The following is a 72,089-nucleotide window of genomic DNA, read 5'->3' on the forward strand; positions in this document are numbered from 1 at the left end:
AAGGGGAAGGACGCGTTCTGTTCGACTTTTGGGTCGATTGCGACAGAACGCAGGATCAATTTCGCAGCGTGAGGCTAGGCTTAAGGCTATAGTCAATACTCAGGTTATGGAATTGTGTCCTGTTCACGTCGGTTTTTAGCCTATATTTATAGGGAAAGAGTTTGTGGAAAGATAGATCTTTAGAATACGAATCCAAAAAGAATTCGGAGACGACACGGCCCCAGGTATTTTCAGCGCCCAGGGCTGGGCGCCGAAATCAGCGTTGAAAATAGGATCTGAGCCGAGCCTTTGGTCAGATTTGGACTCTTAATCACGGAGCTTTTGAGACTTATCCGAGTTTCTTAGTGCGTATCAAGTTATGACGGAATGCGTCTGGGCCCGTTACGAACTCTAGGTTCGTTAGGAATTTAATTAATACGTAACTCTTATTTCCGAATAATAGCAGGAATAGAATTCCTTTTGCCAATTCTATCTCTTTTAGGACTTATGTTAGAGTGCAACACCTAATTCTGACAGATTTCTATCTTTTATGACTTTGCCACTTTTAACAACTACTTCTTACGGCAGTTACTATTCTTAGCAAGTTTCTATAAATAGCAGTTTTGGCCGAAATGAAAGGGTGATTGAGATTCGTTATTTTATAGGAGATGCGTTGCCAAATGGAGATTTATGTTCTCATCATCGAACCTTCCCTTTCGGGAATGGGGACAAAAGTAGGTGTCTACAGGCGGCCAACCATATTCGGGCACAAGGGGGTAGTTTCCATGGGGTGGCTCTCTTCGGGGGCCATCCCAACCACCCATATATCCCCTAGGCCAACCGGTGAAATCCTCGGGCCACTCACTAGGCCGATCCACCGGTGGGGGAGTAGGGTATATAGGGTCACCACGGTAGTCACTACCGCCCATCATAGTATAGTCATAGGGCGGAAAGGAGGGGGGAGTGACACCGGGTTGGGATGGACCCGTCCAATACGGGTAGGTGGGTGTACGCTCCTCATTCCAACTAGGGATGGGCCCTTGTTGGGGAGGGTGGTAAGGGTAGTTGACATAGGGGGCAAAGTCCCCTTTGTCAACATGAAAGTCGTACACCCGCCTACCGTAGTAGGACGAGTCAAAATCGGGAAATGAATCCCCCGTGCGGCTCCCTTGAGAAGCAAGAGAAGCCAAGACACGTGCTTGGTCCTCTTGCCCTTGCAAGAGAGTCGCAAGGGTGGATTGCAAACCCGTCATGTCAAAAGGAGAGGAGAGAGGAATGTTACCCATATTCGGAGGAGGAGGACTAGGAGACCGAGGGGGAGCTTGAGTAGGATCGGTAGTGGTACCGGTAGGCTCGGAAGTGGCGGCGGCGGCCTTGACAAACTTTTGATGCCGCGGAAGCAAGTAGCAGACATTAGGGGACCATGAAGTGATGGGTGGGTGCGGAAGAAAGCACCAATCGTTCTTCCGCACAAGACAAATCTATTGCGCCTCATTGGTGGTGTAGTGGAGCCAAGTAACATTGAACATCGCCCGGATGTTTAAGAACTCACCACCGGCCACGGGAGGTAAAGCCGCCATCTCCTTGGCATGAGGGTTGTTCGGTAGAAGCCGAACAAGAAGAGTAAGCATGCCGCCAAGGAGGATGTCGGATTTATTCAAGTGGCTATCCCTAACCTCGATGATCCGGGAAATGAGCAATTGCCCGAAATCAAGTACCCCTTGCTCCTCTTGTGTGGCCAACCATAAGCCACCAAGTTCCATGCCCGACAAGGCACCGGTAGCACACTTAGAGAAAAGGGCATAGATGAGGAGCCGGCTCATGATGCGGATGGCCGGATGATGGAATGCGGAAGACTTGGCCGAGGCGGAGAAGAAATCCCCGTCGTCTCCGGTGAGCTCCCTCCACCAACTATTTTCATCATAGTTGTTAGAACATTCGGACCTTGGGTTCGTGATGAAACCATGCTCCGAGTCGATGGAGAAGAGGGCATTGATTTGATTGTGGTTCAACTTGTATTAGCGACCGAAGACTTGGAAGCTCAATTCCACCACACTATCACCATCCTCATATTCTACAAGGTTTTTCCGAGCCGAGGAGAGGAACTCCAATGTCAACCTTTTATAGGTTGGGGCACTCATCTTTGCGAACTCTTCCCACCCTAGGCCCTTGATCAACTTGTCAACCTCGCCCTCGACCCCCAAACTACGAACACTCTCCCGATGGAAGAACTTGGTGGGCTTAATTGTCCTCTTGGAAAGGAGCTCGAAGAAGTCCCAAGACCTTTGCTCGACGAACTCAATTCCGAAAGTTTCCATGTTCGGCGGGGTTGGTGCCGTTGTTGCCTTCCTCTTTGATGAAGAGGTGGTCGCGGTCGCGGTTGCGGTGGGGTTCTTCTTGGAGTGTTTTGGTGCCATTGAGATGAGTGGATGCTAAGAAAAAATCTACAAAACAAAAAGAAACAAACCAAGACACACAAAGACGGATAAACTAAGTTAGTTCACAATCTAGGACAAACGAACAACTACAAGAGCTAAGGTTAAATTATCTTCATCAATTCATCATCAAGCTCTAAACATTACACCAACTCCTAAACAAGCTTGAACTAACCACATTACTCCACAACAATAACCACAATCAAACAACCAACACTTCCACAAACAAGTATAGTCAAAGGAGCTCAAAATCTCACAAAATCATGTCAAAAAGTCTAGAGCTTAAATGGAACAAGGAATTAAACATGAATAGATCATCTAGACAATTAAAGATTAACCACAATACAAACATGCATCAACAAACACCCAAGAATCAATTATTTCAGAAAAATCAAAAACAATATGAACATGGTGAAAATGGAACGAAATACAAGAATTAAGGGAAAGAAATCATCACCACAACCAAAGGAAGTAGTCTAGGATCGATCCCAAGTATCCTCAAGATTTTCAATTCACCACACACACACTTATGAACAATTTCACAAAAACCCTAGAAATTGGGGATTTTGCAAAAATCTGAAAATTTGGGGATTTTGGGGGTTGGGATGAATGAGATTGAGTGTATTTGATGAATGGGGAGTGAAATTTGTGAAGGGAAGTGAATGAATTTGATGAGGAGTAGTGGTAGTAAGTGAGAGAAGAGAGGGCAATGGAGAGGAGAGTCGAGCAAATGAAGGAAAAATGGGGGAGGGGCTCGCGATTTTTCAAATTAATGACCTCAGGAACAGCTCCGCCAAGCTGTGCGATCGAACAGATTAAGCCGTTCGGTCGCACAGACCTGTGTGATCGAACAGAAAGAGTCGTTCGGTCGCACAGACCTTGTGCGGTCGAATTTCTGAAACTGTGCGATCGTTTACCAAAAACTGGCCATTCTGTCTCAAAAACTTGGTTTGTACGATCGAACGACAGAGCACGTTCGGTCTCACATAACATGATTTTGCAAATATTTTACAAGCTTCCCCTTTAAATCGAAAATTAAACTAATTAATGGAAATTAATGCACAAAATCTAACAAAAACTAAAACTAGGGGTTAGACAACCGGGTTGCCTCCCGGGTAGCGCTCGTTTAACGTCATTAGCTTGACGAATCCCCCCAAAGCTCATGGGGGGACAAGAGAGGAAATGAATACACGGGTTGCCTCCCGGTAGCGCTCGTTTAATGTCATTAGCTTGACGGAACCCCCCAAAAGTCAAGGGGGGTCAAACACCACAAACCTCGGGTCAACACTAGTCAACAAACCTTTCTTGGCCTCCTTGGGCACAAACAACTTACCCAAACCGCCACTTAATGAGTGGGGAACAAACCAAGTCCTTGTAGGAATAGGATTGTCGTGCTTGGACTTCTTGCTCATACACTTCTTACCATTAGATGCCGGAGTGAGTGACTTTGCATCATCAAGATCCATCCCGAATGTGTCGGGAATGGTAATGACGTCATCATAGGGATCACCTTGCACAAAGGAGCTTTCGTGCACATCCTTCTTCACCTTCCTATCAATCTCAAAATCACACTCAAGAACACAAGGATTGTTAGAAGTAATGGCACAAGAATGATTGTGCTCAACACAAGCAAGAGTGTCAACTTTCATGCAACTTTTCATTTTAGAGCAACAATGTTCATCAATTGCAAGCTTGAAACTAGCCTTGGCGTCTCCCGCTTTCAAAGTGATTAGTCCCCCTTGCACATCGATAAGAGCACCCGCGGTGGCCAAAAATGGCCTCCCCGAGATAATGGGGGTATGGGCATCCTCATCAATGTCCAAGACGACGAAATCCACAAGGAAAGTAAGCTTGCCAACAACTAGTGGAACATCCTCAATCCTACCCAATGGAAACATAACCGATCGATCGGCTAGCTCCAATGACATAGCGGTAGGAGAGAGATCTCCTAGATTGAGCTTCTCATAAGTCTTATATGGCAAGATGCTCACACTCGCCCCCAAATCACAAAGAGCATTATCAAATTTGAGCTTTTGAATGCTACAAGGGATAGAAAAACTCCCGGGATCATTGAGTTTTGGGGGAAAGGAGTGTTGAATTAGAGCGCTATAACTCTCTGTGAGTTGCACGATCTCCTTTGCTTCACAACTTCGCTTGCCACAAAGAATATCTCTCATGAATCTAGAATAGTGAGGCATTTGTTTGAGTGCCTCGGTGAAAGATAAGGACACATAAAGCTTGCTAATGGTTTCCCAAAACTTGTGAAATTGATCATCAAGCTAATTCGAACAAGAGGTTTGATTTGAATTATCACTAAGATGCTAAACTAACAATTAAACTAGATTGAATCAAGGAAGCTAACCGTTAGGGAGTTGGGGATAGTCTAGGGAAATCGGGGGAAATGAACTACCATATAGTAATCATGAATGATGCAATGAAATAGCACATAGGGGAATGAAAACTAATGACGTACTCGCCACCTCTCGGATAGAGCACGCGAAGCAACCTAGCCTATGGAAAGCTTTCGCATAGTCCTAAGCTAGATTAGCTTGCATATAATAGGAACTATCATTCACTTTCATGAATTAGGCTCACAATGTCTTGCCAAACCTAAATCATACATTCCAATCTAACTCAATCAACTAGCATTTGCAACTACTACTAAATTGATCATGGAAAATCCTAGCTCTAAATCAATTTAATCACATCAATCATTAATCAATTAAATCATCAAATTCCCCTAATTAGGCCCCTAGATTCTCCCCTTTCCCTAACCTAAATCTACTCACTAGCCATTCTAGAAATCAAGAAATCCATTAATTTCTACACTAGCAAGCATGAAATTGAAGGATTAGGAAGAGAGAATCAAAGACTAGAACAATCAATTGAACAATTAACAAGAGAATTAAAGATTAAAGTAACTAAAGTAAAATCAAGAAGAATTCAAGAATTGAAGGAATTATAGAACAATCAACAATCACAACAAAAGCAAGAATTAAGAAATTGAATTGAATTGCACAAAATTAGAAGAAGAGTTTAGAGAATTACAAATTGATGTTTCAATGGAGGAGAGTTTCTCTCTCTAGAAATGCTGAAAAACTAACTTTGAAAGTCTAAAACTATCAACTAAAATTCTACACTTAACAAAATGGAAAAATCTATTTATAAGTTTCTCCAAATAGAAGCCAAAATTCGAATAAGAGCAGCCCGCGCAACCATTCGGTCGCACAGACCTTTTGTGCGACCGAACGTAAAAGAGTCATTCGAGAACATACTGGGTCCTGTGCGAGCAAAGGCAGCGAAGAACATTTCCTTCGTCATGTGCGACCGAACGAAGAACCCTATTCGGTCGAATGGAGTTTCTTTGGCTCACAATTCCTCTGCAGCATGATTCGCTCGAACGAAAAGCCTTGTGTGGGCGCACAACTCTTGTGTGGTCGAGTTGATGACCTTGTGCGGTCGCATCCTAAATTAGGGACATTCTGCCTCCAAAAACCAAACCTGTGCGACCGAACAACAGAGCACGTTCGGTCGCACAAAACCTGTGCTGTCGAATAGTAGGCTCTGCGATCGCATCCCAAATTAGAGACCTTCTGACTCCAAAAATCAATCCTGTGCGACCGAACAACAGAGCACGTTCGATCGCACAGAAATGGATATTCCTTGTACTCATTTGCACTCCCCTATTCGGGCGCATAAACCATCACTCGATCGCACAAGCCCTGTTTTGGCTTGATTCTACTTGTTTTCCATCACTTTTCATCATAATCACCTATAAAGCACAAGATGGAACGAAACTTATAAAATTCATACAAAAAGCTACAAAAACTATAAAAAGTATAAAAACTAACATAAAATCCTAAGCTAAGAGCGACATAAATGTCGCTCATCAAACTCCCCCAAACTAAGCGTTTGCTAGTCTCTAGCAAACTAAACTCAACTAGGAAAGAATGAGCAACTAATTGAATCCTAAAAACTGACAAACACTAAAAACCAGCAAATCTACTCAAGGAAAGACTAGAAATGAAAAGCACAAACCAAGAAAAGAAAGAAAGAAAAGAAGAAGAAAAGAAAAGAGAAGAAAAGAAATTAAACTACAAAATCCAAGATAGGGTCTTTATTATGGAACGAGTATAAAAGAACACTAACATTACCAATCAAATAAATGAGTACACGCTAACTAATGTCCTAAATCGAGTGAAAGATTCAAGTCCATCCGTTTATTCTGCGACAATCAATCTGCATTGCACATGGCTAAGAATCCATTTTTTCATGAACGTACTAAACACATAGAAGTTGACTGTCATTTTGTCCGAGATGCAATCACGGATGGTTTAATTGCCCCGTCTTATGTTCCCACTTCAACTCAGTTGGCAGACATTTTTACAAAGGCGCTAGGAAAGACACAATTTGATCTTCTTCTCTCCAAGTTGGGCATTTTTTACTCCCATGCTCCAACTTGAGGAGGGTGTTGAGATAATATAGGAATATATTGTGACAGTTTTATGCAATTTAGGATTGTTTCCTAAACTAGGGCTACTAGCTAAGAGTTTACATATTGCTGTGATTTCTTGTGTAATATATAGTTTCCTAAACTAGGGCTACTAGCTAAGAGTTTACATATTGCTGTGATTTCTTGTGTAATATATATATATATATATATATATATATATATATATATATATATGTATGTATGTATGTATGTATACTCTTCACGTGAATAAGATCAGCAAGAGTTTTGAGCCTTAACAAACGTTTTACACTTCCGCTGCTGCTAGATTCAACCGGTGGATGTCCTGCTAGATTCATCCGGTGGTTGGCGGTGCTGGGTGTGTAACGCTGTTGTGAGCAACGGTGGTGGAGGGCGGACCACCGACTTCACAGGAGAGGGGAAGGAATTGAAGATGCTGCGAGCAACAGTGGTGGAGGGCCGACCACCGACTTCACAAGCAAGGGGAAGGAGGATGCTACGAGAAACGGTGGTCATCGGCGATGCTGGTCATATCGACGGAAGATGACCCGAGAAACGGTAGTCGACGGTGCTGCGCTCCACGGTGGGTGTGTCTGTGAGTGCAGGTGGGTGGGTGTTGGTGGTCGGCCGTTGAGTGCAGGTGGGTGTGGACGTGTGGTGGTGATCGGCCGTTGAGTGCAGGTGGGTGTGTGTTGGTGGTCGGTCGTTGAGTGCAGGTGGGTGTGGACGTGTGGTGGTGGTCGACCGTTGAGTGCAGATAGGTGTGTGGTGGTGGTTGAATGAAGAGACATTTTCTCTCTCCAAGATGGATGAGGTGAAAGTTGGGGGAAGTTGGATTAAATAAGGGTATTAGGCCCTGTTCTTTTTGGCTTAATTTCAGCTTCAGGACTTATTTGGCAGTTCAGTTCCGTTCAGGAGCATTCAGTTCAGTTCAGTTCAATTCAGGAGCATTCAGTTCAGGAGCATTAAATTCAGTTCAATTTAATTCAGTTTAATTCAATTCAATTCAATTAATTTAATTTAATTTATTTTATTTAAATAATAATTATTATTATTATAATATATTATTATTATTATTAATATTAAATATATTATTATTATTATTATTATTATTAATTATATTATTATTTATATTATTGTATTACTTATTATTTATATTTATATTATTATATTATTATATTAATTATTATTTATACTTATATTATTATATTACTTATTATTATTATTATTTATAACTAAATATTTATTAATAATTAATAATTTATTATTATTTTTATTAATTAGTATTATTTATTATTTATCATTTATTATTTATTATTTATTATTTATTTCGGGAATATATTCTGTTAAGTAAAGATCAGTTCAGTTAAGTTCAGTTCAGGAGCATTCAGTTCAGTTCAGTTCAGTTCAGTTCAGGAACATTCAGTTCAGTTCAGTTCAATTCAATTCAGTTCAGTTCAGTTCAGTTCAGTTCAGCTCTAAAGAACAGGGCCTTACTGGGAAATAGTGGGGCGGTTTTGAGTAATATAGGGCGGCTTTTAGCGCACCACAAAAAAAACAGAGTTTTTGATTTTTGTTATTTGATTAATGGTTATTTTTTTGAAATCGTTTAATTGGGATGAAATTATAATAATGACTTCACTATCCGATTGTTTTTCGCCGTAATCTGACAAGGGGTTGTAATTAGAAATGTGGAATTAAGTTTTAGATTGTAATTAAGAAAATTGAGAGTTTGAGGTTGTGAGAAGTTTTTACAGTTGTATTTGACAAATTTTCCTAGAAATAAAATATTGTTATGTAAAAAAAAACGGAGTAATATATTAATGCAAAAAGGGAAAAGAAAATGAAAAGAAATTGAGGCCTTTAACTTAATGTTTGCTACAAATTGAGAAATTGAGAAATTGAGAAATTGGTGGTATACATTTTGCGCATTTGGTAATACTGGACACAGTAGAAATCTGATAAATCGAGGGCCTTAACTTATTATTTGCTGATCATAAAAGATGACAACAAACAAGATGACAAGAAACGAGCAAGCCTAAATTCTAAATCACATTATTCCCAATTATAGCGTGTGAATGCTTTGGCTTTAAATATGAGATGATTACATGAAAGAAATTCCCAGAATGGGCAGTTGGATCTCAGTTTATACTAAATCTACATTTCTCCAGGAAGCATCGTGTCTCCTGCTGGAAGATCACAAACAGCAATACCCTGAAAGAAATGTCATACCACAACGAATTAACAATAAGAAGCATTTGAAAGAGAAAACAAGGCAAGCAGATTTAAAGTAACATAGATTGATTTTGTGAAAACAGTGTGTAAGTGGCACTCAGCATACCTCTCCAGTAAGGTGTGCTGTGCATCGCTTTTCAGCCAATAATTCCTCTTCAGACTGCCAATAAACCCAATTACTGTTATTGTTTTATTTACAGGAAGCTAGTCAGATTTTAATTCCAATGACACTCTTTAGACGTGAAAACCATACCGTTTTTATTCTCTTACGAAGATAATCATCAAATATCACATCCTTGACAAGCTCATAATCACCATCTCCCTGTAGTAACTTAGAATATTTGCTTAGAGGATAACAATAATACATATATATAATACCTCAATCATAACTTCAATGAGAATACCAAGAAATAAAATTAAAAACCTTCCATGAGAATCTGACCTTTGATCTGCAAGGCATACTATAAATAAGATCCTCAGCTATACCATAAGGATTTCCATTGGTATAAACCTGGATAGGCCAACATTTTCTTTTAATATCAGATGTTTTAACTAGATTCAACTCATAAAGTAAACCCAAGTATATATGAAATTAGTCTTATGCTTACCCCAGAAGAAAACCAGTCACCGGGTGGAGTTGGGGTTATAAGGGATTTTATAGCGTCAACAATTGATACAGCAGTTGACGCAGCAGAAGATCTACCCCATTTCTGAATTAGCACTCCACCTCTCTGGAAAGAAGAAGATGTATAGTAGTTAGCTTATATTTTGCACTAGTAAGTACACATTCAAATGTCAGACACAGTATCACTATAAAAAAAAAACCAGTCACCTTCCGAACTTTCTCAGTAAACTCCTCTTCTAACCACTTCTGGTCCTTTATAACTTCTTTGACAGGAACCCCACCAATTTGGGCATTTAGAAAATCTGGAACCTGGGTTAAGTTAAAACAAAAAAGCCCCCATTTTATTAGATGCACCATGCCTTTGCATTAGAGCTTTCTAGTCATTAGAACAGAAAGCAATCCAGTACCTGAGTGGTTGAGTGGTTTCCCCAAATGGTCACATTAGATACCTTGTCATAGAACACACCAGCTTTTAGTGCCAGCTGCAACAAACAGTTAACGCGTTACCAATTAGGCTCAGCGATTATTTTACCAAATGAGTCACTAATAGGCTAATCCGCTAATATATTCCCACCTGACATTTAGCTCGGTTTTCATCTAATCTAGTCAAGGCATGAAAATTCTTTGCGGGTATATTTGGAGCATTTTTCAAGCAGATTAGTGCACTGCCATGGAAAGCAATATCAGATGCAATAAAAATTAAACACTTTTGTGACATAAATTAAGAGAGAAACAGATAAATCTCACTTGGTGTTGCAGGGATTTCCAACCACAATAACTTTGACATTAGGTGATGCTACAGCATTGAGTGCTTTTCCCTGTTATTAAACATATCAAATTAAAGAATATGCATGATAAGTGGGGATCTGAAATCATGTTATTATATCAGAACACAATATATATTAGGGAAAGGGATGTTCCGTACTTGCTCAGCATAAATCTTTCCATTAATGTCCAACAAGTCAGCTCGTTCCATACCAGGCCCACGAGGCTTGGCTCCAATTAGAAGGGCCCATTCAGCATCTTCGAATACCTCATAAGGATCAATGCCAATGCTAACTTCCCTTAGCAATGGATATAATGAGTCCTCAAGTTCCATTGCTACTCCTGAAGTCATTTGCAGATTAGAAGAAAACAATTAGACACTAGATATGTCTAAACAAGTTACATAGAATTAGGATTAGCAATATCAACTGAATCAAATCAAGAGGGCCGGGATGAATGTAATTAGACCTTCTAGAGCATGAAATGACTTTTCAGATCCTAGTAATTTCAAAGCAATTGGTTGATCTGGTCCGAATACCACACCAGAAGCAAGCTGCCACGAAACATAACAGTACACTTAGAAAAAACATAATACTATCCTTTGAAATTGTGACACTTACCTTGAAACGACAATTAAAATGGAAGTTTGAAAATCAAAATATTTTGTAGTGGATGATAGAGGGTGATGGAAGTACCTAAAACAACGTAGATGATACCTAATCTCATTACCTCACAATGCAAACTTTCAGTAGCTGACTACATTGACATAATGAGTTAAATTACTAGTTTCGCATACTGTATAATTTCTATTATTTATTTTTCATCAACATACAGGATAAATTGAATCACTGGAACCGGAAAGCAAGCAATAAAGGGTTCAAATAAAGCCTGAGCTTCTCCTATTTTACGAATTACTGTGTACTTGTAGTTGGAATAGATTTCCCAATTTCAAAGGTTTGAAAGAAATAGGTAAATATTAATAAAGAGGTTTATATCAAGCAGAACTCCAGAGATGATCCACAAAGATTTTACAAGGTAAAATAAATTGAACAAGGTGGTGTCCTGTCTCTTTCTTCCAAAGAGTTGTGCAATAAATTCAACATTCAACAACGTGGTGTCCTGTCTCTTTGAAATTGTGACTACTAACAAGTAAGAAGTAAATGCTGCACTAATAGATATTTGTTATGTAAATAAAATGGCACATTCCATACTTGTATTGATTCAAGTAGAGATGATAGTTAGTTATTTATGGAAGTATCTGGTTTACTGTATTGCTTACTTTGAATAGCAAATGGTTTGATATTGTCCCAGCTGCACCTGAAATGGCAATTGTGATCATTTTCTTCCATGATCTGGTCTCCTCCTCCTGGACACATTCAAGCAAAGATTAATCAGATATCAAAGATGTGCATTTTGAAAGAATAATAATGATAAAATTAATAGGTATAGAAATTAGAAACACCTTTTTCAAATCGTAAGTCCAGCAGAAAACTCCATAGCATTCAGGCTTGATGCTCTGGGCACCAGTAGGAACAGCAACCGGAGTTTGAACTTGACTGAATAAAGCAATAATAAATTAAAAGAGTAAATAAAGCAAGTAAGATTAAATATATAGAAAATTAAGCTTACTTGGGAGCAAGAGAGCAACAAATCTCGGTAATCCTTGATGCTTTAGGAAGCCCTAGAAGATTCAATTTATGGTTATTCGACAACCACGAAAGATGGGGAGGTTTAACAATTTGAGTTTGATAACAAGGAGAAAGCTCTGCCACAGCCATGCCAGAAAATATTTAAGAAAGCAGGGGAGACTATAGGACTTGTACGTCTTGATAAGAAAATGTTGGAAGAAAAGTAATGCAAGAGATGAGAAAGAGAGAGAGAGAGATTACTTGCAGGGATGTTGGAGGGAGAGAATGTAAGAGATGAGGGAAAGACTCAAATTGGACAAGGGTGTGATCATTTTGAAATACTGCTATGCGGCCATGCAAATGACACTTGGCATCTATATATCTTTCATCATTTTTTTTAAAATAATTTATTCTTTTAGATAGCAAAAGGAATATTAACTTCTTTTTTTCATTTTTTTTTTTTACGGAATGAAAATGGAATAATAGCTTCAGTATAAGTGTAACACATTACATTTACAAACGTTTAACTAACATGTTGTTCTAGTCAACGATAAGTCGAGTCTTTTTTCACAAGTTACTACTATCAGTCAAAATAGTAAACCGGTAATTGAGTTGGCGAGTTATTAATAAAAATTTCGTAGCGACTTTGTGGTAATAAAAAATATTGTAAAATTTGACAACGTAGGGTGTTTTTGTTATTTGGAATAGAAATCAGTTTCAAGCTCTTCGGCTCTTCCTACCTTTTCTACCCATAATGGGAACCGTTTTGATAGTCTCATATCCGTTCGTTCATAACCATTTACTATTTTGAGACCTATTACTTATTTTGTTTACGCCAAAATGGATAGCAACATGTTTGATGTGTAAAAAGACTCATGTTCGTTACCATATCAACGAAAAATTCTCTGCACACATGTGTTATTAATTTGGGGATGAACTAGCGTTACATGTCTATTGACAATAAAGTTTTTCAAAAAAATAAAAATACATTTATAACAAGAGGTACTAGAAAGAGAAATCTACACCCAAACAGTATATAAAGTAACTATGGAAGTAACACCAAGTATAATGAACGCAGGTATCAAATACCAAACTTTCAGCTAAAGTCGTATATATAGTCACTGCCTAGAAATAAGATCAACGACTTGGAATTCCACAAGGAAAAGCTACCAAAACTGTAATATACCAACCCCAATACAAAATGGGGTTAGTATATTGGCTACAGGCTTTGAACTCTCAGGGAGTGCTTTCACCAGAGAACCATCGCCAAACACCCAGCGAACCCAGTCTCTGTACTGTTGTATCATGGTCAACCCTGCTAAATAGTGAATTTCTCCTTTCTTAGTGATTGCACTTCAGCCTCTACGGAAGGTAGTGCTTCTAGCATACTTTGTAATTCTGCTATCTGTGCCTGGTAGACATTTACCACAACAATAAAGGATTCAATAAGAACCATATGTGTTAATAAACCATGTACCATTAGATGAAGAATAATTACAGGTTATACCTCCAACTTAAAGCATCTTGATCTCTCTGATATCAGTTGCCCTTGGACAGAAGAAAGTTCCTAAAGAAAGGAAAAACACCAATTTTTAATACTTTTACAAGGTGTAACATTGGCACCATAAATCAAACACTAAACTGCAGCAAATACCTTCGATAACTCTTCATGGTTATTGTTGATTTCATCAACCTTTCCTTTCAGCATAGAATTTTCTTCTCTAACTTCAGCAAGTGACAATTCCAACAGTCTTTTAGAATCTTTGGTGCTAGTCGTACCAGCAAAACCATCCTGCTTTTGGCTGGCACCCTCAGCTGTAGTGTCCTCTATCCTTGTGAAATCCAACTGCTTCCCTGAACTATAAGAATAAGCTGCGGTCACAGATGCTGCTGCAGCAGCTGCAGCAGGTGATAAGTACATCTTAGGACGTGCAGAGTCCTTCAATTTAGGTTTCATAACAAGTACCTATACAAAAGGAAAAAGAAGCAGATTTTTAGTCCAAAGAAAGCAAAAAATATTATTCTTAACCCTCCTACTTTATCAAGTGGATAGGGACTTTTTTCAACCCCACGTGATCACTTATTTGAAGCTTTTTTGGATAGAACCTTCATCCAAAAGTTCATTATTTGGATCACAACACAGGAAATATGAATTCCGAACGGCACCCCGAGAAGTTTAGAAGCTACTTAAGTGTCGTAAAATCAAATTAACCGTAACAACCATAGATTAAAAATGCGGTAATGGTCACGATCGCGGGATCGGTCACGGAGTTTCGCTATCCGAAATTATGCGTTTGTCGCAAACCGTGTCGCGGTTGTCGCCTAGGAATATGAAGTTTGAAAAAGAAGCCCCATGTCATCCCCACTCACTACCTACCTAGTCCGCTTCCCCTAAACCGTACACGTGACATAATTAAATGAATTTCTTTGTCCACCTTCTCTCTCCTCTCTTGTTTTAGATCTGATTTCAGTGGAGTTTCTCCATTTCTTTCCTCTTTCCCTTTCTTTTTGTCGAAAACATGGGGAATTCAGATGAAAAATGAGTAGATGTGAGGCTAATAACGTTTAATGCGGACAAAATTGGTTCGGATCTGTTGAACCGATCGAGATCTCGCTGTTTTTAAAACCTTTTCAACTAGGGATATCTCGTATCGCCAACCTCCAAAACCTAGTTAACTTGGGCGATACGAGTTAATTCAGGCGAGTTTTTACACCATGGTAACAACCCCTTACAATACATGTACTTCTAAGAAACCCATTTCTCATTTTAGTCCATTTTAAGCAAAAGAGATAACTAGAGAAAGGGGATATTAGACGCCCCGCTTCAAATGAAGATCCCTTTTTGAGGTTGTATATCCAAAGACAATGACACTACACAAAATGGAACCAAAACAAGCCCTTTCCATTATGTAATGGCCATTTTGTAATGAATTTTGAACTTGCCATTTTCGTATATAGTTGCATGTGAATCAAAAATTACGTGGACACATGGAAGTGTATATACTAACATGATAGCTTTTATCTACAAAACTGTTTCTCATGCTACAAAGTCACCAACACACAGATTGGACCGGATTGAATATAGAAATGCAACAAGAAGATAATGTAAGAGGAAATAGATAATTGATTGTAAATCGCCGCAATTAACTCTAGGCCTTCGAGTGGCTTGACACTCCCTTACTAAAAAGCTAAAGAAAGTAAAATAAACTCAACAATTTTCTCTCTAAAAACACAAATTTCAAATCTGCAAATAAAACGTCAAATCACGGGAACACAATAGAATTTATTTGATTTTTCTGTGTTAGGGTTACAGTCAATTTGTGTTGGCTCACAAACTGATTTAACTTAGTTCAAGAACGACTTTGATTTGTACTTGAATAAGAGTCGTTGGGGCTTAATCTATTCCAAAAATGCTGATATAGAATAGAACGACATACAGGTTTTGTATCGTTTTGTATGCTTCTTGTTACTCTTGTACGAGATGGATTTTACGTTTATTTGATGTTGCTCACTGACGTACTTGATCTCTTTCAATAAGAAGCTTTAAGGCTTGATCTCGTTCAAGGTTGGTCTTCTAGAACGGAGCGACATGTCAATTTGAACGCTTGTTCATGAGGATCAAAATGGAGGATCCTCCTTTGAGCATGAGACTTTGACGATGACGGTCTCATCAAACTTGGTGAGTGCCGATGAAGCCGACTATGAAATAATTTTCATTGTCAAAAGTCAATGCAAGCAATTGAAGATTTTTCAACCTCCTGCCTCGCGTAGATGAAGGAGAAGCTTAATTGAAGATTTTGACTTCCTGCCTTGCATAGATGAAGGAGAAGTCATTATCTTGGTGCCATGAACCAAGAAATAGTAGAGTGCAACCACACTAACTTGGAAGACCGAACCTTGATGTCGTTTTGGTCAATTTTTTTTGTAGGTTATTGATCTTAAAGGGGCCATGGAAGGCGAGCCACATAGTTTAAAACGCCATGAACATCTTTTTGAGCAAAGGATCCAAGAGCCATCAATTAAGAAACGATGAAAAAAATCGTCATGGAGGAGCTTCCACCATGGTTATCGAACGTGCTTGCGGCCAATACCGACAAGAAGATGTAGGAAACCTCATCGAGAAGTTGACTACTTTTACGTGCACATCCATAGCCAAAAATGGACCATTCATGGACTCAATCTTATTTCAGCGGAACTTTCTCCGAATGTTCAAGGGAACTTGGCAAGTACTAATGTTGACAGCTTTCTCTAATCTTCAAATAAATAACGACAAATTTCTTGCTTATCATTTGACTTTTTGTGGGAAAGGTGAACTATTAGAAGGTTTACCTTTAAAGCATTTGACGATAAAAAAAATTTATGGAATACAAATTTTATGAACTCCAAACTGGTGTCTTTTCTTTATGCAGCTGCCCTTGAATTGTTTATTATCCATGATGGCTAATGTTAGAATTGAATCTTCTTTTATTTGTATTTTGCTTATCTAAGGCTTCCTAGGACCCTTGTAATAGGTATTTAGGCTTTAGATAGAATTATCATGTTTCTGCCAATCCAACGTTCATTAGTAATTTTTAGCCAATTCAAAATAAACCTCTATAGGGAGTATGCACCAATCTCCCTACTCCCAAAAGTTGTCTTGCTTTATTTCTTATGTTGTTGTTTGCCTATATAGATATTGTGCTAGCGCTTATTCTACAAAATCAACAAAGTCTCCCTAAACAGATACATTCTCGTCATCGGCCCAACTTGTGCCTTTGCGCACACAAGCCCCCCAATCGACCCTCGACCCTCTCTCTTGTCGCCAATAGGTAGGAGCATAGTTACCCGATTTGCTAGTATGAGGCTGGGTACGGGTACGCAATTAGCTACCTAATTTGCTACATTAGACTAAAATTGTACCTTTTTCATGTTATAGTTCGCCTTTTGGGTTCGTGGTTCGTGGGGGTGATTAGAGAATTAGGTAACAATGGCAAGAGTGTCTGTTCTAATCAAACGATCACTCGTGCCCCACGAGCCCTAAGACACTCATTATGCACAAGGCTTGCTCCCTTGTCGCCCGAAGGCAGGAGCGCGTCACACGAATCCGGTGTCAAAACATTCGGACTTTGACAGTTGGTAGTAGAGCTAAGGTTCAAACCTAGGCATCAAGACAACCTAGTGAGCAAACCGAGATGGAAACAATCAAAGAGAGAATAAAGTTAGAGAACTGGACCCGCCTCGAGGAAATTGTGATTGGCGAGCAAAATAAATCAAAAGACTAGAGAATGCGGTCGAGGAGTTCATGCAAGAGAAAGAGGTATTTCCTGAACAAGCCGATGAAGCACTAGATAAGTGCGCAACACTGATGTGCCCTATAGGAAGAGACTCTGATGGAGGAGGTGAGATGAAGATCAAACCTCCAAAACCTCGAGACTACAGTGGTGCGGGAGACTCGAATGAAGTCGATAGCTTCCTCTTCGACATGGAGCAGTATTCCATAATTTCAGGATAATGCGACCATGCACTTGTCGGATGATGGCAAGCTATGGTGACGCATAAAGCATGCCGACATCGAAAATTGGAAGGTCTAAGATAGACAAATCGGAGGAGTTCAAGAAGGTGTTGGATATAATGCAAAGTATAAGTTTTATACTCTACCATTTTGTGAAAATGAGCCCACATTGATAGAAATGAAAAGGATGAGTTTTATTTCTATCAATGTGGGACAAGATAGACAAATCGGAGGAGTTCAAGAAGGTGTTGGATATAATGCAAAGTATAAGTTTTATACTATACCATTTGGGTTTGTCCCACATTTGTAGAAATGAAAATGATGAGTTTTATTTCTAGTATTTAAAGAGAAAAGTTTGTCCCACCTGGAAAGGAGAAAGTCTTTTCCCCTTGTTTAAATATGGGTAAGTATAGTGTATACTTTGAAGTACTTCTCCTAGTGGTTTGGGCTGAAAGGGGGCAGCCCCCGCGCGCGCCGCCGCCGCCGTCCGGTCGGTTCAGTTCGAGTTCATGACACGTGCGCAGTGTGGTGGGGCCTCCTTTATAGGCCAAGTCGTAAACTGACGTTCCAGTTACGAAGCTCATTCCACATTCTTAATTAATGTTGTAACGGTCGCTTGATTGGCGAAAACGTTGATTGCCTCATTCATTTCTGATTTTCGATTACAAATGTTTGCTCCCTTTAAAATCAGTTTTTGGGAGTTCATTTGAAATACACCGAAAATATTCTTAATCTTTCTCTATTTTCTGTTTTCCAAAACCATTGTTCTGAGCATATTACGAGTTCCTAGTTCGTCTTATGTGAGTGCACATTAAGGCGAACTGCTGTGTAAAAATTTTGGGGACAACGCCTATTCCACCATAATCGGGACGAATTTTGCTTCTAAGACATTGTTATCTAACACGTCCCATCTTTTTCATATACACATCAAATATTCGGCCCACATTTACTTAACCATTTTTCGGATTTTTGGTATTACTTCTTCCTACAGAAGGAACTTCTACACCGAAAACACCGAGGTTAATGCAAGAATGAAGCTACAGGAGATCTTCCACAAGGGCTCCATACATGACTGTGAAAGAATATTCGGCTTACATGTTAGGACATTCGAGACATGAATGAGAAATATAGATTGTTCAACTTCGTTCACGGGATGCAAGAATGGGGACAACGCGAAGTTTTGAGGGCGAAGGTTGACACCCTTTCGGCCGCCATGACTGCTGCAAAACGATTAATTGACTACTCCGCAGGCAAGGGGCTTCGCTCATAAGAAGAATCAAGGGGGACACCTACAAGCTTAAAGGCCCCGACTCCAAGCCCACCTAAGTGCAAGAAATGACACAAGGGTAAAGCAAGCTTAATTCGCAGAAATCTAGCCGTCACATCCTCGGGTAAAGCAAGCTTAACTTTTTGGTATGTCCAGCCTAACACAAATGGTGGGAGTGCAAGAACAAGGGGAAGAACGACAACCTAATGACAAAGTTGTCGGCCATATACGTGGAAGAAACCCCCAAAGAGACTTAAGAAGAAACATGCAGAGATGACGAAGATCCCCGAAGAATGGGTGTCGTCTATATGATGTATGCAACGGGTAAAGTAGCCCTAGAGACATGATCCACAAAATTGATGTATATGAACCTCTCACAACTTTTTCACCGAATCATAAGCTCGAAAATTGGGATTGGTACTCAAGGAAGAAAGCGATAACATGAAATTCGTCTAACTCTAAATTAAAGTTGATTCACGGTACGGAAAAACAAATGGCCACAAAGTTGGGAGACTGGGAACTTCAGTGCCGTCAATATGGACGACTTCAACCTTGTGCTCGGATAGGAGTTCCTCCGCACCAACAAGGAAATTATAATGCCTCACTTGAATTCTTTGCTTGTAACACGTAAACAAACTTGTTTTGTCAGCAGTATAGGTACTCCCAAAAATGCAAAAGAGAAGGGTCGATACCTTTCGGCAATGCGAGTAATGGCCACAAGTGAAGGCAACATCTCAGAAACCCCTCGCACAAAAGGAACAACAACACAAGAGATGGAGTCCCTAAAGAAGGCAACATCCCAGAACCAATTTTGTATTAGAAACAAGATAAAAGATGAATGCCAAGAAACCAGAGGCAAAGACGATTTAGATTCATAAGAAGCATCAACTCCAAGAAGAAACACTTTACAAGACTCCTGCAGAAGTTCCCCTAACAACCAAGCGACAATAAGATTGGAAGACTTCGGCAAATGTCATCAACCAATGGTGCAACAAAGACCGCAGAATTTAGAATCTAAGCATTTTCTTTTATCTATAGTAATACTTGTAAGTCGACGAGATCGTCAACCGCTTAAGTGGGGGAGGATGTTAGACAACCTTCCTTTACTTGTATTATTCTTATCTAAGGCTTTCTAGGACTTTTCTAATAGGTTAGAGTATAGATAGAATTTTTATGTTTCTGTCAATACTTGTAATTTTTAGCTAATTCAAAATAAACCATAGGGAGTATGCACCACTACTCCCCACCCCCAAAAGTTATATTGCTTTATTACTTGCGTTTTTGTTTGCCGTAATAGATATTGTGCTAGCGCTTGTTCTAAAGCTCCCTAAACTAACAAAGTGACCAAAACAGATACATTCTCGTCGCCGGTCAGCTTGTGCCTGTTGTGTGCACACAAGCGCCACAATCAACCCTCGACCCCTCGCTCTTGTCACTAATAGGCAAGAGTGTCCGTTCTAATCAAACGATCGCTCGCGACCCCGCGTTGAGACACTCATTCTGCACAAGGACAGGAGCGCGTCGCATAGATCCAGTGCCAAAATATTCAGACCGTAACACAAAGTACAAAATAAGGTAATTAAACCAAATGTAGTTCAATGTGTCTTGTTTTTGTTATGCTATTTAGGGCTCTAAGCTCTTGCTTTGAAGATTTAGTTTTTATCTTTGGCCCCAGAATTATTGTTGAAAGTTTTTGCAAGCCGGAGACAAATCATCAGTCTCACCAACGACTTTTTTTATGATTGGCTTGATTCCCCGCAAGTCCCAATGCATGCCTTGAAAGCACATCTCAGCCACAAGTTTCATACAAATGGTCTTTGCATTGGAGACTTAGTGCTCGCCACCCATGATGTACTCCACGACCGGTTCATTGACAAACTGGTTGGTTTGTGTCAACTCAATAATGTTGATAACACGTGGAGTGCTAAAGAAGCGGTGTTACTGGTCCCATTTTTCGATTGATTATTGTTATACGTTTCAACAAAGTGTGCAATGCGTTGTTTAGGATTTCCTTTGCATTAAAAAACCATGATTTGGGGGGGTTGATAAGCGTCAAAAATCTTCAAGACATCAATCCTTTTTGTGTAGGATCCGATATAATACCCCACCTTAGTCAGGATCTCCGTAAAGTTGATGTTTGATAGCTTTGGCATTCATATCTTGAATTTGTGGGAAGTTGAACCAATAACCAAGGGGCTCGGACTTCCGGTTGATTTAGCTCAACCATTGCCAGCTTCACTTTCACATTCATTTTCACTTCCACTTCACTTTCACATTCATTTTCACTTCCACATTTCTTATATGACTTGCCGATTGGACATTGTTCCGACAATTTGTTCGTTTTTGCGTTTGATTTGAGCTTCCTTTTCCTCTTAGTCCTTGATAAGTTTTGAAGGAGTAGTTTCATATCTTCCAACTCTTCTACAATGGTGTTTCTATCGCCATCACATTTACAACAACGACATCTACTCCATTGCTTCGTTCCTGTGCCGGATCTTGGAATGCTTCAATGATTGTCTATTGCACCGAATCTTGGATTGGTGTTAGAGGGAATGACTTGTTACTTTTGTAGCCACCTTTAGGAAAAATGGAATGGAACCAATTTGACATGAATAGATCTTTACTTTGGCCACCGTGATTGGATCTCCTTTCTTCATCATCATGTCTAAGCGTATTGATTGGTGGAAAAAGAGATGAAAGGTAAAGATCGTCCCATCTCTCACTCAATCTCAACTTGGAATTTTACTTAGACTAAAAAACTTATTTGACTTGCGAGCTAGTTTGATTTGTACTTGAATGAGGGTCGTTGGGGCTTGATCACGTCTAACGTAGAATTGAATGACACGTCAGTTTTGTATGTTTGTCATTCTTCTTCTACGATATGGATTTATTGTTAGGCATGAATTGTAAGAACTTTGATAAGAAATGGAGTACTCACTATAGGGTATGTGAGATCTAATAGGAATAGTAGATACTTTAACTAAGGGACTAAATAGGAGACTAATCCTAGATACGTCAAGGGGAATGGGGCTTAAGCCCGTTAGTTGAAAAATTCATGGTGGATACCCATCCTTGTTCACGCGAGGTTTTTTGTGCAGTAACGAAACCATGAAAAGACTCATATAATTATACATGTATATTTTCCATTCCTCTATGAGGATGAGCTTTTACGAAACTTTTTGGTTACATACTCAAATTTGGGCTATGAGTCTTATAGACGAGTTTGAGATCTATAAGACCACCCAAATTTGGGCTATGAATCATTAGTATTTACGAAACTTTTCGGTTACAAAAGTATATTCCGTTAGAGTTTTAAATGGTGTAAATGTTGCTTATATCACGTCCCCAAAATTGATTTATCTCCTTAAAATCAGTCAGCTTTATGGTTTATTTTTCTGTTCTAATTTGACAGATTTCTCTTCTAAAATCACTCTTCAATTACAAAAAAAAAATTAGCTTTAAAATGAGCCTTTAGTTGTTCATAAAAGTATACAAAAAATTCTATACTCTCTCCTTTTCTTCCTAAAATTATCTCTTACATTTTGACATGTCGTGACTTCCAAAATCCTTTTTTACTTGAGTGCACAATTCGAAGGATTGTTGTGTTAAATCTTGGAGGGAAACGCTTCTTCAATTGCACCTAGTCGAGGCGAATTTTGTTTCAAGATAGTGTTACTAACACATCACAACTTTATAAACACATTAAACATTCAGCCCACATTTCTTTCTAATATTTTTTCGGTTCAAATTGGATGTTGCTCACAAACGAATTTGATCTTTTTGAATAAGGGTCTTCATGCTTATCTCGTTCAAGGTTGATCTTCTAGAATGGCACCACGTGCCGAATTGAATGCTTGTTGTTTCAAAATTGATTTATCTCCTTAAAATCAGTCAGCTTTATGGTTTATTTTTCTGTTCTAATTTGACAGATTTCTCTTCTAAAATCACTCTTCAATTACAAAAAAAAAATTAGCTTTAAAATGAGCCTTTAGTTGTTCATAAAAGTATACAAAAAATTCTATACTCTCTCCTTTTCTTCCTAAAATTATCTCTTACATTTTGACATGTCGTGACTTCCAAAATCCTTTTTTACTTGAGTGCACAATTCGAAGGATTGTTGTGTTAAATCTTGGAGGGAAACGCTTCTTCAATTGCACCTAGTCGAGGCGAATTTTGTTTCAAGATAGTGTTACTAACACATCACAACTTTATAAACACATTAAACATTCAGCCCACATTTCTTTCTAATATTTTTTCGGTTCAAATTGGATGTTGCTCACAAACGAATTTGATCTTTTTGAATAAGGGTCTTCATGCTTATCTCGTTCAAGGTTGATCTTCTAGAATGGCACCACGTGCCGAATTGAATGCTTGTTGTTCTTTTTGGAGAGAGTGTGTTTTTTATGTTGATTGGTTAACATAGAATATTTGAGCCCTTTATGGTTGCATTCTAATTTACTCCTGCGAAAGAATGTAGCAAAGAACTTTATTTATATAGTTAGGATGCATTTATGGTTTGATTTGCGCTTTTTTATTGGACTTGGTAGTCAAGACCTATTTACACCCAATTGGCACAATTACTACAATTCAACCCATTTTGTCATGTTTTCGCCATTAAAATAAACGGAGCTACTAAAATAACTATGGCCAATTTAATTTATTTACCCAAGTTAATTAACTTTAGGACTTTTTGTCAAAGGACCTTTTAAAGTCCAAAAAATAGTGACAAAGGACCTTATAAAAAAATTGTAGTGAGATGAGACCCAAAATTGATTTTTTTGTTGTAAATTAGAACCTTATCCAGTTTCCGGTGGTTGCCTCCAATTTTCACTCGGGCACGTGCTTATTAATAAATGATTTTTTTCCCTCCAAGTCCCCCCAATCCCCCCCCCCCCCTCCTTTAACTACCTAAACCTAAAAAAAACTTTTGCCTTCTCTTTCGTCGAAGCTCTGTTCTCTCTCAACTTCATTGTCTTTGACCAGCTTCTTCAATTCGTGCACGATAACTTAAAAATAACAAAATTGTTGTCCCATAACAATTCGTTGCTATTCGAACAAGGTAAGAGCAAAAGCCCCAATTTTTTGCTTCAATTCGTCTAATTTAAGTTTTGTGGAAGTTAGGGTTCATATAAAAAAAATTCTTCTTTTTCTTTATTCGTCCAATTCGTACAAAGCGGAGGGTATTTTTTCTTCTTTATTCGTCCCAATTCACAACAAAAAATCAATTTTAGGTCCCATCTCACAACAAATTTTTAAAAGGTCTTTTGTCACAATTTTTGGACTTTAAAAGGTCCTTTCTGACAAAAAATCCTTAATTTTAATTGACCGTCAATAATTATCGAGTCATTGGACTTTTGACTCGAACAATCTGACGTGGCAAACTAACAATATTTCGGTTCTTACGCATCTGTTTCTTCTTCTCGCTCTTCTCTAATTATATCTCAAACTTATTCCCCAAGCTAGCCAAAACATTATCATAAGAACACTCCCATAGTGTCCCTCCACTTAGGTCAGTCTAGTCTATTCTAGTCTATTACAGAAAACATATTGCTCTTGCTCTGATATTTTCTACTTAAAGTAGCATAAAAATGCAGAACCAGGGCCTACCAGATTAATTATCAATTAAAGTATTGGAAGAAGCCACGCATAAAAGTTCCAAAGATGATATATGACATGGTTTGCGTGCAAGATACAGAGCACTCATTCCTTGCATGACAGCAAGAATGCTAATCACAAATTTTAATTCCCAGCCCCAAATTCCCCTTACATCTCAATAACACCTGTGAGATTAAAAACATCATTTTCATAAGATTCTTATGAATTTGCTTCCAGAAAATGTATTTATGTGTTCGCTAGATCAAGGTATATTCTCACAAATCCAGAGAGTAACAAGATAGATCAATCATTCTTGAGGGCTAGTGTCCTTAGTAACAGGAGTTTGGGTTCATTCATGACAAGTTCAAAACATTAAGTAACTAAATAGATTTCAATGTCTCAACATGAAGAATCAGGTCATACCTCATTGTTATAATTTCCATTATATCCACCAAATGCAACTAAATATTGATCCCCGCGAATGAGAGCTACGCAGATGCTGATTCCCTGCTCAGAAAAAGTTACAGTTATTGTCCAATTCAATTCATGAGCCAACTAGAATCAAGCTATACACTTCGAAGCCAAAAGTGTTGGTTATTATCTTCTGCTTCTATGCTTTAAAACCAGTACGACTCAGAGCCCCTTATACCTGCCCTAAGTAGTAACCTGGGCAAGGTAATCTAATTGTAACAAGGTCACCCAATAAGTATTAAGATTTCAATTGCACACTAAGTCCCAGGCTTTCAGCATGTGACTATCACTATACTGTCACTCCTCAACATTCCAGGCATCTAAGTATATCGTATGACACAAAACAAATGGGCACAGGAATTAGACCTCACTGGCAAGTGGATCTCTTGGATTAACCGTAGTCACCACAGACCAAACAAGTTTGGTCATATCTAAGATTAGTGTATCCAGGGCTCCTGTCAAAAAGAACAAAAAAAAAAGGCGAAACTCAACCACATGTATCATTAACTTTTTATTTAAACAAAGAAAAGTAGACTGGATATGTCTTACCATTCTTATTATCTCCTCCACCAACTATGTACCAGTTCCCATTGACGGTAATACCAGAATGTCCAGCTCTGGGAGAGACGTAATCACCCCGGGTCTCAGGTTGAGACCACTCCATCTACACACAAGAAGGACCAAACACAAATTTATAAATATGTAAATGATGGGCTAATGAACAGAAGTCATAAGTTTATTGAATACAACCAAATCACAACATATACTAATCCAGAAATCAACAAAACAAAATAAATGATCCACATATTTAAATGTAATATTTCTTTTAAGGCACCAAAATCATTTCTATGAGATGGATTCATGACCCCCATTTGCAATGTGCAATGGTTCATACACTAATGTGGCTTCACAAGAATTGGTTACCAAATTGAATCTACCTACTAGGGAGTAGGGATCATAAAACCTTATAAACTGAATTGGCTTGAAGATGGCAGTGGCTTAAGGGTGAAAAAACAAGCATTGGTGGCTTTTTTAATAGAAAAATACAAAGAAGAGCTTTAGTGTAATATTTTACCAATTAGTGTGTCACTACTTGTTGCTTGTAACACCATGGAAGTTTGATAGAAAGGTGCATTATGAGGGAGACACTAATGTCTATTCAGTTAAGGTTGTAGGAAGTACCACATCAGGACATCAAGAAAATACAACAACAACAACAACAAAGCCTTAGTTCCAAAATGTTTTGGGGTCGGCTAACATGAATCATCGTAGGAGATCGTTATTGTTACCAATCAAACCAGAAAGGAGCAGGAACAAGGAAGAGAAAGTGGAATTAATGAAAGTAAGATAAGAGGAAAATGTATATACATACATATATATATATATATATATATATATATATATATATATATATATATTATAGAAAAACTATTGTAAGAGATAATAAAAAATAAGTAAAGTTTAAAATAAATGAATAAGTAAAATAAGTACATTTCAAAATAGCACGTAAATTAAAAAAAAAAATTAAAAAATAAATAAATTAAATAATAATAATAATAAATTAAAAATAAATAGAGAGAAACAGAAAAAAGGAAGCTTTATAAGTCAAATGAAGTCATCAATGTATATTCTCTCCCTCCACTCTGTCCTATCCAACGCCATATTTTCCTCAATCCCAAGAAAGCTCATATCGTGCTCAATCACCTTCCTCCAAGTTTTCTTAGGTCTTCCCCTACCCCTTGCAATTCTATCACTTTGCCACCCTTCTATCCTCCTAATCGGGGTATCACTTGATCTTCTGCTTACATATCCAAACCATCTTAAACGATTTTCCATCATCTTAAACTCAATCGGTGCAACCCCTACTTTCTTCCTAATAATCTCAATCCTCAAACGATCTCAAACATCCAACGTAACATGCGCATCTCCGCCACATTCATCTTTTGCACGTAACAATGTTTCACTGCCCAGCATTCCGTGCCGTATAACAAAGCCGGTCGAATTGCCGTGCGGTAAAATTTTCCCTTCAATCTTTGGGGCATGCCTGAATCACATAGGAACCCCGTGGCACCTTTCCACTTCAACCAACCTGTTTTGATTCTATGGGCCACATCACCATCCAATTCTCCTTCCTTTGGGATAATAGATCCCTAAATAACGGAACATTTCAGAGCCTTGGACAATTTTCCCATCTAAGTTAATCGCCCCTGTCTCTCTATCTTGGACTCCATAAACTTACACTCCATATATTCTGTCTTGTTTCTACTCAGCCTAAAACCCCGAGATTCCAAAGTTTGTCTCCATAACTCCAACTTACTTTCCACTCCTTTTGTTTCATCAATCAACACAATATCATCTGCAAACATCATGCACCAGGGTATACCATCTTGAATTGACCTCGTCAATTCGTCCATGACTATAGCAAAAAGAAACGGAATAAGTGCAGAACCTTGATGCACTCCAATCGTAATGGGGAATATTTCGGTCTTACCAACACTAGTTCTCACACTCATGCTAACTCCCTCATACATGTCCTTGATGATATCAATATACTTCCTCGGAATTCCTTTCCTACTTAATGCCCACCAAAGAATTTCCCTCAGTACCTTATCATACGTCTTCTCCAAATCAATGAAAACCATATGTAAATCCTTCTTCTTATCCCGATAATTCTCCATTAGTTGCCTTATAAGATGAATGGCCTCCATAGTCGATCTCCTCAATCTTTGCTCAATAATCCGCTCCCCAAAGTTTCATAGTATGACTCATTAGTTTGATTCCTCGATAGTTGGCACAATCATGGGCATCACCCTTATTCTTGTACAAGGGGATGATGGTACTTTTCCTCCACTCTAATGGCATCCTATTACTTCCCCAAATCTTGTTGAAAAGAGTTGTTAACCATACAACCCCTCTCTCTCCCAAGCATCTCCAGACTTCGATAGGTATACCATCAAGCCCCACTGCCCTCTTGCGTCCCATCTTTTTCAATGCCATTTCGACTTCTCTCTTTTCAATTCTTTGCATAAAGTCTAGGTTAACCATATCCCGAGGGATATTTGTATCCCCAATATCGGGCCCTTGATCCCCGTTGAACAAGTTATCAAAGTAGAACCTCCGTCTATCTTTGATTTCCTTATCTCCAACCAAAACTTTTTGATCAACATCTTTCACACATTTAATCCTCCCGATGTCTCGCGTCTTTCTATCTCTCAGCCGAAAGATTAGAGTAACGTGACTTTATTTTTTATAAAAAAGAAGGGTCTGATGTGCCCAAACTACAGGAAGCGCAAAAGCGCTAGGAAGCGCAGAAGCACCGAAGCGCAGAAGCACCGAAGCGCTAGGAAGCGCACGCTTCCTGTATGTCGCTAGGCTTCGGCTAGCAGAAGCGTTTTGCTGTGAGCTTATGAGCTTCCAGGGGTTTAAGCGCAAAAAAGCGCGCTTTTTAAAACTAAGGTTGGATGTTCTAGATTGACACTCCCAAAAAGAGGTGAGCTATGTCACAGTTAAACTTGGAGTTGGAAGTCTTCTTTCGTGGATGGGGATTCAAAATTCTTGAGTCACTTTGGGATGTGCTTGTGGCACATGGTTTGTAGAAAAATCATTACTTCTTATCATCCGCAAAAGAGTTCACAAATCGAACCATAAGTACTTTACATTGTGGTTTAGTAAGCTAAACTCAAGAGGATTGAGATATCAACACTACAAATCACATTCTTCTACCACTTCTCATTCTTCTTTTATAGTGTGAATGGTATTAACCCTTTTCTTCATTCATTCATTATCATTACCCCATTGCCTTAAAGAGGCTCCCGCAAGAGAGCTTGTTTCCAATTGACCCAAAAGCGATATGGAACGACAACGGGACAACCATCTTCTACTTCATGGAAAGGAAGTGAAGAGGTATTAAGAGTCATTTTGATTCAGTCCATTATATCCCACAGCCAAAAGAAAAAATGAATCTTTGGCTCCATCGGGAATGGACCTTATTAATCCTTATCTTCTAATTGATTTAATTTCTCTTGTTAAAGAAGAAATTCATACAAATGCTAAGAAAAGGTTTGGGGTGTTTCAAAATACGTGTTCTCAAGTTAATCCTAGATTAGAGAAGATGAATGCAATGTACAAGGCACGAGCTAATAAGCATAGAAGGCAACCTATCTTCAAGCTCCGCGGCTTAGTTTAGGTTTACGGGAGGCGAGAGAGGTTAATAAGCAAGAGAAAGAACAAGTCCATGCCTCATATGGTCCGTTTGAGATAAGCTTTCGGAGATAGTGCTTACAAAGTGATCAGTCAAGGTCATTTCGGAGGTGTTAGTGTGAAGTTCTATGTGGGTATTTATCTCCCACCGTTCAATTAAGGCAAATTCTTTTGAAGAAGGGGAGAATAATGAGAATGCTAAGGGGAATTCTTTTAAACAATCAATTATTTTGAAAAAAGAAATGGGCTACGCGCTTCTATAGGTCTCTCGTGCCCTTGCTATGCTAGACCTCATCTTGACCGTGGGCCACCTTGTGCACCGTCTTAGGCTGGATAATGACTTATGGTCTTATGCTTTAATTGCTTTCTAAGTTTTTGTCAATGGGTTTGTAGCTTCCTCTTGGGGAGAGTTTTTCTCATTTAAGACTTGATTTCTTTTCTGTTTATAATTAGGATTAGCAAAGCTCATATTTAAGGGCCTAAATAAAGGACCCCTCTCTTGTTATTTTTATTCACATTTGATTAATAAAAAACGATGAGCTTTGCTTATTTTGATAATTAAATCCTTTCTAGATTTAATGTAATTTCATGAGTGGTTTTAGTTTAAGGAACATCCGAACATCAAGAGTTAAATTATTGATCTCAATCTAATAGGCGTCCAGGATCGGGTAGGATTTGGTCTATTAGTTCAGGATTTGAATCATAAGTTCTACGAGTGGGTTTGTAAGAAGAAATATCGGTTAATTTGAATCTGTGAACTAGATCTTCATCAAGAAGGCTTGTTTACACGTCAGCAACTCATGACAAGGACGCTAAGAATAATTCTAGTACCATGAAGGTCCAAAAACAACAAGGCCATTGACTCCAGGTTTAGATTTGGATCCTTTTCTCTTTTCTCAACTTTTACCCAGCACCTATAATCTCGTTTCCTACTAATTTCATTGGTCCATAAACAACAAGGGTATTGATCCAGGTTTGGATTTATATCCTTTAGTAATATTCTCTTTTCTCAACTTTTACCCTGCACCTCAATAAACTCGTTTCCTACTAATTTCATTAAGAATCATAAAACTTTCCTCTTGGGGTGAGAGGCTTGCAAAGGGGATAGGGTTAAGGAGAATTATATGAAGGATGTACTACAAAGGAAGTGAGGTTGATTATCTCGCCATGACATTAATATGCTCTCATAAAGCTGAAATTTGCATGCATGTCTTTTTTAATCATCACATGGTTCAATGTTTACGTGGGAAGTTGTTTGCCTTCCCTTACATGGTAAGTCATGGGTTTACCCCTTCTCTATTGTGGAGCAAAGGTCCGTGGAAGGAGCTATCCAGTGATTCCCAACACTTCCAAATAACTTGCGCTAAAGTAACACAGTGTTAGATTGAAATGCATAAACAAATAGTTCCATGACTTTCCAACAACATATGAAGAGAAGAGCCCTTTATGCGCTTCGAGTGTATATAAAATCACAAGTGTAGAGCTTCCCCAAACTAGAAACCAAGACAAACACGATTTCCCACTTTTAAACCTTAGCCTTATAGATGAAAGTAGAAATTTGGAAAGAAATACGAATGTACATTTTCAGGATACTGTATAACGAGCGATAGGAAAAAGAATTGCAAAACTGGAAAAAAGACCGAGTCAACGATTATCAACGGGTTAAAAACTCCCCTAACTCTCTATCATGAGATTCTCTACTAAACTAAAAAGTTCTTGAAATTTATCACCATCCCTCCTCGCCTAAAAGAAAGAAACATGAGTTAGATGAACAAGTAGACAGGGTATATAGAGGGGGGGTAATAATACTAAGGCGGCTCCCTACCCAAGAATCCTCGCAAAAACAATGCATTCTCCAGTACTCGCCTTGTATGTCACCATGGGAAAAGAGGAGTAAATTAACCTATTAAACAAACATCCAAGGGCTAGAAAAAAGATTTGTATTGTTTAGCACATTCCATCCATTACCATGTCTACTCTGTATTACTCTATGTGAAAGAGTAAAAGGCTCAAGTTGACAACCACTTCCCCACTAAAATGATTTTTATAACCAGATTAGAAAAACTCTGGCCAACATTTTGGCCTCCCCCTCAGGATATTCGATATATTTAATTAGGACGGAAGTTAAGTATCATTTCACGGGGCACTCTTTCATGTGTACAGTTTAACTTTGAGTTACTAATTTAGCTTTTTGGTGGGCTAAAGCTTTGATGGGTTATTCGATTTCAGAGATTCATTACTTTTTTGTTTGTTTTTTTGAAATTTTGCAGAGTAAAACTTGTCCTCCTGATTTCTACACTGGCTTCTCTCGACATTCCTTACAAATAATTTCATTTTTGATCACCAAACAAAACAAAAACTAAGAGAAAAACTTTTGGAGACCATAAATTTATTAACATTAAATTACATTGCACTTTGTTCTGTATAAAGGAAATTAGATAGAAATATACCAGATGAAAGATGCCAAACTAAGTAGCAATAGAAAAAATATATTCATAGTGGCAAGTTAAATCTTCCCATGGTACTGCAACTATTTTTAATATCCTAAACAGGCTCAGTCAATTTCCATGATGATATGCACATCTAGTTCCTTCCTAGCTCTCCATTAGGTAGGTGTCCTTGTGCTGGATTTTGTTCTTATAATTGGTCTAAGTATAGTCACAGGATCACAAGTTTGTTCATTTACCCTATACCTTGCTACTTACGCATACAAGCAAACAATATCAATATATCATATTCTTTCAAAAAAGGCAAACTATCTCAAAGGAATATACTTACTGTTTCTAAGTCTAGCACATACAAGTCATTGAAGCAAGTAGAATGAGAACAGCCACCAAATACTAGAAGGTAACGTTCAGCATGTACAGCAGCTACGTGATCATATCTTGGAGAAGGTGGGTTCTGCCTATCAAAATAACAAGAAACTGATGTAAAGCTCATTTGCAATCACACCGTGAGCTGAAAAACAATAGGGCAAGAGATACTCACGTAGCCTCAACTTCATTCCAACTCATTGTATCGAGGTCAAGAATATGTATACTATTCAGAAGCTTACGGTGAGTATCTTCCCCACCAAACATTATCAATTTAAAGCCAACCAGTGTCACAGACTCTCCAGCACGAGCAACCTTAGCAAAAATATACATGAAAATATAAATGTATAAACTCTGACATCTTGAGTAACAAGCAGAATAATAGAATAATAAAGGAAAAGAGGTGCTATTGAAAGTAAACTTTCATCAATCAGCATATTTAGTTACCGGAAGCTCTCCGATAGTCTCCATAACACCACATTGCTGCGTCTCTAGATCCAAATATCGCACTACAAAAGTGATACGTACAGAATAAAATTAAGTATCACAGACTTGCAAAAATAAACCAAACATTTACCTGTGACATAACTAGAATTCTTAGAATGCCCATCAAGAAGCAGCAGTTTTTGTCCCCACACAATCTGCAAAAACATGACAAATAAAATGTATTTTAAATATATAGTGTTTCACTTGGCTAAGATAAATAAATGTCAAGCGAATTACCATATGGTGACCTGATGTGGCTGGGAAGTGTTGTACCAAGGTATCATTTTCAGATTGAGCTGCAGTCAAGGCATTCGGTAGCTTCATTGACGACCATGTGAAGTTTGTAAAATCTAAAACCTAGAATTGCAGATTAACATTAGACATCTTTAACCAGCAACAACAATGGCAGAGCCTTATTCATAAACGGGTCGTTTCAGAAACATGATAAATAAACTCTTGCGGAAAATTAAAAAAAAAAATGGAAGCAGCAGAAAACCTGAATATCCGATAAGTGGCGACCATTACGACTACCACCAGAAATGTAGAGTTTCTGCCCAACAACAGCTGCAGCATGCTAAAATATGCCAGATAAAAAGGTTATCTCCTGGTTTTTATCCATGGAATGCAACCCTCTATGACCAATAATCACAACTACAAAAAGTTAAACGATTGAGAAAAAGACCAACAAGGAAGATAACATACACTTCTTCAGCTTGTGTTATAAGAAAAACGTCAAATTATAAAGAAAAAGTAAACAGCATGGTGCAAAACAACTGTTCTCAGCTATACATCTTAATGAGCTTGTATCCCCCCTGGCCCCTGCCCAACACTTCGAACAATTATTATTTTCACATTCAGAACTTGAGCATCATGATGTAGCTATAGCTGTTTTGGCTATAATAGTATTCATTGATCCAGGTGAATTAAAAAGTGGCAATGGGACTCCACTTCTGCTAATGGAATAAGTTGAAGTGTCTGTGTGGTAAATCAACCAGCAATGTGCCTCTCTATGAAGGTCCTAGGCATGGAATTAGTTGCAAATGACAGAACAAATTATTGCTCCACGCATCATACGTATGTTTGTAATTGTATGGCACCAACTTTACACAAAATAGGCTTGTAGCTAGGATATCTTGACAACATAAACACAAACCACATCTTTTTCATAATTCACCTGAACCAAATTTCAAAAGAAAGCAGTCTCAACCCAATTTACCCACAGCCAAATTCCCTCTAGCATCCGAAATAAAACGTACAAAATGCAAGAATTAATTACCCAAAACAAAACTTGAACCATTCTTATTCCTATAGAGAGAGAAACGATCATAACCTCGTAACGACCCGGGGGTCGACGACCGGCAACAGGAAGTTTCACCCATTGACCATGGGCCAAATTAGAGTACCAAGTTCCAACATCAGCAGTTTGATCTCCATTTTCCATACTAGCTGCTCCAAAATTGCAAATTATCAGTTTATGCACAGCAATAACAAAGCATTTCCCTAATGCCCATAAAAACTATAAACAGATCCATGAAAGAAAAATTCAAATAAATAAAACATTTTCACAACAAAATTATTCCAAATAATAAGGGAAATGCCATGATGATGTATGAAGCATTACACAATTGAATCCACTAACCGTTCTTCTAGTATAAGTTAACGAAGAATTAGACGAAAGAAAACGTTCAGGTCTGTTACCAGAATTTATGGTTTTTATCGTCGCGGCGGGCGGCGATAAATATGGTTGATCGGCTATAACGGGTGATGTCTGATCTTTGAGCTTCGTTTGGGATTGATGAAACCCAAGTGTGCTTACTACCTGAATTCTTCTAGTATGAGACCGTCACGTTTCTGCTGAGCTGTTAACTCAATTGGCTCGATGCCATTCATAACCCTCAAACTGTTAAATAGACTTGTCTACACTTAGCTTCGCTCTCTTCACCTAAACTATCCTGTCTTGTGTGATCTTGATGTTTTATGGGATTGTTTTTTACTTATTCTCATTTGCTCTGGTCTTATTTTTTCTGGTCTGCTTTAGTATGGTCTAAAAAAGAAAATAAGTATAAACATCTAAAAAGTGTCTTACCATAAGCGTCTTATGATCGAACATAATCAAGTTTGTTTATTCGAATTTTTCATGAAATACCTCTGAGGTTTAACTTAATTCACCACATACCCTCGTGTTTTCAATAATTTACTATATACCCTTGAGATTTTTAAATATTCACAACATGACCCTGCTGTTAAGTCACCGTTAGCATTCAGGCGTTGTTCATGAACTTCATCTTCTTCATCTTCTCTCTCTGCCTTCATCTTCTCTTTTCACCTTACTGTTAACTTGCCTCCTCTCTCTCCTCTTTATCACCATCATGACACTTGCCTCTGCTAGCTGCACCCCACCCCCTCACCTCTCTCTCATCATCAACAACACCAATTACTTCTTCAAATTCTCTCTCCTAATTAAACAATACCCAGGCCACTTTTTCGTCTTCGTCCTCCACAATTTCCCTCAGTTTCCGCATAAGAACTTTGACAATCAAAAGAAATCCTTTTTGGGTATCATAACACCACTACCGCTTTTAGTTTCCATTCATAACAGGAGTCTTTGCTTTCGATCCCGGCGTACCGAAGGAAATTAGACCGAGGAGAGAGACAATTGTTGAGAGGATCAAAAAGTCCATCTTTAGGGGGAAAAATGGCTATTAGAGAGTTTTTTAGGACCTACTTTTTGAGGTTTCCATTCTACTAAGATCCTCTTCGAAGTAGTAGAAATTGTGGGTGTCATGAATTATGTGTACTTCCACTCAAATTTTCATGGTTTCCTGCAATATTAATTGTGAATTTTATGCATGAAAATAATGAATGGAGTTGTTGGTGTTTAAACTCTGAGGTCTCAATATCCTGGAAACTTTTCAAAGCATTTCCAATCCATTTATGAAGATAAACCCACCTCCATTTTTTGACATATTCTTGCTAGAGATTTCCCATTTAAGAAGATTAATTAGCTTGCATATGAATTTGGAGATCTAATTTATGGAAGAAGAAAAAACTTTGATCCAGTTGAATTTTGCCGAATCTTCAATGGATTTTTTACCTGATTATTTTTCCGAATCTAGGGGTTGGTTGGGTTGTTGAAGAGAGGGGGGAAAGGAATGTGGCTGGAGAGAGGAGAGAGAAAGGAGCAGAAAAAAGGAGAAGGAAATCGAAGATGATGTAAACTAACGGAAACTTAACGGTCGCTAATCATTAAGGGTGTATTGTATAATTTTGAAAAAATTAGGGGCGTTTGGTGAATTGTTGAAAATTTCAAGGGTATATATGATGAGCGACATTTATGTCGCTCTAAGCCTTTATTTTCTTTATTATTTTCTTCTAGTTTCGTTCTTATTTCTCATTTTATTCTATGATTTTTCTTACATTTTAGTTTTAATTGAATTCTTAGTGACTCTTGGTTTAATTCATTTTTCCTTAGTTTTTATTTCGTTTGATTTTATAGGATTTTCGGATGGAGTTGAAAGGGGAATGAAGTTCAAGTATATGGTGCACCCGCACCTAATCATGAGCGCCCGCACAACCTCATATAAGGAGACATCCAAAAATATAGCAAGTGCAGAACGGTGCGCCAGCACCAAGTCTTGGTGCGCGCGAACAAATGGGAACAAAGTTGCAGGAACATTTTGAAAAGGAAAAATTGACATAAATAATCCAAACTTTAGGGGTTATCTTCTCAAAATAATCCAAACTATCAATTTGCCTATGTACAATAGACCCAAAATGGATTAGTAATGACAAGAAAAAAAGACTTCGGATTATTTTGAGAAGGTAACCCGTAAAGCTTGGATTATTCTAAAATAATCCAAAGTTGGGATTATTTTTAGAAGATGTGTGAAAGTTGGGATTATTTATGTCGATTTTTCCTTTTGAAAATGCTAAATTAAGGTTTATAGAGCGATGCGCCCGCACCAGCCGGGAGACCCCTCTGTAGCAAAATTCCCATCAACATTCTGTTTAAGGCAAAACTAGCATTTCTGGAACGGTGCACCCGCACCCTTCTCCGTAGCTAACTTCTTCATTGATAGTTGAGCCTCACTACGCCCAACGCCTCAAGGCGCGCGCCCGCACCGTCGACGTAACTTTGGATTTCCTGTTTTCTCTCACTCATCGGTGCGCCCTCCCATATTTGTGCGCCCGCACCGATGTTCGGAATTCGAATCTTTTAGTTATTTTGTTCTTTTTTAGGAAAGAGTATACATACTCCTTTTTCCCCAATTTTTGGGGGATCCTAATTTTAGTTCTAATTTTCCGAGTTTTCAAAAGTTTTAGAGAGAGAAACACTTAGCCTAGGTTTATTGCTCTTCAAGTTCAATTCCAAGTGTAGAATCCTTTGAAGCTTTTAGTAAATTTCCTTAATCTTTCTCTTTCAATCTTGTTCTTCAATTTTGTTTCCCTTGATATTATTATTGTTGATTGCTTTCATTCTCACTAAGAAAACCACAAAGACATGTTTGTTTGATTTAATTTGTTGATTTTAATTTTGTTTTTGATTAATTATGTAACACCCTAATAATTCCTTGCTTTTTATTAAACATTTTCCAACTTAAAACAAAGGAATTACCAAGATATTACCGCCACCGTGATAACGGTTAAGGCTATTTACCAGAATTACGCAGCGGAATTTAACTAGCTTTCAAATATATGTAATAAGTAGTTAATGGTCGTTTAACAACTTGGAACCATTAAGGCCCAAAAACCAAAGATTAAATAGTTTAGAAATCCATTAACTAAAGTTTAAATAAATATTGTAGTCATGGCTATAAAATAAATGTAGAGTTTATAAATACGGAAGAGAAAATAATCTCTCAAACACAATCCCACGATAACCCGCAATATAATAATCCACATGCAAAAGACATTTAATAACAAGTAATCATGGAGACAAGACTCGACATATGAGACGACTCTTGACTCACATATTAATAAGAATTAACTTCGAACGGGTAAAACAAAATATCCATGAAAGGAAAGAAAAAGGTGATGGAAGCCAACCATACACCAAAATAAGTTAAGGTCGGGCTCCTACCGATAGTCGGACCATACCAATGGAATTCCAGTGCATAAAAAGCATAAAAGAAAGAATGTAACATCTTTAAATGTTACTAGTAGTGCAAGTTTTCCGGCAAGACTCCCCCCATTGTTCATACTTTAAGGTATATACGTTCCAAGAGTTTTGAAGCTCATTCGGGTTGCACTTTACGTTAATTTATATTTTATGCACAAGGTGAACTCAAGACACAACAACAAGACATAAAATATAAGCAACCAAACAATGACACTTTATTTTAATCCTTTAGGACTTGTGATCAAACATAGAACTCAAGTGATATTACTCCCATTGTTCCTTCTCAATATGCTATTGAGATAACCCGACATTGCCAGTGAACAAGCGGGGTGTGCACATGTAACACCCCCAAAATTTGGACCTTTTATATAATCAAAAACCCTGTTTTTATTTTATAAAAACCATCGTCCAAACCTCGGCAGTGTCACTGCTACATTTATTATCCATAGAAAATAAATGCAAAGCAAAAAAACAATTTTAAACCATTAAAGTTAAAATTAACTAAGTGGTCTAAAAGGTGGCCCATAAAAATAATACAACCAATTCTCATAAAATAAATAACAAAGTCCCACTTAAACTGAAATAGAAATTGTCTCTTGACTAGGTGGTTATTCTAAGCGTCTTCTCACTTGTATCCAAGTACCTTTACCAACCTGCAAAAAAATAAATAGAAAAGAGACAAGAGAGACGAACTCCCAAAACTCAGATAAACTGAGTAATTCCAACTCCATCCCGTAAAACAATTAAATACTTTTAGTTTTGAAAACGTTTTGAGTATATAAGATAAGTAACTAAACAACAAGTACCAATTTAATAATTCCATTATTAACTTATCACATAGGATCAATATTAATTAAGTGAGGGAAAGAGAACGCTAAGGGTCGCGCGTAACCCTTGAGAATGGCCAAAATAAGACGAGTACAGAATGTCCCTAGTGTGCACACCCCTCACTAATTGACTATGGGTCTCCGCGACCGCGCACCAATAGAATTAGGAGGAAGACTAAGCAGAAAGTTTAATACAGAATAATAGAAACCTACTAGAAGCCTACCGGGTCTCCACTAAAGTGCACCGATAGAACAACATCTAAAAGGACAACCTGTTCCTAACTCTTACGGGCCTTTCCCTCAAAAATTACACTATAAGTCATTAGTATCCTAACACTTTAAAACATGCTAACTTGAAGTTACTATTGCAGCAATAGTGTGCTGCCAATTTTGCCCCCACCTATATATCTTTACTACTTATTTTCCCCTTTCCAAATCCTTCCACGTACACCCTTCATCCACCCTTCATCCACCATAGTTTCTTGCGCGCCTTCTCCCTCTCCAGTCTTGACTCCTTCCCTACTTTTTTTTAGGGTTTTTCCCTGTCCTCCTCTCCCTTTCGGTGCCACCGTTTCTGATCTTCCTTCCCAGTTTCTTCGTTCTTCGTTTATTTCGCTGATTTTCCTTCCTCCCTCGTCTTCCACTTTTGATCTTCATATCCAACTCCATGGTTTGGAGATCTGAACTGGAAGAGAAGGAAGAGGAGGAACCATTTCGTGGTAGATCTGATTGTGGAAATAATTTCTACATTTCGTTGCTTTTTAGATTAATTGGGTGTTTGAATTTGCAAGGTTTAATTGAGGGTTTGGAGTCGAAGGATTGGATTAAGGTCTGGGAAAATTCATGAATAGATGATCGATCTTCCATTGGCGATTTTCTTCGATCTGGTGGTTTTCACCATTTTCTTCGATTATTTTCTTATAATTTTTTTTATGGCAGCCAACAACAAGATGTATGTGATTCAAAAGCTGGTGTTGATCTTCTTGACTTGGTTCTTCGCAAGGTAATATCTCTCTCTTTGAATTTATTTTTCGTTTCTTGAACTTAATTTAATTTAGTGTAAGGAATGATTGGTAATTAGGGTTTTGTTGATAATTAGGTTTATGTTGGTAATTAGTTTGAATTGTGTAAATTAGGTTATTAGTTTGAATTGTGTAAATTAGGTTTATGTTGCTAATTAGTTTGAATTGTGTAAATTAGGTTAATTTAATTTGGAGTGAATTTTTTGGTTTATTCGATTAGGTACATACTGGTGTACTCTACTTGGAATGGTTATGTTATTCATGTTTACAGGAACTGAAATGACATGAACATGAAATGAAAAACATTGTGTTGATGGTTTATTAATTAAACTTCGGATATCGATTGTAGTATACTCTGGTTGTCCTTCTATGATTGGAATGTTTATATCTTCATGTCTAAAAGAATTGAAATCAAGTTGTATTATTGTTTATTAAACTTGAGATTTCTGTGTTTAAGTTTTCGGGTGAGATGTTGTGAGGTGAAATTCTTCCCCTGATTTGTTCCTTTGTGTTTTTTTCCCATTATGTTACTTTCCATTTACATTGTTGTCACTATATTAGTAGATTTACATGCTATTAACATTGTTCTCACTATTCTATATCTGCAGTATCTATTCGATACAACAAAGGAAGTTAGTGTACTTTCTTGCGGGCATACAATTCATTTGGAATGTGCTAAACAGATAGAGGAGCATTATCAGTAAGAATTAAGGACCTTAACCTTTACATTTAAGTTTCTTGTAGCTGGTTATAATCTTTTTAGTTACAGTGGTGAATCACACTATTTATCTGGCAGTTTTTCATTTTTTTACCATGATTTTGTGCTTTTTTTTGCGTGTTCCCTTATTTTAGTCAAATTCTGATGAACTGAATCTCCTTGTTTTTGTTTTTGTTTTTATTTTTATTTTAAATTTGTTTTTTTTGTTGTGATATAAGCGAACCTGATTCTTCGGGATATGTTGAGATTACAATTGATAATTTTTTTTAAGTTAGTGCATTGTGTTTTTGTAGTTACGAGTTACAACTTCTGACGAGGGTTTTTCTAATTGTTTGAAATCTTTGTTATAATTCGCAACACCAAGATTTGATGCTAAATAAGATCATGTACCTTAAACTATTAGCTTTTGTTGCTATTCTGCATAAATTCAAATTTTGAAAGTAATTGTTATCATCAATTTTGCGGTTGAGGTTTCCGGATTGCGACGAGAAACCATTATGACGAGTGAGTTGTTATTTTTGGTATAGAGGCATAGAGCATGACCTACTTGGGTTTTGTTGATAACACGGGTTTTGTTCTTCTATTCTGGTACTTTTTAATTTTGAGTGTATTATTTTGCATGGTGCTTCACATATATCTCTCCTTCTCCATAACTATATTGTTTTCATAAGTATAACTGTGCTTTTATTGATGTAGATCCGAAGGTTATATTGTCTGCAATTGAACTTAGAGGTTATATCATGATGGTGTAGAGATCTTGGTGATGTTGTAAGCATGCAGTCAACTGAAAACACTCATTTATAATGTCTTGAACACCTTGGTCCTGGTTAAGGGAATAGGGATGGGGTTTTCAAGTGGTGAGGCGACGCTGGTGTCGATTAGTGGGAGTTCGTGATCAATGGTTTTTATGGAGGAGGATGAGCCTGTGGAGTGGGTTGCTCAAGTGGAGCATGGTGTTCTTATTACTTTTGTTTCCATGCCCCAAGGTGGTAATGATCTCAAGCGCATTCGTTTCAGGTATAATTTATGTTTTTGACGATTTTGGTTTGTGGTGGTTGTTTTATTTATTTGATCTGATTTTGTTTTTATTTTTAGTGGGTTGATACTGGAAAAGAACTTCATTGAGGAGATCATACCTCCTCTTGAGAATTGCTCTTCACCCTCACTACTGTAAAGTGCTCTTATTTCGTCTAATGGCTTCCAGTTTTTTATTAATTAATAACCTATGATGTTAATTGTTCTTTGTTGCTGTAAACACTTATTGATCGTCTGTTTTATATGATGGTCTGTGATTCTGCCTACTTCAGCATGCTCTCCTGTATGTTGTCGTTGCTATCCGCCTCGACAGTCTATTTCAGTCAATTTTTTAGTTGGATATTTCAGTACAATATTTAATTTTCTTATGCTGCTTAGTACAAAATTAACTTTAAGTATCTCTTTGCTTATCAAATTCGTTCTCAATTATTCTTGATGGAAAATGTAGTGGTTTCTCGGTGGTGTCACGTATTATTTTTAGGTTTATTGCATTGGTGGTTATTAGGAGTATTAGTTGTTCCCTGGAGTATGTCTTGCCTATGAATTTGTGAAGGTTTCCCTGGGTGTTACTTTTGGGAATTAAGAATTTAGTTGTAGAATTCTATATAAAATTGTTTAAGTTGCAGAATTCTGAGGTGAGATTGAAGGAAGATAGTGAGAAAGAATGGAGTTTCAGATTATGTTATGGTATTAGAGATGATCATTTAGTACTCCTATTTTCTGGGTTGAAAATTAGGCTTCGTAAAGTTCTGAAGCAGGAAAATGAACTAGAGCTTATTAAATAAATGGTAGCACCGCTAGCACATGCTTATTTGGTGATATAATCTTAGCTGAATGGAAGAATTTTCTGTTAGTATTACCGTGATATGATCGTTGCGTAACCTACTTCCCACCTCTGCTTATAGATTCCTAAATGAACTAGAACTCTCCTATGATCCTCTTATATTTCTTTCTCCTATACAATCTCCCACAAATGTCCAATATTGCATAATGGAACTATAATATTATTTTCATATTTGGCCAACATCAGATGTTGGATAACTAATGCTTAGGTAATTATCCATTTTTTGCTGGAAATCATTTTACATCAATTAGTATCAATAGAACTAGACCAGTACCTTTATTGGCGTTATCAGCTATGTAGTTCCCTTTGGGTTCCTTCTACTTTGTGTTGATTCCTATAGGTGGAATGGGAATACTTATGCTTACACCTTTCTTTGTCGTGTGATATAATTTGTGGTATTTACCTCCATTTGATGAGATACTTTCACTTTCTCGTCAGTGGTAGTGAATGAAACTGTATGTATTATGTCGAACTGCGTAATGCCATAGACGCAATTTGGAGTTCGCTGATTGAAAGTTAACAGTCCCAGACTCTCGGGAATAGTGTACTGCATTCTGGACTTCAGAAAGTTGATTATTCCTGGAGTTTTTTAGAATGTGATTACGATGCGCTTTTATTTTTCACATCCTTGACTATACAAAATTCAGATTAATTAGTATGTCTTTGTGTTCTATTGTTCAATAACAACATTGCTTGGTGATTTGTTCAAGGCTGTAGAGTGTTATGATAATTTGTTCAATTGTTATGGAAAAGGCATAATTGTGTGATTGAAGAATCTTAATAGGCTTTGATGCCTTTTGAAAAGAAAAAAGCCCTGTGGATTTCATGATTACTACAGATTTCCTGAAGTAACATGAAGTAATATAAAGACAGATAATGTTATATAATTCATCGTATTGTCTATTAAATCATTTTTGTAATATTATGTATTTATTCTTATTCTTATTGTTTTTCTTTTTAGGAAATATTCTTATTCTTATTCTTATTCTTATTGTTGTTATTAGTTATTATCATGATTTTTTCTTTTTAAATTTATTGCCAACCTTTTTAAGTGGTTACTTTCCAGATCTTGCAAACAAAAGGTTGGGACTGATGCACGCGAATTTGAAAATTCCAGGTAGCTGCTGGAGTTGCTATTCAATAAATTCTTGCGTACCACAAGTGAATGTCCATCAAAGAATGCATAGAGAACAAAGTCATGCTCAATTTGGCAAAAATAGAAGCCAGTCACTATAAGACAAGGTAGTACGATATCAGTAACTTTCGATCCACAAATGCTGCTTTCACAAGCTACGACATGACTAATGCTAGGAATAATTCTGGCAACCAAGTAGGCGAATTTGAGAAATCGTTGGTGATCCTGTTTCTGTTTCCCTGTGTGATTGCTTATGTTTTCCTTTTTACACTATAAACATTAAACAGTGAGTTGGTTACTCCTTGAGAAAATATGCTCTGATTTTGAAAGGCATGTGTTATGGCAATGATGAGTTCAATGTTATTTCCTGTCTTGTTACTCTGAACTTCCATCATTTAGAGCAAGCACGATCTTGTGTTATTTGATGTCTTGTGTATTTGTTTTCATGTGTTATTTCAAAAATTATACCAATAATAATTTCACAAAATTATTTTTGATATCTTGGGGGACGGCGCGCGTAGCGCGCCGTCCAACGACTAGTTTTAATAAGGTCGAAAAGAACACACCACACATGGAATAAGTAAACCACAAAACCAAAAATCATGACTAATCACCACTTTAGTCTTTCGTGACAAACACTTGTCTCCAAGAACTCACAAAATGCTATTCATTACCATTATAACCGTATATATCCAAATGTATGTCCAGATTACATAATACGAATACTTTAGATCGTAATACACAAATCAATGATGGCTTTCGTAAAACTTATTAACAATACTATACTCCAATGATGATTAGTAATAGTAGCCAAAATAATACTTTCGTAATACTAGTACTACCGAATATATATGCATGTTAATTCAAACCATGTAGTTCATCCTATATAACGTAGCACTCTATTTTCCTAGCTCATAACAACACATAAACATATCCAAAATACTTTTTCTAACTGGACCAAAAGATGATGGACATCGAACATTACCTTAACGTACACGTACTCTTTCCTAACGATTTCCGATCCTTGCGAGTTGCGAATACCCTACGTTGAGTCGTTGCACGAGTAAACAAACAAACAAAAATAAGAGCATCAATACTAGCCATCTCTTTACCCCCTCTTAACTTTTCTCTTTCCTTAAGAGTTAGCTCTTAGATAAAATGTGGTAACTCTTAACCCCCTCTTATTTAGAGGTTTATTGAGACATCCTCTAAATAAGAGGTAGCTTAGAAATAAGAGTGGGGTTGAGGTGGAGGCTTGTGTTTGTTTTGTGATTTTTATTTTCTTTTTAAAAAGGAAAAATATGTAAAAAGGTAGTTAAGAGGTAGTAAATAAGAGATAGTCTATTTCTTGGGTTTTTTTGATGGGTAACTCTTATTAAGAGATGGTGATGATGTGGATGAGAGAAGAGACTAAGAGGGGGCAAATACGAGTTATCTTACAATTGATGCTCTAAACAACTTTATTATGCGGTTGATCGAGAAATTAGAGGAAATGATAAACATTAAAACTAGATTTCAGACTAAGCAAGTTAGCAGAGTAATAAATTCTTGTTTTCACAAAGTTACCTCAATACGAAAGAAAATTTATAAAAACAAAGTCAATGCTATCAAAATCATTTAGGCAAAGAAATTAAACTAAGAAACACTTAGATAAAATATATATAAATGAATATCAATATACACGTGACAGTTTTCTCTCTCTAGAATTTAAGAGGTTCTCTCTCACGAAAAGTGAGTTTCTCCAAGCTTGGTCTTGGTCTTGATGCACTGTTGCATGCAAAGTATAGCCACCCATATCTCATCATTACCCCATAGCCAATAGGAGGTAAGCTAACTTCGCTTCACTACTCCATTACTCAGTGAAGAAGAAAGGTTGCAACCTTTTGATCTTCCCTTTTCGGAAAACACCATACTTTTAACAGCCAATAAAGGCTTAGCCACCTTTTTACGCCATTTCACTGGTTTCAAAGATCTCCATATCTAATAATTACTGTTTGCGCTGCTCGAGATTACATTTTGCATGCAATACCATTGGCTCAATTTTGAACCTTCCGGCTATAAATCTATAGTAACTTTAACTCCTTTCTTATCTTCCAACTTCCAGAAACCTTTCTACTTCTTTTCCCTCTCTACAAACTCTCTCTCTCAACTTTTTTCTGGTTAGCTTTTATGGCAAATAACCGCCATAGCAATGGGAATGGGAACCACCCTTACCAAAATGGAAACCACAGTCAAAATTCAAATGGGGGTAGAAATCAGCCATATAGGATGGGTCCACTGATAGAACCACCACCAGATTTCACTCTTCTTGGGCGAATTAATTTCAGTTCTAGTGCAATCGGAAGATTTGTGGGGATAAATCCGCCGTCAGTCACGGTGGTGCAAGAGATTGTGAGATCAAGGTGGATAAGAAGAGATGATATTCGGGTTCACCGAACTGGGTTTTTTCTATATTTTTGAATGTCGAAATAGAGAGGACTTGCAAGGTTTGCTCCGCCAGCAAACGGCGGTGATAGATGGAAGGTTGATCAATTTCCGACGCTACCATACTTCTGATGCGCCTCACCAAATTCTGTTTAACACCTCGAGGATTTGGGTAAGGATCCATGGTCTTCCTCTGCCATATCTTACCAGGAGCTGGGCGAGAAGAATTCTGGAACAAATTGGATACGTGGATGAGCTTGATTTTGGGGATGGAGATTTGCCTCGCAATGCGGAGCTTCGAGGGAGGATTTTTATGGATATCTCTTTACCGTTCATTCCAGGATGTTTTATTCCGCTGATGGATGGAAGAGTTATTTGAATCTATTTCAGGTACGAAGGTGTTTTTAAATTTTGTAAAGCCTATGGTTGTGCTGGTCACTCGACAAGTAGGTGCCTTGTAGATCAAGGTGTAGCAGCAAGAAACATAAGGAGGAGATTGGAAGCTGTAGAGGAAGAAGGATTTAGGGTCCTCCATGGCCCAACCAATTATCCATTCTACACGAACTGGATTGAAGGATTGGAGGATAGGTTTGGGAACCGGAACACAAACCTAAATCTACGCTGGTATGAAGAACCGGAAGATGTGCCGGTGAACGAGAGATTCCATGGAGCAGAACCAAATCATTATTTCAGCAGCTCTACGGAAGATGGGTCGAGTGGGGGTACAGAGGGTTATTTTACTGGCGGTGAGGAGTTCCAGGAGGACCAGAGGGAGGGAGAGGTGAGTGATGAAAGAACTCACACAGATCCAATGGATACGGTGATGTTATCACCAGGAAGAAGGTTGGGCTTGCTAATGACCCATATGCAGATTACTTGGTGCCAAGGAGGTCATTGCATGTGTCCTATCAAGAAGAAGTTCGAAGAAATAGGGATTATCTGAATGAGAGGAGAAGTCAGGAGAGGAACCCAAACACAACACCCCAAAACACAACACCCCAAAACACAACACCCCAAAACGCTAAAAATATTCCAAACACAAACCCTAACCCTAACCCTAACCCTAACCCTAACAACAGTCAAACACAAGCTACAAACGTGTTTTTCAGCCAACACCATCTTTCTGCGAGGAAGAATGCGGTTCAATCACCAATATCCAGTCAGGATTCTGGACGTTCAACTGCAGCGGGCCCTAGGTCATTTGGTACACTCATACCTCTTTCTGACTCATTGGGGGGGACTAGGAGGATTGAATCCAGCTATGAAGTGGGGGAGTCGTCAAGAGGGCCTCAGTTGATAAGGGATCGGGATGAGAGACATAGTAGAGTGATGCTCCCCATTCCGGAGGTGATTCAAGTTCCTTTGGAGGGAGTGGAGATCCAGGTTCCGGTGATTATTAGGGAACGAAGAGATCCACCACCGCCATCAGATTTACCCATGCCGAGCTTAAGTATGCTCTCACCTATCATCCATGATAGGGTGATTCGAGAAAGGAACTCACTAGGATGTTTTAATTCTACATCAAGAAACTTTATAGAGGCAAGCAGGAGATTAGCGAGATCGTTATGCAATTTTAGGATCTCTCAAAGTTCAGGAAGGGTGCACCCGTTCCCAACGGTGACAAGATCACAATTCCTTCCAGTTTGTCCCAACTCTTTTGGAGCTGAACTTCCAAACTTGCCACTAACAGAGAACGATCCACCAAATTCGCTAGTGTCACCGGAGGAGCATATTGAGTCTTTTGAGAAAATCCTGTTGCTGGAGGCACAAGGAGAATCGATCTCCAAGAAAAGAAAAAGGAGGGAGGAGAATCAAGAAACTAGATCTTGTGATGATGATGAGAAGGTTAGGAAAAGTGAGTTTGATAAGGATTGGGTGGAGTCAAAGAGGTGCAAAACTGTAAGAGGATGGATTGATAAAGGGGGATATAGGATTTGGAGAAGAGATGAGAAAGGGAGGAATAAAATTGTCACAAAATCAATATCTGTTGAGGAAGCTATGAGTAGGGATGGTCGAACAGCAATACGCATTCCACAGGGGAGAGAAAAAGGGAAAGGTAAGAGAGGAATGGATGAATCTTCTTGGCCATCGAGTGAATCTAAAAGGCATTACTGCGAGAGTGAGTGGCAAGGGAGGAGCAGTAAGGAGGAGGACTTAGACGAGAACATTCAGCGAAGCATTTTGTCTTCGGTTCTTCATGATCAACCAGGTGAGGTGACTGAACCAGATCAGTCCCCGAAGGAAGTATGAAGCTGGTTTCGTGGAACTGTAGGGGGATAAATGATCCACACACCCCTAAGTTCTCTTATCTTTTGTGGTTATGCAAGGTTAAACGTCCAACTCTTTTATTTCTGTGTGAAACTAAGATGACTGTCATTGATGTAGTTAGTAGACTAAAGTTTTTGAACCCCACCTTTTCTTTTGGTTGTGATGCTGATGGTAGCAAGGGGGGTGTAGTTGTTTTAGGCTGGACAAATGACAAAGTAGATTGCACTTATAAGTCTAAGAATGTAATAGTTTGTAACATTTTGGAGCAAAATAGAATGAGTAAGAATGTGATTTTCGTTTATGGAGAGCCTAGATTGGAGAATCGAGTGCAAGTTTGGGACACTCTCTTCTATTGTTTGATTGGCTCCCCAAAGTGTATTTTAATGGGGGATTTTAATCAACTAGAGACCTTAGAAGATAAACTAGGGGGAAGCAATATCATAAGAGGGGCAAACGACCTTATAAATTGGAGGTTGATGAATAATGTTTATGATGTGCCAGTATCGGGGCCAAGATTTTCATGGAGCAATAAGTGTTTGGGGGGGAGGGGGGGGATTTAATTTTAGAAAGGCTGGATAGGGCCTATGTTACTAGTAAATGGTTCGATGATTTCCCGGAAGGGAAATTAAGGAATGAACCTATAACGGTTTCTGATCATGCAGCGATATGCTATGAATCTTCCCCACCAATTTCAGTCACAAAGAGGCCTTATCAAATAGAAAACTGGTGTCTGCAATTTAAACAAGTACGGGATTTAATAGAAAATAATTGGTCATGTCGTGGGGCGGGATCCAGTATGTATAGGGTCCACAAGAACCTACAACAAATTAGAACGAAATTACAAAAGTGGTGTTTTTCTAACAAGACGTTTTGGGGTATTAATTGGAAGGAGGATAATTCAAAACTTTTACATGAAGCTCTAGAAGTGGATAGCTTGGTGAAGGGGAATGCGTACATTGAAACTCTTAATAGATGGATCCCCTCTTGCTCTCTCAAGTTCCAGTACTGGCAACAAAGAATGAAGGAGAAATGGATAAGGGAGGGGGATTGTAGTACACCAATGATGTTTAGAAGGGTCAAAAGTAGGAAATCAAGAAATGAAATTACCACTATTAGGGATAGTGAAGATGTTTGGGTGGAGGGACATGATTCAATAGCTTCTGTGATTAAGGAATCCCTTGTGGAGGTCTTTAACCCAAGTGTTAATACCCATATCAGTGAGGAAATTGACTGTACCTTACGCCAATTAGCTCTCCCGTGTCTCAACTCTATACAACAGGAGATGCTGAATCGGAAGTTCACACCAGTGGAGATCAAGGAAGCTATGTTTAGTATCCATTGCTCAAAATCATCGAGTCCGGATGGGATAACAGCTGAGTTTTTTAAAAGCTACTGGGATACGGTAGGAGATCTGGTAACGGAAAGTATATTACGTTTCTTCAATACGGGGTACCTTCTCAAAGAGTGGAACCAATCCCTGTTAGTAGTGATTCCAAAATGTACAAACCCGGAGCTAGCATCCCACTTTCGGCCAATCAGTCTTTGTAACACCATTTATAAAGGCATCTCTAAGTGCATGGTTAACAGATTAAAAATGGTCCTTCCTAGTTTGATTTCGAACTATCAACATGCTTTCATCCCGGGTCGTCACATGGAAGATAATGTTGAAGGTATGTCCTTCACCCAAGGTGCATTAAGTCTAATACCAAGGTTCAGATTAATTGCGAACAATTAATTCAGTGAGATCAAGTGATAGGAACAGCTAGCTGGAGCAATACTTCCGATTAGTGAGTTCTAATGGATATTGAACTCACAACTTACTCTTGACTGAACCTACAAGGTCACACCAATGACACTTAACAGATCACCGGATTAAATGAATCGGAAATTCATTTAATAGCTTTTCGGGAATTAGTTGGAAACGTATTATAAGATACGACCTTTGTCGGAATTGTATCACGTATCGCGAATATTCGTAAGCTGGGCGACACGAATAAATCGTATCGTACGACGGTGATTCGTCGTATACGAAACGATAAATAATATATCGGAAATATATTAAATCGCGAATACGAAGGGCATCGGAGTTGCCGGCCCGTCGAGCCAAGCACGTAAGCGTGCAAGGCCCAACGAGCCATCAAGCTCGCGAGCAAAGGCGAGCAAGGGCCAGCCCATTGGGCGCGAGCACGCAACAGCACGCAACAGCGCATCGCAGCAACGAGCGAGCAGGCCCACGGCCCAGCTGCTCGGCTCGCGCGCTGTGGGCTTCGGCCTGCAGTGTGTCGCTGGGCGCGGGCGTGCGGTCCGTGTGTGCTTGCGTGATGTGGCCGGTCAAGGCCTTTGGTTCTTGGCCGGTTACATCATTAATACAATAGGCATATTGTATTTTCCAACACACACAGTTTATATTACTCAAAACCCTAGAGACACAGAGAACCCTAATTCTCTCTGTGCCTCCAAAGTGAGTTCTTCCCAAAAGCAAAGTATCTTGATCAATTGTCTAAGCTACGATTATCAAGATGGATCTGATCGTGTCGGTGAACCAAGTAGAGGAACGACAAGTGGAGTTCTTTGTTCGTGTTCGTTGACAGATTATTGTGGAAAACACGCTTCGAATGTAAGTTTGCTTAATCTGTGCTTTATACATGTTTCCTGGCTTTGGGATTATTCCGCACATGTTATTATGTTTAACTGTATTCCCCTGCAGTGGTATCAGAGCCTTATGTATTCAAAGCATGAATTAGCATGATTATTATTGTTTTTGCATCTGTCGAAAAATTTGGAATTTTTGTTGATTTTTCGGAATTTTTACGAATTATGGGATGAATTGCGTAATAATCAGGTCCGAAATAAAAAATCATCGCTTTTTCGATTTTTAAAACGCAAATCTGATGTAAAACGATTTTCTAAGGTCAACTCATGAGAATAGAATTGCGAAAACAGGCCTCGAAGTATCGTTTTTTGGGCGTTTTTGTTAATTTTTCATTAAAAATTAAAAGTGTCGGACAGTAATTCAATTAAAAGGTCGACCTAAACTACTCGGAATTGCTTCAAATTTTGACACAATGTTTCTGGGTACATTCTTGATCTAATGTAAAAATTTCAGATTTTTCCTATAAGTATAAACCCTAATTTTTCCTTTCCCCAATTCGTAAAATTTGAAACTCTAATTGAATTTTAATTAATTTTGGTTTAATAATTCGGTTAATTGGGAAAGGGGATATAATTTCATGGGTCAGTGGCTAATTTTAAAAAATTATTGGATTAAAATTTTTGATGGTTTCGTTAATTTTAATCGCACTTAAACCAAATTATTAAAAATCTGAAATTTAATTGTTTATGAACGATTTAAAGCTTCGGATTTTATTAATTAAAAGTTCAAACTTTAATGTTGATTCGATCATTCTTAAAAGTTTGAATATTGTTAGCCATTTATTTAATAATTTTACGAAATTGGATTGTCGTTAAAGTTTATTAAATCGTTAAAAATCGTTGTTTTTCGAAAATAAAAATCGTAACTTTTTGAAAAATAAAATTAATGCAAGTTCGTGAAATTAAATTTAATTTTAATTAAGTTGGTCCATATCACGAACCAAAGGCACGAACACAAGTGTGGTGGACGTATGGCTCGACGAGCCATACGGGCTGCTATGCTTAGGCCGAGCCGCATGCGACACGGGCAGCAACAAGCATGCTGCGTGCCTCGTGCGCGCTGGGCGAGGAAAGGGGTAGGCGGGACGCTTGCGGGGCTGCGACGAAGCAAGGCACGAGCCATGCGAAGTCCAGCGCACGAAGGCACAACGACGCAGCGCAGGGGCAACGATGGTTGCGGGCGCGCGCGCGCGCGAAGGCCTGGGGGTGTGCGAGCTTGCTCGTGCGCCTCATAGGCCACACGCAAGGGATTGGGCTGGGCGCAAGCCTAGTCCAACTACGTAATCGGAATTTTTTCGTTGAAAATTGTTTATTTAGTTAGGCTTCGTATATTTGCATTAATTTGGGCTAACGGGATATTTAATTTAATATTTTATTTGCTTGGGCCGGCCGCGAGTTTTAATTTAATATTTCATAATTAATTATCCGGAATAATTATTGGTTTGAGTGGGAGCCACTAAATGAAATTAAAATGAAATAATTATTTTTAATTATTTTCGTAGGTCGCATTATTTTAATTAAATTAAATTTTAATTAGAATAAAGTCTAAGGATTAATAATTTGGAAATTGATTAATCTTTTAGGACGCGTTTATGTGAACGTGAATTTTAATTAATTCACGTAAATACTTGCATATTAATATGGGCCATTTGTTTTAGCATACGAATGGATGAATGCATGGAATATATATTTTATGTAATGCAGGTACTCCAAGTGACTAGTATGGCCAATTTAGGATAGTTAAATACGGTCTGCGTACCGTTCTATCTTTGAATGTAAAGTTTTAAATATGGTCTGCGTACCATGGAAATTTTGATGTAATTTTATTATTTTCAAGTATTTCTAAGTTTAGAACTTTAAGTTAGCATTTGAACGAAGATTCAAGACGATGCCAAGCTAACAAGGAGGTGATGAAGATTGGATGCTTCAAGACAAGATGTTTTGGGCCATACTAGATCACCATTTATTTATGCACTTTAATATATATATATTATGCTTGAATGTATGAATGTATGTATGCTTTGCATGAATAGGTTGTTTCATATGACTCGATTAGATTAAGTTCACTGAATAATCGAACTAACATAGAAACAACTAGGTCCAAGTAATATTGAGTTCAAAAATTGCCTTCCAAATCAACACTTACAAAAATCTAGGGATCTAAGATAGTAGGTTTACGCTAAAGCGAGGTGCTATTTTAGTTGACTTAGGTGGTAAGGCGTCCTAAAGGAGCACGTTGATTGTGGTTTCAACTCAAACAACAATGGCATTATGTTGTGGCAATGGGATAAATTATGGCATTAATTTATTAACCAAGAGTAATTTGGAGATTACTAGCAATAGGTTTTGCTTACCTAAAATCTTAAACTACTTAAGACATGCTAAAGCTGCTTAAGGATTTAGGACTTTTGGGCTCTTGGAATCGTTTCATTCATTTTGGACCATGTTTTTGCTTTTGCATGAATGAAATGTTTTAATAGCTTTGATGATTGCGTGAATGCTTTTATTTCAAGTTATTAAAGTATGATAAGTGTTTTTGTAGACACCTACTTTTGTCCCCATTCCCGAAAGGGAAGGTTCGATGATGAGAACATAAATCTCCACTTGACAACGCATCTCCTATAAAATAACGAATCTCAATCACCCTTTTCATTTCACCCGGAACCCGCTATTTATAGAAACCTGCTATTTATGGAAACCTGCTAAAAATAGTAACTACCGTAATGGGTAGTTGTTAAAAGTGGCAAGTCATAAAAGATAGAAACCTGTCAGAATTAGGTGTTGCACTCCAACATAAATCCAAAATGAGATAGAAATTGCGAGAGAATCCTATTCCTAATACGATTCGAAAATAAGAGTCACGTATTGATTGAAATCCTAACGAGCCTAGAGTTCGTAACGGGCCCAGATGCATTCCATCATAAAATTAATATGCACTAAAAGACTCGATTAAGTCTCATACACTCCGGATTCTAAAAGTCCGAATCTGACAAAGAAACGGCCCAGACCCTATTTTCAACGCCTGGCTCTGGGCGCCGAAATCTTCGGCGCCCAGCCCTGGGTGCTGAAATTACCTGGGACGTGTTCTTTCCTAATTCTTCGTGGATTAGAGTTCTATAATTCTATCTTTCCACAAACTCTTTTCTATAAATATAGCCCCAAGTTCGACGTGAAAAGAACACACACAACACACAATTCATATTCTGAGTATTGACTCCAACCCCCAAGCCTAAGCCTCACGCTGCGAAATTGATCACGCGTTCTGTCGCAATCGATCCAAAAATCGAACAGAACGCATCCTGTCCCGTAGTTTGAGATTCGTTAAATAAAAGGAGAAATAGCAAAGTCAAAGTGGTTAGTTTTCTGAGAACCGTGACACACCTCTCAAGGGTGCGTCGTAATGTGTCCCTTTTCTATGATTTAATTGCTTTCCTCGCCCTTTTATGAACTGTTAAACTAATAAAATCTGATTGTTCTATCACGCCTAATAAAGATAATATTTTGGGAAATTGGATTATCATGCTAGGTCCCTTAAAACAATCTAAATCAGATAATCGCGATCGACCTAGTATTATGTGTTGCATATTGTTAAAATCAACTCAGATTAGTGTAATAGTTAACGCATGTCCCTTCAATTATTTATGCTGAGCTAGTAAGGATATCCTGCCTCTGGAGTTATCGAAGAGCGAGTACTCTTCTCGGTAGTTACAGTCCCCCGAACCCTCAATCTCTACCTTGCGGGTGTATGTTGATAGATCCCCACACCAGGGATCACAAGGGAACCTACGGCCGTCGTGGTCAAACATAATTGCACTCCCTTTATGTCACGATAATCGGGTTTTGTCAGTTTTTCTCATTGTCGTTAAAAACTGAATGGGGACTCCTATATTACTAGTCAATTGGGTGTAAACTCACAGGAAATCCAATTACACTTGATTTGTCAAAAATAAACGTCACACCCACGAGGGACAAGGTCACGCATTAGCCTCGTGCTTTTTTGACCCCCTCACAGTGGCGACTCCGCTGGGGATAGTGAAGGAAATACTCGTGCTCGTAGGTAATCAAAATAGCCGAAGGGTGAAACGATCCTACCCCCCGATTATTTCCCCATCAAGTTGGGACGACCTGAAAATCAGCATATTAATGTGAACGGGCAGAACCGCATAACGAATCTTGGCTCCTTTGGATGTTTCATCTCGGGAGTTGGGACTAAGGATACCCATCGCCAACCGGGGGGTGCATACGCTTTGAATGTTGTCCACTCGGCACTTTCGCTAGTAGTACACCCGTCCCAACCCCAATCGCTCGCCCATTAGGCCCCTCTCATTGGTGCATGCCCCCTTGGCTTACATCGTGATTGGCCTCTTGGGCGAAATTCGTCTGTTGAAGGCACTACCTCGACCGGGGCATGTGTCGGATCTGCAATAGAAGCGGTACCAAGCCGGCGCAAATACTACCCATAGAATCCTATCATAAACTACATGACATGTTATTATGGCCTCATGATGTAATGCTAGTTATGTGTAGCGAAATATGTGATTGTGTGTGACAAATAATGCTAGAAAACCAACGACCTTAAAAAATTGCCCAAACATTCATAAACCAATTGGCCAAAGAGTTATACCAAAATACGTGTTCCGCAACCCCGAACGATCGCCACAAAAAATAAGCGATGCTCAGGATGGCCCGTAACGAATCCCACAACGCTGCACAACGCGTAAAGGACGTTATTAGGCAAGCACGCAAAATTAAGTCGCACAAACAAAAAAATACACGCGAACAGAATACGAGCACCAGTCAGGGACGCATTTTCAGCGCCCCTGGCTGGGCGCCAATAATTTTCACGCCCACCGCTGGGCGCTGAAGTTGCTGCCTGGCCTTTTGGTCAGGCACATCAGCCTCGGTGCCCGCGCATAAAAATTACGTAGCAGTAAAAAATTCACAAAATTGCTACGAGGACGTATGAAACAGGCACTCGATTCTAAAAAAAAATAAATAACTCTTTGTGTCGTTGTTAGGCCTCCTATGACGACAATGTTCGGCTCCAAAACCGAGCACGCTAATTAAAATAACTTTGAATGTCACATGGGCAAAATATTCAAAAAAAAAGATGTTCGAATGAAATTTTCAAGGAAAATAATGTTCGAATAAAAAATAAATCCGAGTCTAGACTAGGCTATGCCAAAGTACAATCTAAATCATAAGTCTTAGTTGTCTTATCCATAGAATCGGTCCTAATGCTTGGTGTCGTTCTACAAGTTAAAAGGTTAAACCATGTTGAGTCTCCCTTCTTAACATTTAAATCAATAAGCACCCATATGTAATTTTCATCCCTTGATAAGAATCTACGGCCTCAATACTCTCTCTCACCAACATGAAGAATATATTATAGTATTTGCAAAGTGGAAACAGTCACATTCTGAAAATCATTCCTCCATAGTCGCACAACCCCCAAAGTGAACCTAAGGTGTCAATACCATTAGCAAAAAATTAATGGCCTCAAGGCTTATGATCACATCGGGTCACGACTATCATAGTCCTCTCGAGCCACTCACTCCTTTAAATACTCCTAAGTACGGACTAAAAGATTTTCCATATATGCAACATGACAAACCATGAAAATACCCAAATCGGCATGCCATAAGGCTACCATTGGGGTAAAGCAATACACACTAAGAGAGAAGCCGCACTAATGATTCTAGTCTTGCAAAAATAAAAATTCGATCTCCCCAATTAAGTACCTTGCCAACATTAAGCAAAATGGCGCATGACAAATGAACACCCAAGGGTTAAAATCTAAAGTGTCAACCAACGAAAGTTATGGTCCAATTAGCCTAAGTCTAAAAGTTGCTTGGTCAAGTATTATAGGCTTACGCTACGTCATTATTTTGAGTCTAGGCCACCTCCTTGTATTCCTACACGGGTTATAATCAGAAAAATTAATGAAAGTTCGAGTCTAAATCACAACTCCAATTAAATCCCGAAAATTGGAATCTGAAAAGAAGAAAAAAAAATTATTTTCGATGTAATTCTTTCGTTAAATTTCAATAAGGTAGAAGCAACATTTTGAATCTACGCTATTTGCACATTTTAAGAAACGACTAAATATGCTTGCAAAGTAAGATAATTTAAAGGTCCACCCTAGGCCAACTAAAATTAAAGGTCCACCCTAGGCCTACTAAAATTAAAGGTCCACTATAGGCCTACCAAACGAGGCTCACTCAGTCTCGCCTCGTGACTCAAAGACCACAACCATCTACCTTTTAGCCCAAATAAAATAAATTGATTGAAGGATTTATGTTGGGGAGAAATCCCAAGCAAAAAGAAAAAATAGAAAGAGAAAAGGGAGAGCGAAAAGAACGAGCCATGAAATACTTAGCCCGTACCTCCCAAAGTGCGAAATTTACCCAAGTAAACGAAGGAAAAGAATTGAGTTAACCAATCCAAATCATACCACAAAAACTACATAAAGTTCTACGATGTCTACCCTTTCCAATCCTTATGTTCTTAGACGCCTTCGCTCTGGGGCCCCTGTTCAGCTCATTTAACCCATCCATGTTCTCATTGCCATAACCCAAGAAACCATTACCTCGACTCTTGCTCTTGAACTTGTTGTCAACTGCAAACCACGTACGGCTATTGACACGTGCGTCATACCCATTATTTCCAAAGCCAAAACCTGTTCTTACACCACCATTAGCATAATGACCATATAACTTGTGTGGATACATCATGTTGATATACCCTTGAGCCGTCCCCATGTTATTCATTGGCCTTGGTTGATGTAATCCTCGTGCTTAACTAATACCTATACAACTCATTCAGCCCATCTTTCAAGCTGTCTTGAGTCACGAATAAAAAAAAAAGACCAATGAAAAGTACAAAAAAAAAAAAAATAATAATAAAAAAGCAAACTTTGCAAAGCGCCTTTAAAAGTTCGTCTAAAAAGAAAAAGAAGCATTTAGCGCACCAAAAAAAAGATCCGCCCATAAATCATTTTCAGCGCCCAGAGCTGGGCGCCGAAATCTTTAACGCCCCAGCCTGGGCGCTGATTCTCTCAGCTTGCCAAATTTTGACCAGAAGTGCTCGTCATTTTATCCGCACATGCACGGAAAAATAACGAACACTTGGAGGGGTACAACATGTATTCAGATATACGTACCACCAAAAAAATATACGTGTACTCAAAAAAATAAAACAAATTTACAAATTTTTGGCTTACGGCAAGGCAACAGATTAAAATAATAATAAACTTCACTTATTCTACCGTTTCAAATAATATGTTTCCACCTCAGAACGTACTTGTTTAAAATCGGCATTCTAAGAAACCATTTTCTGGCTAAGAACTACGCAAGACATGATTCCAAATTAAATCTATTTAAGGCGGATACGTAGGCAATCCATGATTCGGTCCAACCAATTTGCAAAAATATTAAAGCCTATAGAATAACAAGAATAAAAAATAAAGTCCCTTATTGAAATTTAATTACTTGCAATCCAAGTCGAAAGAAAAATTTAAGTCAAAGGAAGAATCCAAGTCATCAAGATGCCAAAATTAATGAGCACACATCGAAAAATAATAAGGGATCGTACCCTTGCCAGAAGGAGCACTCACACTCCTAGGCACTTAGCCAAGACTCAAAAGATCGCTTTGCCTCAATTGAATGGGGGGGCTAGCGCAAGCGTCCATGACCTCTAAAGTACTCGACTTGACCCTCCCTAAAGCGAACTAACTCACTTAAAGAACTTCTTTCACCACTAGACATAGTCGTTCGCTTAAAGACCTTCTTTCACCACTAAACACAGTCATAATCACCAACAAGTAGTAAAGGCAGTAAGCTTGCAATAAAGAGGATTGTTCTACGGCATCGCCCCATCGTTCCTTCGAACTCAGGGCACCCGTTCATCGTAATTCAAATGCTTGCTAATCCCCTTTGAAAAAAAATCAGACATTGTCAATAGGACTTGGCACTTAACCAAGGCTCACCCTACTCAGACATATGACACGGGCATCTAAAATCGAAATCAGAAAGCATCATTAATGAGAAGACATAACAGCAACTGGGGGCTAAAAAATTGAAATGAAAGAGATAGGGAAAGAACTAAGTATACCTTGACCTTTTATACAGACATACACCAAGTAAATCTAAGTCAATTTGAAAACGGTTTATATTCCCGCAATTCTGGAAAGATAGCCCTAAAAGCCCTACGCATGTGCCACACGGGCACAAGTAATATCTTAACGCCTGCACCTTGGCTTCCAGCAAATCCTTAGACAGCATTCTAAAAATCGTAACAGTATTTTGATTCACTCATGTAATCCTGTACGAACCCTTCTATAAGTCAACTTACTTAGGACACCTCAGATTGTACACAGTAGGACTCGAATTTCAAATAATTTTCAAATAATTTCTTCGAACATAATAAAGTGTCGTTGGTTTAAGCTAAGTATGCGTTTATCTCGATGTTGCAAGTGAGTCAAAGAGATTTCTAAATATGATTATGGGCAAAGAAAGGCACCTAGCTTTTGGCCAAGACACACTTCAACATGTGACTACCTTGACCATGGCAATATCGCACAATACGACATTTACAAGAGAAGTAGCAAATCACTACTCGAACGTAACTCGCACTAAACAAGTCTGATTCAAACTATTCATGATCCATGTCACCATGAATTCATAAAAACGTATGCCAAGCATTATAGCACCAAGCCAATCCCGTAGCTACAATTGGGGGCTTGAGAAAAACACTCTAAAAATGCTCGAAATGACGATTTTATCGCAAATTCTCGACGCTAATGCTATACATATGTCATAGGGGCACAATCCTAAGCTTTAATCGTGTAAAACGAACCTTAGAATGGCTACAACCCCTCCCAAATTCTAACCGCTACTTAGAGTATATAAAGTCACCCCACTAACAAGGGTAACTGAAAATCGCGAGTCACCAAAACTCCGATCAAACTACTGCACATAACGCTCGCCCTACAAGCACCCGTTACACAGTCTAAGTCGTTCCAAAGCAAAAGCGAAAGAAAAATCAAGGATATATAAGAAAATAAAAAGAAAGAAACATCTATGAATCCTCGCATCGAACGAAGTAATAAACCGTGCACGCCCACACAAAAGGTGCTACACTTGTTCGAGCACCTGAACGAGGCGTGATGAAGTACTCCAATGCAAAAATAATAATGATATCCCAACACCTGGAGAAATGTTCTAATACATGCGGTTAGGCCACACAAGCCTACGTCGCACCATAAGTTCAACCATCCCACGGTACAAGTCTAAAAAAAAAAAAGAAGAGAGTAAGGCATATTGCACTAATGCGGCACGACCAAAGAGCATGTGTAAAAGAGGCAAAGACTACTTATCGCCCAAATTCAAAATGCAAGCCCCACGACTCCTACATTAAGGATTAAAGGTAGCGAAATATTACCTACCACGGGAGGGATAGCTCGCACCTACACGAGCGGAACCCCAAGGCATCTTTCTCGAAAGAACCTACAAAAATCGTACGCCAAAAGGAAGCATCCCAACATGCATACTTGGGGGCTCCAAGCTACGAAACGACCATAGCAAAATAAAAAGATCTCGAAGAAAATGTTTAAACGATCGAAAGGGCACGATGCTTGAGCCCACTTCATGAACGGGCCTGAACCCTATCAAGCCTCTAAGAAAATTATTCAAAATCAGTCATTGCTCAAAAAATGATTCAAGCAAACTGATTAATGGACCGCACACAGCGGCCATTCTATGAACGCTCGTTCGCACATACATATCATCATTCTAAATATCGAACATTCACGAACGCGTTCAAAAGAAAAAGTATATACGAGTGATAAAAAATATACGCCTCAAGGTATGTTCCTCGGGCCATGTAGACTCGCCCAACTATTGCAATAACTGTACGCCTTAAGAGCAACAAATCCTTAAAATAATCGCCCCAAAGCGACAAGCACCGTAGTCCACCAATCGGCTACGGCTTCTCAAGAAAATCATCACGTTCTAAAAATAATAAAACAAAAAAGAAGAGAATACATAGAACTTCCAAGTGAAATAAACGAATGAACAAGAGGCCAACTGTGTCATCAAAAGACCAGCCCAAACAACATTTTCAACGCCCCACCTGGGCGTGAATTATTTCTGACGCCCAGGCCTGGGCGCCAAAAATGAGCCCAGGCCCAAAAAAAAGAGCCCTAACTGCTATAGGGCCTTGCCATATCCATTCGACTCGAAAATTGCCGATTTCTTTACTAAGAGTCGCACCTCACGGCTTTGTTCAAAGTAGCATACCACTACAAAGATTGCTCGCACTTACGAGCACAATCCCAAACATGGTCAAGGACATTACATAATGCGTATCCCCAAGGAAACCTCTTTGACAAGAAATGTCCGTCAAGCACGAGTGCTTGGGGGCTCGAAAAAAAATATATATATTTCAAAAGAGAGTATGCAAAGTTAAAACAATATTCCCAGACTACGCTGTACGAAATCCCGTGTTTGGATGATCTCGAAAGATAAAACCGGTTTACGACCTCAAGACAAAGGTCGCCGTTGATACCTATACGTAGTCTCCTAATCAAGGACCCAAGTAGTGGAAAAATTGAGCCGTAAAGACTAGCTCAAGACCATGAAAAATGATGACCACGAGACAATGGTCCGTCTAAGCACGTTGTCAACCCACGTTCAGGTTGTAACTGAATCCGAGCATCCCTCGAAAGAATTCGCTTCTACAAGAATGAATAAAAAGAAATTCTCAAGAGAAATCACAAGAAAAAAATGAAATAGGGACTTGTCCACCTCAATCAGGCAAGACCGCGGCACGCGAATCCCAAATCAAAAAGACGAATTCAGGTTCGCTCACCTTCAGTGAGCGGGGCGTCCACCCTTAGCGGACAGGGCTCGCCCACCCTCAGCGGGCGGGGTCTGCGTCACTAGCCGTGCAGGTCCTCAGTTTTCGAAAAAGAATCTTCAAAAAAAATATATATGTTTACAGGCTCGCCATCTTCAGCCGGCGGGGTCTACGTCGCAAATCACGTAGGTCCTTATTTTCAAAAAGCACAAACAAATTTCAAAATAGATTCGTCCACTTCTATCGGACGGGGTGTCCACCCTTAGTGGACAGGTTCGCCATCTTTAGCCGGCGGGGTCTACGTCACAAACCGCGTAGGTCCTTATTTTCAAATTTCAAAAACAGATTTGTCCACTTCTATCGGACGGGGTGTCCACCCTTAGCGGACAGGCTCGCCATCTTTAGCCGGTGGGGTCTGCGTCACTAACCGCGCAGGTCCTTAGTCGCTGCAGCGATAACTTTTTCTGGTTTTCCGTTTTTCCAAAAAAGATCGATGTGAGTAGTTTTCCTTTTTTCCAAAAATTAAAAGGATTGGTTTTCCGTTTTTCCAAAAAAGAACGATGTGCTGGATTTTCCTTTGTTTTACGTCCCATAAAAACAAGGGGGTTTTCTCGTTTAGCTAACCCTGAAAATGAGAATCTTTAAAAACATTTTTACCTCGTGATTGGGCTTGGCCAGGCCCAATTACACTTTATAGCTTTGATTTCGAAAACATCTGTAGCTACTCCCAATGACAAAGTGAGGGAGTTTCTACGCCTCTTTAGACACTTCCAATGACAAAGTGAGGGAGTTTCTATACTATCCGTTGACAAATCCCAATGACACGTGAGAGATATGTCGACACTTCAAGTGATGACCCTTAAGTCAAATGTTATCACTCGGGGGCTCGTGAGACCCTCGCAAAAACAGGTCACCATGACTTGTGTGACGCACTCCGTCTAATACTTTGACCATCGTCTTACTCCAAGACTCAGTCAAAGTGGGGGCTAACTGTAGACACCTACTTTTGTCCCCATTCCCGAAAGGGAAGGTTCGATGATGAGAACATAAATCTCCACTTGACAACGCATCTCCTATAAAATAACGAATCTCAATCACCCTTTTCATTTCACCCGAAACCTGCTATTTATAGAAACCTTCTATTTATGGAAACCTGCTAAAAATAGTAACTGCCGTAATGGGTAGTTGTTAAAAGTGGCAAGTCATAAAAGATAGAAACCTGTCAGAATTAGGTGTTGCACTCCAACATAAATCCTAAATGAGATAGAAATTGCGAGAGAATCCTATTCCTAATACGATTCGAAAATAAGAGTCACGTATTGATTGAAATCCTAACGAGCCTAGAGTTCGTAACGGGCCCAGATGCATTCCATCATAAAATTAATATGCACTAAAAGACTCGATTAAGTCTCATACACTCCGGATTCTAAAAGTCCGAGTCTGACAAAGAAACGGCCCAGACCCTATTTTCAACGCCTGGCTCTGGGCGCCGAAATCTTCGGCGCCCAGCCCTGGGTGCTGAAATTACCTGGGACGTGTTCTTTCCTAATTCTTCGTGGATTAGAGTTCTTCAATTCTATCTTTCCACGAACTCTTTTCTATAAATATAGCCCCAAGTTCGACGTGAAAAGAACACACATAACACACAATTCATATTCTGAGTATTGACTCCAACCCCAAAGCCTAAGCCTCATGCTGCGAAATTGATCACGCGTTCTGTCACAATCGATCCAAAAATCGAACAGAACGTATCCTGTCCCGTAGTTTGAGATTCGTTAAATAAAAGGAGAAATAGCAAAGTCAAAGTGGTTAGTTTTCTGAGAACCGTGACGCACCTCTCAAGGGTGCGTCGTAATGTGTCCCTTTTCTATGATTTAATTGCTTTCCTCGCCCTTTTATGAACTGTTAAACTAATAAAATCTGATTGTTCTATCACGCCTAATAAAGATAATATTTTGGGAAATTGGATTATCATGCTAGGTCCCTTAAAACAATCTAAATCAGATAATCGCGATCGACCTAGTATTATGTGTTGCATCTTGTTAAAATCAACTCAGATTAGTTTAATAGTTAACGCATGTCCCTTCAATTATTTATGCTGAGCTAGTAAGGATATCCTGCCTCTGGAGTTATCGAAGAGAGAGTACTCCTCTCGGTAGTTACAGTCCCCCGAACCCTCAATCTCTACCTTGCGGGTGTATGTTGAGAGATCCCCACACCAGGGATCACAAGGGAACCTACTGCCATCGTGGTCAAACATAATTGCACTCTCTTTATGTCACGATAATCGAGTTTTGTCAATTTTTCTCATTGTCATTAAAAACTGAATGGCGACTCCTATATTACTAGTCAATTGGGTGTAAACTCACAGGAAATCCAATTACACTTGATTTGACAAAAAGAAACGTCACACCCACGAGGGACAAGGTCACGCATTAGCCTCGTGCTTTTTCGACCCCCTCAGTTTTTCTTTGCTACTTCATTTTGTAGAATCGTAAATCTTCAACTTCGTTGCGTTCGGACAATAGAACTGCGATATTTCCTCGATCGATTGGTAACTATTTTGAGAGCGATTCTCAAAGAAAAGGAGAGTGAGAGCGTATCTTGAATGCTATTTTCTTATAGTGATCTTCATGGTTGTTTTCAAACTAAAATTTGAATGGTAGACTAATTGGACCTCATATATTCAGAATACTGGGTAGTTTTGAAATAATGAAGTATTGAATTAAAGACTCATGTTTAACCAATGGTTAACAACCAATTTTCTTTTGATTCGATAATGAACTAGACTCATTGGATGTGGTCATTCAAAGTGAATAAAAGAAAGGGACTTTGTACGCATAACAAAGTAAGAAGATCAAGCAAAGAGTAAAATCTTTAGGACTATAAGAAAACGTGCTAGAAAGGATAGGAAAGGGGAACAAAAGAAATGAATTCAAGATTCAATTTCTACCTTGAAGTTTATGTTAAAGAGAAACGACTTAGCAAATAAACTCCTATGGTATTAGATTACCGCTTGAGGTTCTAACTCTTGTTAGGAACTCAAATTCCGGGAGCTAAGTCTGGTTATTGACCTACAAATGGGAAATGAAGCAAAGTTGTGCTACATTAATTGTAGGGTCATCATGTTTGTTTTAAAGTCCTTCTAAAGGCTGGAACTTAATGGTATTATGTTCCATTAATCATCATAATCAGTTTCTGTTTGGACAACGGAAAGACTCACATTCAAAGTAAACAAAAACATTCGTTGAGTGTTTATTTGAATGAAATGGTCATTTAAGGGTTGATTCATATGATTGATTAATAAACAAATGAATCTCTTCACACTCAAACTTCAGAAGGTTCAAATCAAACATTTTTATTTGTGTTCCACATATCTTTGGTCATGTCATACGACCATATCAACAAGTCAACATTCTAAAATTTCATGGCATGGATTTCTGAAAGTTGGTTAATTTAAGACACATGGGTCTTGCTTGTTGAACATGACATAGAAATGGACTATTCTTAGAAGTTTCTAGACAATGAAGTTCATGGTCCAAAGATGGATTTTATGACTTACCTATTTCACAAGAATTTGAGAAAATATGGTTATATTTACTCAAAGTGAAATGTGTGAAATGCTTCAATGTAATTCACAAAAGGGTATAAAATTAACTTGGCAAGAATTTTGGAACATCTAGGCTGGGTCAAGGTGATGTTTGCATGAGCCAAGAATGATTATCTAGATTGTTTATATGGCAATATGACAATTGAATCTCCATAAGAATATGGTATGTCCAAATGGAGAAATCGGAATCTATTTCGATTAACGATAATCACGACTAATTTCCTATATAGTTTCTAAATGATACTCTCAAATGACTTTCACACTAAACAAAGTTGTCAAAGCTAAAGATAAGATGTCATAAGGATTGAACTTCGGTTCAGTACATCTTTTCAGTACATATATATCTAGGGTTGTCAAACCCAGTGGGAGTTAGTGTTTACATCAAACAAACTCAAGGATAGATATATGTTTCTTTATGAGCGACTCATAGAAACAAACGGTATTGATTCTACCACAAATCTGAGAACATATGGCTGTTGCTTAAGATAATGTCTTTTAGGAAACCACCATATTTCCAAAAAGGCAAGTGGGAGAAAAATGACCTCGAATGGACTTCGAGTCGAGCAACAAACAATTGTAGGATACTTAGGAGTCTTTGGAAAAGCTCTGTACTTAGAAGCCTTTGGAAGAGCTTCATGAAGACTTTAGAAGTGCTTCAAGAGAATCCTAATACTCAAAGGACTTGAGTAATGTCTTTATAGACACTAACGTTTGATGTTCAATACCTAGGTAAATCGTATAAGGAATAAAATTCAACCAAGATAGATACATAGATATCTTGAGGAAGGAAAACTATGAAGACTTTGGAAAGTGCTTCAAAAACATACGACTTACAGGTTAGCTACGACGAATTAAAAATTCCCAAGTATGGTTTGAGGCCATCAAAAATATAAGTATGGTTCGAGGCCATAAAAAATGGTTTGAGGCCATGTTATCCGAAATATCTTCATCTTAAAGAATCAAATCTATGATTTGGTTGATTTGCATAAAGGGTTTACTCCCATTAGTTGCAAACATGTTTTCTAAACGTAGAACGTTGATTTGCATAAAGGGTTCACTCCCATTGGTTGCAAACATGTTTTCAAAACATACAAAGATGATATTGTATACACATACAAAAGAGAAGCTAGATTGGTGGTTAAAGATTGTAAACAACTTCACGGCGTTGATAATGTTGAAATCTTTTTCACCAATTCGGAATGCTTGAACTATTTTGGATAAATCTAGCAATCATTGCATATGGCAATATGGCAATTGGAAAACGAAACACCTTACTCAATTGGACTTGTAGAAAGGAATTGTGTACATCACACAATGTAAAAGTTTTTGGTGCTAGATAAAAGAGCAAGCTTAAGAAATCTATTCGTAGATTAAAGCATGCAAGTGGGAATTGGACCATATTTGTCTAAAAGGCTATTGAGCAATCATAGCTTTATGAAAATATGGATCATCTTATAGATGAGGAGTTTAGTGGGAGCTAAGTCAAGTTTATTGGTTCTATATATGAGATACATATCTCTCTATTGAAAATGACATTCAAATTCTAAATGGTTAGATTTGAAAGTATTTGTCAATATTAGAACCATGGCGAAACTTAGAACATACTGGGTTAAAGATCTATTGGATAGGATCTAAAGAGTTGTTTGGATTCTGTAAAAGTAATTACTAAATCAAACACAATGGAGAGACTTAAAAGAGACTCTCAACCCATATGAGTAATTCTAAGTTATGAATGCTTTAACTAAGTATAAAGCTAGGCTGTTATCACTAGAGTTAAGCATGAAGGACCTTGAAGAGGTGCCTTCACCTTATATCACATGGCAATGCCAATATTTTAGCAAGATTCAGTATCTCTTGAAACAGAATAAAGCTAAAAGTCACATGGATGGATTTTAAAATGCGAATGGTTTTTGCATTACAATCAATCATGTATGATGTGATATATTGATCGCCAAGATAACTTGTGAATATTGGATCGTGACGAGTTTATACCAATCTATATTGATCTGGATCAAAGATCATTGGAACAGTATCAAGAACATCCAATACATTTGGAGAAGTAGGATGAGCACTTGATAAGAGGAAGTGAAGATAACTAAAGTTTTGATGCTACATGCATTTGCCTAAGCAAAAGTTGAATCTTGTTGTTAGGCAAACCACAAACAAACATGGGCAATTAGGCGTCGTGATTAAAAGGTGGTTACATAGGTTCTAAACCATATGTGATGCATGGGAAACTGAATCAATGATTAGTTTCCAAGTTCTCAGTTGAAAGATGTATCTCCCACATCTATGTGAACTGGTTGGAGCATTCCAAAAGGAAGCATCATTTGAAATTCTTCATTATTGAAATGAATTCATTGTTGCCTAAGAAGCAATGAAAGGGAATTGTTTTTAGTGGGAGTTCTTCAATGAACTCAGGTTGATCACAAGTCTGCTACCTGGATGATTTTCTATTTTAGATATGATTATCATTCTAAACAGCAACGAAAGACTAGATCATTCTAGAAACATATTCAAAGATCTTTTTATCTTACATCGAAAGGCTTTCGATAGAAAAGATGCTAAGGATAGCAAAGTATGATAAACTAAACCTCTGCATTGAATGATACACGACATTTTATATGCAGATATGGAATCAAGTTTTAATTCTATGAATGTTTTAAGTATTGGGTGAAAGGCCTATATCTGTAAAACATTAAATGCTTGATTTTGGGTTAGAGGCCCACAAATTGGTAAGCATTTGGTTTAAACATTTATCATTTATGAAATTATATTTCATAGTTCATTTAATCTTGGTTTAGTATTAAATGATAAGTCCATGTGATTCAAATCATTCAAATGGGATGTCAAGATGGATTCTTTGACAAAGATACACCCATAAGTGAACTTGAATATTGAAGTCACAAAGGATCCCTAATCCAGGTCATTGAAAGGTGGACGACCAATGACTAATGAAGATTAGATTGCAAGTAGATTACTTAGTTCTGTTTCTTGAACTAGAATGACTGGATGTCAGAATCTTTTGCATAGATACTTATTGGATCTTGCATCGGATTGACCATGAGAACACTTTAAGAGATTAAAGTCATGTCATAGGTAGTTCTCATTAATGGTGATTAGAACCATTCCTCAGAACATGAGCGATTATGTCTGCTCGTTTGAGAATTAGTTCGCTTTGATACTAGCTAAACGTCGCACCGTAAAAGGAGGCTATAAAAGCAGTTATTGGGCGTACTATGAATCAAAGTGAGTGTTCGTAGATTGCAAGAATGGATTGTCCTCCTATCTTTGATAGGATATGGTGTTGTTGTGTAACAAGACCTCTCGGAGAGTTAGACACTGTAAAATGCATGGCCGTGCTCAGAATGGTTAGGCTTAACCTTCTGCAAAAGTTTGACAGTTGAACTCTGTAATCCGAGAAACACTTCTGGACCTAATAAGGATGGCTTGGATCTTACCTTATGTTCAGTAAGTAACACTAAGTGACAAAGGAATGTGGATGCACACTTGTCTGAATGACAAGTGGGAGATTGAAGGAAATATGTCCTTCACCCAAGGTGCATTAAGTCTAATACCAAGGTTCAGATTAATTGCAAACAATTAATTCAGTGAGATCAAGTGATCGGAACAGCTAGCTGGAGCAATGCTTCCGATTAGTGAGTTCTAATGGATATTGAACTCACAACTTACTCTTGAGTGAACCTACAAGGTCACACCAATGACACGTAACAGATCACCGGATTAAATGAATCGGAAATTCATTTAATAGCTTTTCGGGAATTAGTTGGAAACGTATTATACGATACGACCTTTGTCGGAATCGTATATCATATCGCGAATATTCGTAAGCTGGGCGACACGAATAAATCGTATCGTACGACGGTGATTCGTCGTATACGAAACGATAAATAATATATCGAAAATATATTAAATCGCGAATACGAAGGGCATCGGAGAGCAAAGGCGAGCAAGGGCTAGCCCATTGGGCGCGAGCACGCAACAGCACGCAACAGCGCATCGCAACAACGAGCGAGCAAGCCCACGACCCAGCTGCTCGGCGCGCGTGCTGTGGGCTTCGGCCTGCAGTGTGTCGCTGGGCGCGGGCGTGCGGTCCGTGTGTGCTTGCGTGATGTGGCCGGTCAAGGCCTTTGGTTCTTGGCCGATTACATCTTTAATACAATAGCATATTGTATTTCCAACACACACAATTCATATTACTCAAAACCCTAGAGACACAGAGAACCCTAATTCTCTCTGTGCCTCCAAAGTGAGTTCTTCCCAAAAGCAAAGTATCTTGATCAATTGTCTAAGCTACGATTATCAAGATGGATCTGATCGTGTCGGTGAACCAAGTAGAGGAACGACAAGTGGAGTTCTTTGTTCGTGTTCGTTGACAGATTATTGTGGAAAACACGCTTCGAATGTAAGTTTGCTTAATATGTGCTTTATACATGTTTCTTGAGTCACGAGCTCCTCCACATGATTAATTCGCGGAAAGGGATGGACATGGCCGTAGTAAAAATTGATATGTCAAAAGTTTATGATCGGGTGGATTGGACTTTTCTTCTCAAAGTAATGCAAGCGTATGGTTTCTCCAAAAAGTGGGTCCACCTAGTGTCTCAATGCATTAGTACGGTTACATTTAGGACTTTGATTAATGGAAAGGCATCAACTCCTTTTAAACCAAAATGTGGGTTACGTCAAGGTGATCCGCTTTCTCCATACCTATTCCTATTTTGCATGGATATTCTTTCTAGAATGTTAACACTAGCTGAGGACATTAAATTGTTTAAGGGATTAAAAGTTACAAGAAGATCACCCTCCATTTCACATCTGTTTTTTGCGGATGACACCATATTTTTCTTCAAAGCTGATCAAGGAGCGTGTTCGTGCATAATGGAAAACTTGGTTAGATCCGGGAAGATATCAGGACAGCAGCTGAACTTGCACAAATCTTTTGTAAAGTTTTCACCGTCTATGAGTGAGGATAAAAAAGTGAATCTCAAGGCTATCCTCTCAATGCCACAAGTGTTACAAATTGGTAATCACCTAGGGTTTCCAATTGATATCCAAGGAAAGAAGGCTCGCAACTTCCAATTCTTGGTCGATAAGCTGGCCGGTAAAATTGTAAGCTGGTCAACATTGCACCTTTCCCAACCGACAAAATTGATCTTAATCCAGTCGATCCTCCTAGCAATTTGTTATCATGTGATGAAGTGTCTTAAGCTTCCTCTCTCTATAGCAAATAAAATAGACTCCCTCATAAGTAGATTTTGGTGGGCAGGGGGAGAGGGTAAAGGCATTCATTGGGTTCGAAGTGGACTGGTAAATAAACAAAAGTCTTTAGGAGGTGTGGGGATTCGATCAGCTGAATTACTCAATGATAGCCTCCTTTTCAAACAAGCTATGAGACTTCATGATGATCATAACTTCCTTTCCTCTAAAGTCTTATTCTCTCCCCAAGGATGTTGCATATGTAGGAAGGGTCCAGATATACGGCTAAGGGGTCTGGTTTCGATGGGTAGAAGGAGCATTTACAAGACTTCTACTCTTTTCAAAAATGGGTTGGCATGGAAAATTGGTGATGGGAGACAAGTATTGGCAACGAGTATGGCCTGGGTGGAGGGAAGGGTCCCCTTGGTGCGATCGAACCAACGTTTAGCTCAAGCAAGAAAATGGAAAGTGGAAGATCTAATAGATAACACAAGTAACACTTGGAAAAGCTCAGTGGTTCGACAACGTTTTGAATGGAAAGATGCAAGAGATATCTTAATGATGGACCTACGTCCAAACCTCCAGCCTCGGATTTTGTTTACTGGAAACACCACCCGAAAGGGAAATTCACAGTAAGGTCAGGATATGCTGTTCTGCTTGAAAATAAGACCATGATGGAAGATAAAATGGAGGTGGGAGTCTTGGAAATTCTGCGGATTGTTTGGAGACTTGACATTCTTCCCAAATAGAAGGTGTTTTTGTGGAGGATAATGCATGATGCACTAGCTGTTAAGTGCAATTTGAGGAGGCGAGGGATTGATGTGGATAGTCAATGTAGTTATTGTGGGTATGAGGAAGAAAACTCACAACATATTTTCCGGACTTGTAGTGTCGCTAGGTTGGTTTGGACAATCTATCAACCACAAGTTCAAATTGATGATAATGATCCCATGAGCGCTGTTGCATGGGTTCAGAAACATATCCGGCTCTTTTATAGCAAGGATGAAGTAGGAATTCGGAAACTAGAAGAATTTGTGGCCATGCTTTGGAGTTTATGGGTCACGAGAAATGAAAGGGTGTTTAGGAATAAAGGGGGTCATGCTAGGTCTGTGTTGTTCCAAGCTGAGGAAGCAATGAAAAGTTTACAAAATTTCAAGCAAAATCCGCAATTGCCCGACGAGAAGAAGGACCCTGACATTCCACCGGGTTTTAACTTCGTAAATCTGGGGGAAAACACACACATTTTTACTAACTTTGTTTTGCAGGTGGATGGTTCGTGGGACAAGAAAACAAAACGGGCAGGGTGGGGATGGGCGTACAAGCAAGGGAATGATAACAACAACAACAACAATCACTATCGAGATGGAGGAGGGGAGTATGGCTACACCAGTACTGCACTCCACGCGGAAACAAAGGCTTGTCTTCATGGTTTACAATGGGTTAAAGAGCAGGAAATTCGAAACGGATGCAACGAATTTGGTTACAAACCTAAAAGGAAAAAAGGGGACAACAACTGGCATTTTTTGGATTCTGCAAGAAATAAAAGATCTAGCTAAAACGTTTGACACATGCATACTTTGGAAGACAGACAGAAAGAACGTGGAAAAGGCGCACATCATTGCCAACAAATGCAGAAGAGAAGGGGTGCAGTTTAGTAATAGTATCTAAGGAATTTTGCCAGTGTAAAAAAAAAAGGGAAAATAATATTAATCACTTCATTTAATTAATAAGACAAGGGAAAATAACAATCTCTAATTCTAGTCATTATCATACGAGTAGGAAGTAGCAAAAATAGGTTCACAGAGGAGAGAGTGGATGAAGGAAAGAGTAGCAACACCTTCATCGTCATAGGCAGACGACCGTGCACGCCACCAGTAGATGAGCGGTTGTTGTGGCCGAC

At 38.5% G+C, this 72,089-nt stretch overlaps 3 protein-coding genes across 5 annotated transcripts; 1 reads left to right on the plus strand and 2 right to left on the minus strand.

Moving 5' to 3' along the window:
• Positions 1–8,740: 8,740 nt before the first annotated feature.
• On the minus strand, positions 8,741–12,477 carry LOC110802517 (malate dehydrogenase (NADP+)). 2 transcript variants are annotated; one of them, NM_001426479.1, is made up of 14 exons: positions 12,140–12,430; positions 11,973–12,066; positions 11,790–11,876; positions 10,979–11,063; positions 10,671–10,852; positions 10,493–10,563; positions 10,320–10,410; positions 10,153–10,227; positions 9,953–10,054; positions 9,729–9,851; positions 9,563–9,631; positions 9,374–9,442; positions 9,227–9,280; positions 8,741–9,099 (listed from the first exon to the last, which is right to left on the minus strand). In NM_001426479.1, the coding sequence occupies exons 1-14, from the start codon at positions 12,286–12,288 to the stop codon at positions 9,043–9,045; spliced, it is 1,308 nt and encodes a 435-aa protein (NP_001413408.1). In that variant the 5' UTR covers positions 12,289–12,430; the 3' UTR covers positions 8,741–9,042. The 2 variants fall into 2 exon arrangements, 1 of the variants encoding a protein (NP_001413408.1); XR_008918541.1 differs by lacking the exon at positions 8,741–9,099 and having other exon boundaries at positions 9,563–9,650; positions 12,140–12,477.
• A 551-nt stretch (positions 12,478–13,028) lies between these two features.
• Positions 13,029–34,402, minus strand: LOC110802519 (acyl-CoA-binding domain-containing protein 4). Of its 2 annotated transcripts, none has more exons than XM_022007945.2 (14): positions 34,101–34,402; positions 33,792–33,907; positions 32,958–33,035; positions 32,699–32,818; positions 32,553–32,616; positions 32,423–32,484; positions 32,151–32,290; positions 31,941–32,067; positions 25,512–25,626; positions 25,329–25,417; positions 24,915–24,998; positions 13,793–14,104; positions 13,646–13,705; positions 13,029–13,549 (listed from the first exon to the last, which is right to left on the minus strand). In XM_022007945.2, the coding sequence occupies exons 2-14, from the start codon at positions 33,900–33,902 to the stop codon at positions 13,457–13,459; spliced, it is 1,455 nt and encodes a 484-aa protein (XP_021863637.1). In that variant the 5' UTR covers positions 33,903–33,907; positions 34,101–34,402; the 3' UTR covers positions 13,029–13,456. The 2 variants fall into 2 exon arrangements, with proteins under 2 accessions (XP_021863637.1, NP_001413409.1); NM_001426480.1 differs by having other exon boundaries at positions 13,041–13,549; positions 34,160–34,395.
• A 36,557-nt stretch (positions 34,403–70,959) lies between these two features.
• On the plus strand, positions 70,960–71,745 carry LOC110802520 (uncharacterized). The gene has a single exon (XM_022007948.1). The coding sequence runs from the start codon at positions 70,960–70,962 to the stop codon at positions 71,743–71,745; it is 786 nt and encodes a 261-aa protein (XP_021863640.1).
• The last annotated feature ends 344 nt before the right edge of the window (positions 71,746–72,089 follow it).

This window comes from Spinacia oleracea, chromosome 4 (genome assembly GCF_020520425.1).
Source record: "Spinacia oleracea cultivar Varoflay chromosome 4, BTI_SOV_V1, whole genome shotgun sequence".
In the NCBI taxonomy this organism is placed as follows: Eukaryota; Viridiplantae; Streptophyta; class Magnoliopsida; order Caryophyllales; family Amaranthaceae; genus Spinacia; species Spinacia oleracea.

What these genes read in the sequence shown, in the direction of transcription:
- LOC110802517 (NM_001426479.1), bottom strand. Translation starts at nt 12,288, where the DNA reads ATGGCTGTGGCAGAGCTTTCTCCTTGTTATCAAACTCAAATTGTTAAA. An exon ending in AAAACCGAGCTAAATGTCAG is followed by an intron (nt 10,228 to 10,319) that starts GTGGGAATATAT and finishes TGTTTGTTGCAG; the next exon opens with CTGGCACTAAAAGCTGGTGT. An exon ending in TTCGTAAGAGAATAAAAACG is followed by an intron (nt 9,281 to 9,373) that starts GTATGGTTTTCA and finishes GTTTATTGGCAG; the next exon opens with TCTGAAGAGGAATTATTGGC.
- LOC110802519 (XM_022007945.2), bottom strand. Translation starts at nt 33,902, where the DNA reads ATGGAAAATGGAGATCAAACTGCTGATGTTGGAACTTGGTACTCTAAT. An exon ending in TGGAGGAGATAATAAGAATG is followed by an intron (nt 25,418 to 25,511) that starts GTAAGACATATC and finishes TCTTTTTGACAG; the next exon opens with GAGCCCTGGATACACTAATC. An exon ending in ACCATGAAGAGTTATCGAAG is followed by an intron (nt 13,706 to 13,792) that starts GTATTTGCTGCA and finishes TCCTTTCTTTAG; the next exon opens with GAACTTTCTTCTGTCCAAGG.
- LOC110802520 (XM_022007948.1), top strand. Translation starts at nt 70,960, where the DNA reads ATGCATGATGCACTAGCTGTTAAGTGCAATTTGAGGAGGCGAGGGATT.